At 35.6% G+C, this 67833-nt stretch overlaps 3 protein-coding genes across 3 annotated transcripts; 2 read left to right on the top strand and 1 right to left on the bottom strand.

Annotated features, from left to right (window-relative positions):
• The first annotated feature begins 10713 nt into the window (after positions 1-10713).
• Positions 10714-22449, top strand: LOC110446252 (L-methionine gamma-lyase-like). Its single transcript, XM_021491297.1, has 10 exons — positions 10714-10953; positions 11611-11815; positions 12145-12303; positions 13169-13306; positions 14445-14617; positions 14933-15044; positions 17829-17942; positions 19524-19658; positions 20712-20857; positions 21982-22449. Exons 1-10 carry the CDS (start codon positions 10949-10951, stop codon positions 22049-22051), a joined length of 1257 nt encoding a protein of 418 aa, XP_021346972.1. The 5' UTR covers positions 10714-10948; the 3' UTR covers positions 22052-22449.
• Positions 22450-26106: 3657 nt separating this feature from the next.
• Positions 26107-38452, bottom strand: LOC110446289 (hydroxysteroid dehydrogenase-like protein 2). Its single transcript, XM_021491356.1, has 6 exons — positions 38345-38452; positions 29442-29711; positions 29073-29273; positions 28097-28185; positions 27716-27857; positions 26107-26291 (listed from the first exon to the last, which is right to left on the bottom strand). The coding sequence occupies exons 2-6, from the start codon at positions 29687-29689 to the stop codon at positions 26108-26110; spliced, it is 864 nt and encodes a 287-aa protein (XP_021347031.1). The 5' UTR covers positions 29690-29711; positions 38345-38452; the 3' UTR covers position 26107.
• Positions 38453-39966: 1514 nt separating this feature from the next.
• On the top strand, positions 39967-66641 carry LOC110446251 (guanylate cyclase soluble subunit beta-2-like). Its single transcript, XM_021491296.1, has 12 exons — positions 39967-40253; positions 50309-50382; positions 51158-51258; positions 55288-55471; positions 56598-56671; positions 57265-57786; positions 59238-59412; positions 61926-62071; positions 63015-63163; positions 63490-63636; positions 64431-64585; positions 65837-66641. Exons 1-12 carry the CDS (start codon positions 40251-40253, stop codon positions 66153-66155), a joined length of 2049 nt encoding a protein of 682 aa, XP_021346971.1. The 5' UTR covers positions 39967-40250; the 3' UTR covers positions 66156-66641.
• The last annotated feature ends 1192 nt before the right edge of the window (positions 66642-67833 follow it).

Below are 67833 nucleotides of genomic sequence, written 5' to 3'. Positions count from 1 at the left end.
CCGCCCGCCCGCCCGCTCACGTGATAACATAATACGTCCCCGTCTTCGACGGGCGTATAAAAATAGGATTAATAGAGTTTCTCAAAAATGCGACAGATGTTTCTTGGGTTAAAACAGTTTGTATTTCCTTAATTGTCTAGCATACCTATGAATTTTTCTTCTATTGAATAATGTCAACAAATTCCGGTACGCGTGAACAATGCAGCTACGCATTGTAGTTAGGACATCATTTTAAATATTTATGAATTGTTTTACCCAAAAGAACTGTTATTATCGCAGATATTACCGAACATGGGGGAAAATTCATCGTCGAGGACAGCCTCATTTGTTTTAAATGCAGGAAGACTGCAGCACAAAGTAAGGAGCACAATACACGTGTAAGGCATACCAGTGGCGTAGCATACATGTATACTTGCATACACTTAATTTTCAAGATTTGTTTTAAAAACCTTTTTATTAAAAAAAATATATGATTATTATGGACTGTACGTATCGGACGGTCCATAATTCATTAATCATGAAAAAGGAAAGAATGGGAAAAAAATCTACTTGAAAATTTTAGTCCGATAAAATGTCTAACAAATCTCGAGAAAATCGGGCTTTCTTCAGTGTATTCTAGATTTGGATCTCTGTCCATTCTCTACGTTTCGACGGTGCCTCCCTAGACGCTTGTCTCCGTATGTCCTTAGCTGTTGCCAGAACATTACTTCCTGAACAGAACAAATCATGGTTGACATAATAATCAAACAACTTTTTCTGAAGAACCGAAACATAAAGAGCCGTGCTTTTTGGCCAGTACGTTATCAGTATGTGCTATAAAGTTCGTTTGCGAAACGAACTGACCTTGACTAATATTTATGCACAAACTACTGCTGTTTTGTTTGGAGAGAGCGTGGATCCGCTTTATCCCACTGCATGCCCACACGAGTTGACTTATGTACGACCTCTGCACAATGGAAAATATTCCGCTTAGGTGAAACTGAAGAAACCAAAACTGAATTGCCCACTCTGGACCTCTCACTTCTCTCATCTGTACTTTTTGCTCTTCGTTTGACTTATTCCCCTTAGATACCTTTGTTTAGCCAATGGTCAGAATCGTGAGACCGGATATTAGCACATTTCAATGAAATGATGCTTTAAATTGACTCTTGGGTGGTTCCATCATCTTTAGACCCCGTCTTCATTTGATATTAGCTATTGTGAAAATATGTACTTCAGAAAAATCCTTAATGACTTATACTTCTGTGCTGCTTAACTGGGTATCCTTCATTATTTCTTTGTTATGTTGTAAGGTCATATCATATTACGCTTCAGTGTTGCCAGTCACAGATTTAAGTGTGACCGCTCGGATATCATTTTTTTGCAGATTGTTTTAATGTATCTTGTATAACCGGTGAAAATTATCTTTTTAGGATTGATTGCCTAATCGTGTATTTCTTTAATGCGAACTTGATATTCATTATATAAGGTAATCTTAGTAAAGTTATAATACGCTTCAGTGCTACCAGTCACAAGAGCTACGTGCATTGTAGCATGTTGATTCTCCCGCACTCAGAAATAGTAGTGTCCATGACCCCGTGACCCCGTCAAGTCTTCTATTCCCCTCTCTACAAGCTACCAGAATCACTTCACCACGTCTCCTCGTCCAGTTGTATCATGAGGTATGTATACTAATCATCATCATATCTTCTCAACAAATATGTTCTGTTCATGATATTTAAAGGGACAAGAAACTAACTCATGAACTTGACTGTTTAAATATTGTTTAACATGAATATACCCGATTAGGATAAGGGGGTCACGAAGCAGTTACGCTGAAGGAGGTATAAAGAGATATGATAGGACATTATAAATTAAATTATCCATTATCACACCTCTTTATGTCTGCATTTAAGGGTCTCTGCAAAGAGAATACCGCCCTTTATTTGTTCAATTATGTGCACATTACTTCCTTAAATGTATAAAAGTGATTGTAAGCCTATGTTCTTGTTTCACAATTATAACTATAACTTATTCATATGTTGTAAAGCGCTTCAGGGTAATTTTACAAATTATATAGGGCGCTATATAAATGTTGTATATTATTATTATGACTATACCCACTCTAGTTAGTAGCTGGAACAACAACAGAGCCTGATATATGCCAGCTGATGTTTTGTAATACATATCTGCTGAATATTTTTCTAAAAGGTTCAAAAGAAGTCTTGAATGCTCTTTAAATACAGCTAGTGAAATAAACTTCTGAAGATGAAAGTCCGAATTATAAGTGACCTGTCACCTGTCCACCTGTTTACCAGGAACCTTTTTAAGCATATATAATAGCTTATCATTTTGTATCAAAGTGTCCCATAAGTGTTTTAGATAGGCTGTGCAAAGAGTATTTTTAATTGAAATGTTTTATAAATATGTTATGATTTTTGTTTGAAATTGTGCCACAATCTTCAATAAATATTTATGTCTATACTAATTATTGTCATGTGTTGCACACTATTTTGTACGACCAATTGAATAACTAGTTACTAATAGTTTCTAAACTTTAAAATGAGAAGTTTTTTAAGACTCAAAAGTAATAAATATACTTATATATATATAAGCTGAAGTATTAAAGCGGGGACAAACATATCTATATAACATAACAGTAACACATCATTATATAAATATGACATTCATTAGCAGGTGACAGTGAATATTGTCAACCCGAGAAAACCATTGTCACCCGAGGCGAAGCCGAGGGTGACAATGGGTTTTTGAGGGTTGACAATATTCACTGTCACCTGCTAATGAATGTCATATCTATTTTGTTACACCAAAAGTCAATGTAGCTCAGAAACGGCAGCAAACCTCGATAATGACATCTTGTTTGTTGATAGTCTGCTGTTTACAATCGCTATCGCACCGGCGCTTGATGAAATTGTCTGTTGCCGTCAAACGTTCTTGTGACCATCACGGTGGGGAAACGAAGCGGTGCACGCACATTTTTTGCGCATGTGATATTTTTCACTGTCTCATGGCAATATCACCCGCGCCCCTTAAAACCAATGTTTTTTCGGAGGGTGACAGAGATTTTTGTTTAATTTTCTCCCAACCAATCAAATAGCTAGAAATTCACTGGAGGTGTAACAAAATGTAATATGACATATGAAGGTAACAAAAGCATTACTGGTTTTGGCCTCCCCCATCCTGATACCTGGTTCCTAAAATATAACAAAAGCACTACTGGTTTGGGCCCTCCCCCATCCTGATACCTGATTCCTTAAATATACCAAAAGCATAATTGGTTTGGACCCTCCCCCATCCCAATACGTGGTTCCTAAAATATAACAAAAGCATTACTGGTTTGGCCCCTCCCCCATCCTGATACCTGGTTCCTAAAATATAACAAAAGCACTACTGTTTTGGGCCCTCCCCCATCCTGATACCTGATTCCTTAAATATAACAAAAGCATAATTGGTTTGGACCCTCCCCCATCCCAATACCTGGTTCCTAAAATATAACAAAAGCATTACTGGTTTGGACCCTCCCCCATCCTATACATGGTTCATAAAATATAACAAAAACATTACTGGTTTGGGCCCTCCCCTATCCTGATACCTGGTTCCTAAAATATAACAAAAGCATTACTGGTTTAGACCCTCCCCCATCCTGATACCTGGTTCCTTAAATATAACAAAAGCATTACTGGTTTGGACCCTCCCCCATCCTGATACCTGGTTCATAAAATATAACAAAAGCATTCCTTGTTTTGGCCTCCCCCATCCTGAAACCTGGTTCATAAAATATAACAAAAGCACTACTGGTTTTGGCCTCCCCCATCCTGATACCTGGTTCCTTAAATATAACAAAAGCATTACTGGTTTGGACCCTCCCCCATCCTGATACCTGGTTCCTTAAATATAACAAAAGCATTACTGGTTTGGGCCCTCCCCCATCCTGATACCTGGTTCCTAAAATATAACAAAAGCATGCACTAGTGTACATCGAGAGAGAAGAATAAATGTTATGAATTAATGTAATAAGGTTAGTAGCTTTCGTAAGGTTTTGAATAGGTTTCGGTACACAAACTGGTGTTAAAGGCATAAAGAAAAATGAATAATTAAGCTGTGTATTTATTGTTTACACTCAGTTCAGGTATGTTCTACAGACCTCATCCACTTCTTAGATCACCTCCGCGTTATGATGGACTGTTTTTCAGATATAAAAACATATAACCGCCACAGCAAGGTAGCATTTAGTAGTGTATTTATTGTCCACACTAAAATTTATGTAACTTTTTTTTCTACCCTACTTTTATATCGGTCCTTAAACATGATAGACCATCCATCCAAGTAGGGCCGTAGAGAGTTGTTACACGCTATAAGTTGAATCATATACGGTACTCTTCGTATTTCATACAGTCATACCTCTATATAGGTGTTTGAAAAAATAAAATACTAAAAGGAGTCCGCTTTTCTAACCTGGCCTTCTTTGAACGGCTGACGTAATTAAATATGCCCTATTTTTAAATCACCTCCGGAACATGATAGACCATAACAAGCAAGACTCAATCCAAGTATAACATACTTCTCTATTCTCTACAGGATGGATTTGCTCTACATCTTTTCTGCATGCTTTACCATAGTCCACTGCACATTGGATCCAGTCAACCCGCCTCATTAGGATAGTACCTAGCTGTTCATGTATTGTACACACTCAATTTCAAGTAACATTTTTATGTCCGAAACATGATAGACCACCACAAGTGAGAATCCATCCAAGAAAGGTATTGTTGGCTGACCTAAATGTAGTTGTGCATCCCTCTCTTGGCCTGAAGAGAACTCGCTATTTACTGGGCAGAGCAGGCAAACATGCTGACCTAAATGTAGTTGTGCATCCCTCTCTTGGCCCGAAGAGAACTCGCTATTTACTGGGCAGAGCAGGCAAACATGCTGACCTAAATGTAGTTGTGCATCCCTCTCTTGGCCTGAAGAGAACTCGCTATTTACTGGGCAGAGCAGGCAAACATGCTGACCTAAATGTAGTTGTGCATCCCTCTCTTGGCCTGAAGAGAACTCGCTATTTACTGGGCAGAGCAGGCAAACATGCTGACCTAAATGTAGTTGTGCATCCCTCTCTTGGCCTGAAGAGAACTCGCTATTTACTGGGCAGAGCAGGCAAACATGCTGACCTAAATGTAGTTGTGCATCCCTCTCTTGGCCTGAAGAGAACTCGCTATTTACTGGGCAGAGCAGGCAAACATGCTGACCTAAATGTAGTTGTGCATCCCTCTCTTGGCCTGAAGAGAACTCGCTATTTACTGGGCAGAGCAGGCAAACATGCTGACCTAAATGTAGTTGTGCATCCCTCTCTTGGCCTGAAGAGAACTCGCTATTTACTGGGCAGAGCAGGCAAACATGCTGACCTAAATTTACTTGTGCATCCCTCTCTTGGCCTGAAGAGAACTCGCTATTTACTGGGCAGAGCAGGCAAACATGCTGACCTAAATGTACTTGTGCATCCCTCTCTTGGCCTGAAGAGAACTCGCTATTTACTGGGCAGAGCAGGCAAACATGCTGACCTAAATGTACTTGTGCATCCCTCTCTTGGCCTGAAGAGAACTCGCTATTTACTGGGCAGAGCAGGCAAACATGCTGACCTAAATGTACTTTAGCATCCCTCTCTTGGCCTGAAGATAACTCGCTATTTACTGGGCAGAGCAGGCAAACATGCTGAACTAAAGTAAATTCCCGAATTAATTTTTTCTATAGGAAAGAAAAATTGTTTTGCGAGGAAGGAATTTCATTCGTAAGTCAGTTTAGTCCAATCTTGTTTTCTAACGGTGGAATTTCTTTATCATTCTTTACGCCAGGATAATCTTAACAAGGTATATTTTATGTACTAAGTATGCTTATAATATTTGCTATGTTGAAAAGCGGAATCATGTAGGTTACAACATTCATGTACTTCTCTATTCGAAAACACAGAATGGATGAGTGCAAAAAACCCACCTCACAGCTTTTTCTCTATATCTTTTCTGCATGCTTTACCATCGTCCATTACACATTGTATCCACTTTCAAACTCATGCTTACCCATGGATGGGATTAAATGTTGCATGGAGTACAGTAACATGTAAACTGTGAATGGTGTATAGTGTCGAGATTAAAATCATTGTTTATTTTTTCCGATTTCATCGCATAAACTCTGGTTCCCTCTTAATATGCATCATAAACTTAATAGTTTAGAAATAGATAAAATACATGTAATTATTTATGAATCCCTCAAAACTTGATGTGGCTAGCTTATTAATGGATTTTGAGAAAAGACTTTACCACAGCAGAATTACTTTAGGTAAAGTGACCTAGTTTATTACTCTTTAAAATGAAATGTTCCCGGGTATTTTCGTTGGACGTAAAACCACTCAAACAAACAAACAAAGGTATTTTCTTTCGTTGTTACAAGCCATTTAGATTGTTGCTTAGAGCGACATACCTGGATACCACATATGAAAACAACAATATTCAAGAAAATCAGTGAAACTCGTTGTATTTATTGTCATGGTTCCGTAGTTATAGTTAAGATGCATGTTTATATACAACGGACATTTCATTTTTTATACAGTATTGTTATATTACCGAAATTTGAAAAAACTAGATTGATTACCTAAAGTGTATTTTTTGGTCAAATACTTGCAATAATTACATTCTGATAATGATCTATAATGATTTTTTTATCCCTTTAATTTCGATATTGACGCTATGGTATATCTATTTTACTGTGGATTTCGATATTGACTCTATGGTATATCTATTTTACTGTGGATTTCGATGTTGACGCTATGGTATATCTATTTTACTGTGGATTTCGATATTGACGCTATGGTATATTTATTTTACTATGGATTTCGATATTGACGCTATGGTATATCTATTTTACTGTGGGTTTCGATATTGACGCTATGGTATATCTATTTTACTATGTATTTCGATATTGACGCTATGGTATATCTATGTTACTGTGGATTTCGATATTGACGCTATGGTATATCTATTTTACTGTGGGTTTCGATATTGACGCTATGGTATATCTATTTTACTGTGGATTTCCATATTGACGCTATGGTATATCTATGTTACTGTGGATTTCGATGTTGACGCTATGGTATATCTATTTTACTGTGGGTTTCGATATTGACGCTATGGTATATCTATGTTACTGTGGATTTCGATGTTGACGCTGACAAGATTCAACTCGGGGATCATAGCTTCGCGCCCGGGGCTAATCTATTTTGTGGAGGTCTCTGCATATGTATGCAAGGGGCTGAAGTTTTCATGAAAACTGTCAATGCATAACTTTTTTTGACAAATTGACATTAACCAAGCGTGGCAGCGCCATAGATACATATCATTACTGTAGAATGATATTACAATCAATATCTGACAAAATGCATTTACGGTAAGCAAACAGAGAGAATTTTTCAGATTAATTTTTCTGTTGATAAAGTTATCCAATAACAAACCTATAAACAACACACCATTTGTGGATGGATGTGTCGTTATACTTACAGGCTCTCTGTTCATGTTTACTATTTCACTCAGTACAAGCCTACTAGAGTACCTCACTTTTGCCCTTAGTGTTGAGCGTTCGCCAAAGTGGGGTAGGCAATGCATTCTGTCCCAAGTCCGGGACATACCAAAGTCCTTAAAATGGTACTTGTTATTCCCTGCTAACGTTCAGCAGGTATTTCAGTGTGGTATCACTATAAAGTCGGCATCAGATCCGCGCTATCGGAAGGAGACAAGTACATCAATAGATCATGTCTCCAGCACACATACATGTACAAACCTGCACGCTTACACAACACACATGGAGACACGTCCTTAAATGAACTTAGCTGTTAATGGGACGTCGTTAAGCAAAGTACAACCGACCAATCTGCTTCTGTTGATATGGATTTAAGTTGTCAGAAAAAAGAAATGTCAAACCTGGTACCTAATCTGGAGAATCTGACAATGTTACGGTAAGCAAAATTAGTCATTCATATCTAGACAATCTTATTTATACATGAGACTTATACAGGAACAAGACATTGCTATCACACTAGTAAGCTAAAGGTCAAAGCTAGAGTTTTTATAGATTTACTTAGATAGACTTCACAAAATATTATTGGATGATCTTTGATTCCCTGGGAATACAAAACTTTTTGCTCTGACATAGATGGAAACCAGATAAAGATCCTTGACTACGTGCCACATGTAAATGATGACCTGGGAAAATATGTGTGCTGCCTTTGGATTGTTTCCATATTGCGCTGCCATTTATGCTCCGCCTCGACATACACGTGTATATGTAACGGTCATTATGATTGTTTAAAAGGTTTGTGGGGGAAGAGCGATAACTCGGTATATCCGCTAGGTGGCAGTGGAGGGAATTATGAAAACACGGCTATATACGCCAAGGGTAAATGGAATGTATACGAAGCAAACATTTGGCTAGCGAAGATGGGTTACATTCTGAGCCTGATAATCTATATCAAGAATCAGAGAGTTGTGATTAATGCAAAGCTCTATTAACAAGATCTAAACTAAAGATTTTGTTATCTATAAGATAAGGATATAAGGCGGCTGCAGTTAAATCCTTTTTATTTTTATATCATTATATACTGTCTAATATGTAAATCAAATAAACAACTTGTAATAATGTTATACACTTTCCTTTAACGTACCTAACAGTTCAGATGATTTCTTAGAAATGTGTGGTTTTAACATTGACGATTTAAAGTACAGATATTAAGGCGGATGTATTCCAATCAGGTCAAAATAGAATACCATAGTGTGAATAAAAACACAGTTCGAAAAAAACCTAGGCAGAACTTGAGCAAAGGAACGATTAACATGGAGCCCATAAGAATTACAAGAAGAATACGAGAATGAGTTCCGTAAGGGTAAGCGTCTTTTTCCTCATCAACAATTGTCGCTATGTAAATATAGGTTAAACAAAGTAATGTCACATCTTAAAAATGATGACCGATGTAGTGGCAACGGAACCAGAAATCACACCGATGGGTTTAAATATTTTTTTTAACTAGATCGTGATGGCTACTTAAAAGCTTGTCTGAAGTCTTCATCAGCATGTATCTCTGGCAACCCTTTTTAGTGAGTTTGTCCGTCAGCCGTTTAATCAACTTCGACATGTAAACGCCTTAGGAAGGGAAGCAAGGATTTAACTATTAACAAGGGAAAGTACTGTCCTTAATGGTCACTGGGTACATACGATCTACGTTGTCAATAAATAATTCAGAAACAATACATTGTCGATATTTATCGAATTAAAATTGGTTTTACACTCGGTGTTTTGATAAGCTCAATAATAAATTCAGCCTCGTGTGAAAACTGAAACAAGTTGGCAGGGAGGGAGAGCAGTATAAATTTTCCTATGGAAATGTCAAACATCTTGCAATCAGACTCAACAAATATATTGTAAATCATAAACTCATTCACAGGATTTCATTCTTAGTATATATCATCGTGACCTTTGTCGTGTCCTGAACATAACATGTCCCATAGTACTAACTAAGTACAGTTATTTAAAGTGCGAACATAGAGCTTAAACATTCGGATGTTATACATCTAAACAGATTTCACTTCATATTATAAAATTGTCTCCTTTGAATACCATTGAACAGGCCGACGCACTTTCTTGTATGGGAAGAAATTATGATGTATGTTCGTTGAATGGTAGTTTAAACAATATGAACGGCATATGTTTAGATTATGTTCTTTCATTCAAGGTTCTTTTTTAGATTCTACTACTACCAGTCAGATACAAGACAGGCATAATTGAAATAATAAATAAATGATGTGCTCTTTATGTGTATGGGTGTATAGTGTCCTTTAAATTTGCTATTTAACCCTTTCACCACTGTAGACCATTATGGACTCATCCAGATGAATATATAGTATATTATCAATGTTTAACATAAGACATGGTAAACATTTCACGGACGTTTACAAATAAAACCAACAGAACAGATGACCCAAAGTTGCTATCTTCGACACTGCAACAAGGTGTAATATCCGTCTTAGATACACAATAAAAATAATGAGTGGAGATGGTTTTTAATTACTAATAATAGACGTTTAGAGGCAAAGATCAACACCTACGCAGGATAGGCTGTGTATATGCTTCCCATACAACCCTTTACATACCAGAAAAAGTGCTGACATACCTGACGTGTCGAAGCTCTTCGCCTAGTCATCAGTTTATGACAGACACAGTGTATCTAATATTTGTACATACGTACTGATACAAACTGATAAACGAGAACCCTGATGAGGACATGTCTATAAACCACCCTAGCACGCGTGGAATATGGCGTAACCCAGTAGATTACCACTAGCTTACTTTGTCAATACAGAAATAAACGATACACTCCTAATAAATTGTAGTGACGGCAGAACTATTATATGACACGCGTTGTTTGGGTGAATCAGGGATTTGTATTTGCCTTACAATCCCGATTTGCAAATATACATTGTATAATATTATAGATAATTGTATGGTCTACAAGTACACGGACTACATATATACATGTATATATATGTACAATCCCTGTTATTTGTATACAGTCCTGTTAGAAGATGGTTTTCCAACAGTTAGTTGCATGTGCAATATAGAACGTTGTATTTCATGGTCTAAAAATTGCTCGTATTACTTTAACAAGATTCGACAGGTATGTGATAAATAAGTATAAGGTATCTAGTATAATCTTTCAATATGTACTTTACTTTGTCGAAACATCAATACACATACGAACCGCCTGTCACAAGAGTGACATTTAGGATTGTATAATGGAGCACAATGATTTAGGAAGAGATAACGACGTCCATGTCCCAGTCGAGTCTCCGTACTCTGCTCACACCTGTCCACAGGAGAACCACCCTACGTCTCCTCGTCTAGACGCGATCGTATCATGAGGTAGGTATAAAAGCCATCACTTACCATCGTCACATGCATGTTATGCATATTGTATATGAAAATAAGAAAAAGAAAAAAATAACGATCATTCGCTTGCTTAAACACTATGCATCTCCTTAGGGACCCAGCGCCGTTTATGACATTATGACCTAGTTTTTGTCTGGCTTTGTATGGTTGCCCAGTCATGTCAAGCTCTATGAAAAGTTAGGACAGTGAAGCGGTAACAAAACCCAAGAAGGTTGACCGTGTATGATTAAATGTAGCAATATATCCTGATCAGATCTGATAAAAGTAAGTAGCGTTTAGGCAAAGAGGGAAACTAACAAGTAAAGTATGAACAAGATAACATTACCATGATGCTAATAAAACATATCTAAGTGTTTTTAAGGTAATTGCGGTCTCCAATGAAACGCCACAGGATTAATAATGTCACGCCAAATAAATGGTATTATAAATAACAACAGTCACTCTTGATCCAAGTTTTCCAGCTTAGACCTTCATCAGCGATTGAATGGTCCTCACCCTTATGTCACATTCATAATTATTTAAAAACAAGAATAAACTGTGTATTCACATTCAATTCCGAGTGACAGTTGACCGTTGCTAACTACTCTATACAGATCAACGGGACACATATAATCGTGTTTGTTTGTTCAGTCGGAAATGGGATCCACCAAAGTCTTCATTCGACAAAGGAGTTGGTGGTCTGGCCCTTAATGACGTCAGTGTTGACACGGTGGCTACATCAGCGCGGTACGTGTTCGAAGAAGGCCCGCAAACAGAGCCACTGGTTCCTCCCATCTATCACTCCTCCACCTACAAACTCAAGAGTGTGGACGACTACCTAGAAATACTAGAAAAGGTAAGAGTTGCTCTTGGAACGATATAAGAGATTTTCTATCGCTGAGATAAAATGACATGACATATAGCTATTTTGAATGAGTGCAGGGTAAGTCAAACCTTAATTAATGACGCATGATTTATTAATGTTGTACAATTGATTATGGACCTAGTTTCTTAATTCGATCTTTTAAAAATCAAATTGTAAATGGTAAACATATCTTATATTTGTTGATTTTCGAATTTAACATAGTGACAAAACAGCTGTATAATGCAATGTAATTCATTGTTTCTATTACCAAATCTTAAGGTTCAATCACCTGTTTGTGCGTTGCGTTCATCTCTTTACAGGGTGGCTACATATATTCCCGCCTGAACAACTTCACGTCCGACAATGTGCAAAGCGTGCTCAACAACCTCGAGAAAGGGGAGGGAACTCTGGTGTTCAACACGGGCATGGCCAGTACAACAACGGCTTTGTTCGGATTCCTCAAGTCGGGGGACCATATCGTATGTACTAGACATACTCTTCTGAAGTGTAATTTTCAAGTTTCGCCAGACTTAATTTAGTTATTCTTTAAACTAAGCCTAATATTACTAGACATTTTTACATAATACAGACCTGTACTAGATTATATTTACGAATAAAATGATATACTCTACGTTGATATGGCCGTTTGAAGAACATTGGCGAACCGATATATTCTAAAAAAAATATCATTTTAAGCCTCTACACCAGCAGGACAACTGGCCGATAACAAACGACAATGGATCGCTAGCGTCTCTCTTATAACGTCACAATTATGGGAAGCAATATCCCATTACATGCATAGTGCAAATTAAAGCACTTCACCCCAAAACATGATCGAACGAAGTGGGTAATGTGTGCCTATTACAGACAACTAATTTTAGGATTATATGCCATGTCATTAGCTGATTGGATCAAAAAAACACCAGTTACTTGTCATACTTTTTTTTGGTAAACCTATTGCATGCTTGCCATACATTTATTTTCCGTGTCTCTCTGGGCACACAGTCTGCTTACTTCCAAATCCTCTCCTGAAATACCTAAAACTTAATTTCGGTGTCGATCGCGACATATGTATTGTGAATTTTCGCTTGTTCACTTGGTACACCTATCATTTACTTCCATTGTTCCTCCTGGCAGACCAACTGTTTTACTCTAATGTCTCTTTTGACACACCTACTTCTAATTTCCGGTGTTTCTCTTTGCAAAACTACCTATGACTTCCCGAACATCTCTAAGCATGCATAGGCGATTGAAGTAAGGGCTCGCGTTTACCTAAACGGATAAGCAAACATCAATGTTATTTATCGATCTGTTAAAATATATAACTATGATTTGTGTTTACAGGTGATTAACAATCCGTGCTACAGTGGTATCTTTGACATAGTCAAGAATATATTTCCAAAGTTCAATATCGAGGTGACTTTTGTACAAGCAGGATGTGACGTAGATGAGTACCGGAAACACGTCAAATCAAACACGAGGGTAAGGCAGAAGTTTCGACGAAAATTCCATGACATCTTGACACTTATCATTTATCGTCATTTCATTTTTCCGTCAACCTTTGTTAGATTAAGCATTATTATCTAACTTTCACATTAATTGATCTCATCAATAAGAACACCTTAAAAATAATCAGTTGTAACTGCAGTGAGCAAGAAATATCCCATAATCTGTTTAATCTAGATCCACCTTCACCCTAATGATGAATGACAGAAGCGAGATGCGATGAAAGAATACTTTACCGATATTTACCACTCAGTATATTCATTTCTGGATTGGTTTGGTTTGGTTTTGTTTTGTTTAACGTCCTATCAACAGATATGGCCATTTAAGGATGGCCTCTCCTGTGTGCAGGTTGCATGCGTGTAGTGTACGCGCGTGTGTTTTGGGAGGCTGCAATATGTGCGTGCTTGTCTCCTTGTGATAGCGCGGAACTGATGCCGACTTTATAGTGCTACCTCACTGAAACATGCTGCCGAATACACCCAGCAGGACACCCCACCCGGTCACATTATACTGACAACGGGCGAACCAGTCGTCCCATTCCAAAATTGCTGAGCGTTAAGCAAGGCGTAGAAACTACCACTTTTACAGACTCTGGTATGTCTCGGCCAGGGGACAGAACCCAAAGCCTTCCTCATAGGGGAGAATGCTCAACTAAAGACCAAAAGTGAGGCATTGTCAAGGGAGGCATTAGGAAGAAGGAAGTTTTTTAGAAAGAAGAGATAAGATAAGACCCCAAATTTAGTCGCCTCTTATGATCAAGCAATAGGAGCAGCAGGTACAATTATGACGCCCTACCTGCAGGGACATCATGTCTGGAGCCATGGGGACCGATTGCTTAAGGCGTTTGACTACGTACCCTCCACCAAATCCTGGCTCGTCCTTAAATGGCCGTAAAGCACCAACAAAACCAAACAATTATTTCTCTTATCGTTGTCTGTCCAATCATCCGTCTTCATAGGGTTTGTATAGGGTGCAATCGTTGCTGTTATCAACGCGTCAAGAAGAATAGTTGTCTGCACTAAAATCATCTCCTACGAGGATCCTTACAATATAAAATGGTTGATAGATGCAGTAATGAAATATGACCAATCCTGTTTTGTAATTACTTTACCAGATGTTGTATGGAGAGACACCCTGTAACCCCACTATGGCCATCTTGGACCTTGCGGAATTTGGCAAGCTGGGTAGGTCACTCGAAAACGTCATCACGTTGGTCGACAGCACGTTTGCCGGTCCGTATCTCCAGAGTCCGATACAACATGGAATCGATATATGTATGCAGAGCTGGTAGGATATATTTTAGTCTTTTAGCTATCTAGAGCTAGGTGACTTCATACAATGATTAGACTAAACAACTCATGTATAAACTAACAAGGCCTCATAAAGTAACGATTTTCTGTGATTTCCTGATCAACTTTTGTGATTGACAATTATTTGTATACATGCTTAGTTTTCACAAACTGTGCGTACATATAGCAATACGCATTAAATTTCCGTCTACACAATTTATAATTCTTTGAAGAATTGCGCGAAAATACGTATGGGATAAAACGTTGTGGAAGGAACTACTTATGTTATTTAAATTATCTTTTTTCATCACAGCACAAAATATTTAGGCGGCCACAGCGATTTAACCGCGGGAAGTTTAACATTCAGAACGAAGCATCTGTGGCAAGAAGCAATACGCTACCAAACCACTTTCGGAAGTAGTCTGGTGAGTGTGAATATGTTGTCATGCATGGCCGATTCTCGTAAATTTTTCAACCCATTTTATTATCTCTTACTCCGCCAAATTGATTAGGAGTGATACAAATGGGTTTTGAATGTGCATACGGGGAAACCGGCCTTGCTTCGAATATAACGTTTTTTATATTTGTCCCTGAACGACAAACCAGTTGTATGGTGCAATGTCATTCATTTTGATCCTCCTTTGAAGTGGAATGGACTCATCGATGGTTAAAAAATAGAAAGAAGTGAGACTTTAATTAAAATAACCTGATATTTTGAAGAAGCCGAAATGATAATGCATATTTATAATAATAATTTACTTTTTAGTAGACAGAATAAGGGTTCCAAACAATGGCGCATATACACGGAAAGAATTTAGAATATATTTCTCGGTGTTTGCGGAGCATATTATGCAATTTCAAAATTGTAGATATTCTTAAGAAACCTACATTAATTTGACAGTAGATATGTCTACAGCTATAAACTAGTACATTTCGTATTCCCGGTCGTATTTCAAAGCAGCAATATAGGAACAAATTGTTTATGAAGGTAATAAGTAATACTATTGGGTCGAGTTGCAGTTTTAGTTCAATAGGCACATACGTGAATTTTCTTCGTTTAATCAAACATGATAAGCACAAGTTGCTGTTGTATATGATTGAAGGTTAAAACCCAAGTTAAAACTAGAAATATGTCAGAATTGATCATTTTCCGATAAATCATTGACCAAGCTACAACGGATATATTTCCACCTGTCAATCAAAATGGTAAACAATTACCAGGTGTAAATACATACATGCTGTTCAGGTAGCCATGCCAACACATGAACTTAATAAGAAAGCAAGTCGCAAATATAACGTTATTGTTGACTGACACCTCGAATACGGGGTCACCCCATCATTCTGTATGATCATTTTCCGATAAATCATTGAGCAAGGTACAACGGATATATTTCCACCTGTCAATCAAAATGATAAACAATTACCAGGTGTAAATAAATACATGCTATTCAGTTAGCCATGCCAACACATGAAATTAATAAGAAAGCATGTCGCAAATATAACGTTAGCGTTGACTGAGATCTGCGCGCTGACACGTTCACCTGGCATGGGCAGAACAGGTAACGTTAATTGGAATATAATTATGTTGTTTTCACAACAATAAGTTTCAGAAAAGATTCAATCTTATATACGGATAAATCTTCAACTATTTTTTTTTGTTATGAAATACACTTTTCCAAGTGGTTTTCTGATCGTCTGCAAATTCGACTGAATCGGTCATCGATATCGACAGAAAGTGTACGCTAAAGGCAGTCATTCCAACGAGGACCGCCAACAGACGAATTCGCGAGACATGCAGAACACCAAACAATTGTAATTTCAACAATTCTATTCGAAAAGAAAAGATCGGAATGTTTTTAGCTGTTTTGAAGCCCTTGATTTTTAATTTCCAAACTCAAACTTTTATCATTATCGGGTCAATTCGCATGGATGCCAGTCACCTTGTAAATTCCTGCCGGTTAATAGTATCACGTGACGTTGACTCTTTGCGGTACACAAACTTGCTAACTTCGCCACTTTACCCATGTCAGCATGAATTTACCCAAGAACGACATTTTAACCACAGTGATAAATGCGATGCAATTCTTCGTTATGTTTCCCGATACGTTATTACGTAACGTCCTGCAATGTTGAGCCTTCTTTACTCGAGTTTATTTATCCGATTCTATAGTATTATATGACTTAAACTTGCAATTTTTCGTATTGTTAAATTGGCAATGCAATCAGGGATTATTCAACGAAATTGAGCAGTTTTATTGCTGCGAGCAAATGTCAAAACATTTCCGAAAATCCTCGAAAAATTTAAGAGAAATGGTCGCGACCAAGGACCAAGGATTGCTCTTGAGCCTTTCTTGACACTTCATTTTCCCCTTAAAAAAGTGCGCACTAGGCCTATACGCAAATATTAACGGTTGTCGTTGGTCAGACATAAAATATCTAAATCAGTCAATAGCAATTTATGATAAGACAGTTTACCTCTTCGGGAACCTCAACGGTGCCTGATTCATACTAGGAACATCTTTAGGTTATATGTAATTCCCGTGGGAAATTTGGAACGCCTTTAGGTTTTATGCTATTCCTTTTTTAAAAGGAAATCGATATCTGAGTTATCCGAGAGGTCGTAATTAGTGCTTGGTATATTCCGACAGAAGCAAGACACTTAACAGCCCAACAAACAGGTCAAAATCTGGGACTGAAACCAAAATTAATAGTCCCCTCTGGCGTTCCCTCAGGGGTGACTAAAAAGGAACTGGAACCATAAGCCAGATTGCTACTAAACGTATGCGTTGTCATATGGGATGGAATGAAACAGAAAAATGTCATCGGTAACTTATGCCCTAATAGAAACTTTCGTTACACCATTTTCATGTAAATTCATTTGGCACTGTTTCTAGTGTATATCTGTTTCGTTCGATACCAGACATGCCTTTTCTTGGTTACTATATCTTCATACATAAGGAGACATTTTAATCCTACCAAGACTTCAAAAGTGATACTGATATTTTCATGAGCTCTCCTGTTAGACTTCCGGCCGTACAATTGATGAAAACATTACAGGAATGAAGTGTAACCAATACACCACTTCGAGATGAATGTTGTATTCGAGGTACTGTTTACTAAGTAATGAGTTCGACTATTCCTGTATGGCGGTTTGTTTCTCTTGACCTTCCCTGATCCCAATAAACCTCATCCCATTCTCTCCTCTCTAGTCTCCGCATGATGCCAGTTTATTGCTACGGGGCATCAAAACACTGCCAATACGAATGGAACGTCACAGCTCTAACGGACAAAAGGTGGCGGAGTTCCTGGAGAAACATCCTAAGGTCAGTCCAAAGCCGCCTATTTTGTTTCCTGCAGTTAGTAAAAAACCATTGCGAAATATTATCATAACGCTTTAGTTTTTTGAGACTGCAATATGGGATAAATGTCAAAAACAAAACGAAAAGAAAGATAAAAGGCAAGACTGAATATTAACTCGAAAAATTGTCTGAGGCCAAATCGTGCAGGTGCTCAGATAGGGTAAGCATTTCTCATAACCAATTATTTAATCATTTTGTTTTGAAAACATCTTGTGATAACCATTCAAATAGCTTATTAATTCCGCCAATTATCGAGTGAAATCCGCCTGATTTTAAAAAGGAGAACCAACCAACCATTCCACTAATACAGGTAATAGTCCTATTGGCACATCATTTTTATGGCAAAAGCGACGACATCACTTTCATTGTCAATAAGTTTGATTGGTCTTAACAAAGCAGCCTCCATTGTTGTGGATTTTACAACCAAACATCGTTCTGCCACTTTAAAGCTTGCTTACGTATAAACATTTTCTATATATATGTGTCAATGACCAGTGATAGAATGACTTTCTTGTAGTGACAGGATACATGATAACGGGTACAACATGTAGTGCACGAAATGGTGCATCTGAATGACTTAACTTCTGGTTTTTGTAGGGTTCGTGGTGGCTTGTTTTTGGTATTGTCTCAGTTCCTTTTGTTATTTCTTCGTATTCGTTCGAGCTCAGATATTTTCTTCGTGTGTTATACTTCTAGTATTCTGCTTCCATTTTATTGTTGTTTTACCGCATATTTTACAGAAATATGGTAGTTTCATCGATAAAAATATCATTGGAAAGAGTCATGATATTAACTGAAATGCCAGGAGATGGTACCACTTTTACTGTGATGCCCCTTTCTATCTGATAATCAACTACATTCGGTATAAACGCAGACTTAACGTGGGGATATAATGTCACAAGAGCTAGGAAATGTCGCAGTCAAACGTGCTTTAGGAATGCGATAAATCTGATGTTAGTAATTATTTTACAGCTGGTCAAGAAGCATTGTTAATCATTAGAAAAAGATCACAAAGACTGGCATGAATCAGCAATTTCTATGGCGAGTTTTAGTGGTCAACTAGTACCAATCAGTGAGAACATTTCACTGATTAGCCCGTATGGGTCAATAGATGTTTCAGTGTTAATAGTAGAATCGATATAATGGTGTACACATTAAACGAGTATCGCTTTACAAAATGACGAGCTTGTATAAGTTCATGTATCCGCCTTATAAACTTCGCTAGTGGAATTTGCTACATTGTTATTCAGTGTATAAATAAGAAAGATATAAATCAATTTTAAACCAAACTAAGAAACGAAATCATAACAGAGTAAACCATTGAATCGCAAAGGGTCGAATTTTGATGGACACTTCCATTTAACATCACGTGAGATCAATTACAGATCAAAAGCTGCAATTTACACCAGATGCTTGTGCATATGAACGGACTATTCAGCAGACGGTATTACAGAAATGTCACACTACTAGAAGTGCTACCTCTGTCCAACTTTTACTGTAAACGAAAAGAATCAAATGGTCCCTATATGATCGGCTTCGTTACAGATCGAGTGGGTCATGTACCCTGGTCTACCGTCACATCCCCAGCACGCCGTGGCCAAGCAACAAATGAAGATGTTTGGGGGAATGATGTCGTTTGAGGTCAAAGGTGGATTGGAAGGAGGCAGAACCCTAGTAGAGGTGGGAATCCAATTACTAATCCCTTCTTAAGTTTTATAAGAGTCATTACTTTAAAAGAATATCTTCTTTTAATTTTTTAATTACCAGTCCCTTAGATGCCTCCAAAACTACATCCACGCAACGTGCATCATGGTGTCCTCTATATACTAAATCTCGTATTAAACAAACAACAACCATGATATATGCAGGTAACTACTCGCCCGATGGAACGTCAGTCATTCTCAATGTATTCATATAACTAACATTCCATATGGAATACATTTAAATTCAATTTAAATTTTTAAACTTCTACGTTCCGTCTACGTCTGAAGCTAGAATGACACAATAATAATCACCCGTATCCTACCCCACACACATGCTCCAACCTCATTGGTCAATACCAAATCGCACGAATTACTCGCCCTAATACAATCTTCATGGACATATAGGACAAATATTACGGGCTATTCTCCGAAATGCGCGCAAATTTAAATATCTAAGATATGTAACCCATGGCAATTATGCCAGCATGCAAATCAATAAACATCGTTCAAACAACTGTACGTTGAATTGTCGATTAAAATATGAGGAAAAACCAATAATCCAACTAATTTAATATTTTTTGAGCAATTGATGTTAAGCTATGCTTTTTATTATTTGAAACGGTTTTCAAACCGTCACGTTTCTTTGACAGCTATTTTTATCTGGTAGATTCATACATAGTGAACATGCAACGCAAACATTGAAATAAAAACGTCAATTTATATCGCACTGCAAATGTTATAAAATATTCATATTCCGTGAAAGACATATTTGATTTTTCGCATGAATTCGAAAGCATATTCTTTCATTGAAGGTTTGTATTGTTCGAGGAGAGAACTAATATCTTCCAGAAACATTGGACATTATGGTTTATTCTTACTTTACTGTTATGTCACCTAAGAACTATCATTTTTATATTCCCTACTTATAAAAAACAACGTAATGCCACACCATTATGACATGATGTGTGCAAAAAATCACATGAACTCGTTAAAATTATTTCTGAAACTGCAATAAGTGTTGTATCCACAGGGACTCCACGTCATCATTCTGGCAGTGTCACTTGGGGGCGTGGAGAGTCTCATAGAACATCCGGGCACTATGACACACGGGCCAATGTTGATGAATGACGAAGATAGACGAAGTGGTGGGATATCTGACGGACTTGTGAGATTAAGGTAAGATATATACTATATTTTGACACCATCTGTCACCCTTCAGTTAGTAGAGTTGTATGTACACATTCAAAGTTTGTTTCAATATTGATTGGATTTTTATCTACTCCTATGGATGTTTGTTTTACTACAATCCAACTGATCTTTTCCCCGTTAATAAGTTCAAAAGTGACTTTATGTTAAAAAATATTTTGGCGTAATGATTCCGCTAGCTGAATATACAAGGCAATACCTAAGTATCGAAAAGATTACTTTAACATAAAGAAAATCATCACCACAAATCAAGTCTTTCAGAAAATCTGATATTTATCCAAATGTTTTGTGTGTACATCATAAAGGGCAAAATGTAGTGTTCGTCTTGCTTTAAATACTAGAGTCTTCCCCTACCTTGAGGGTGTGACAGAGAAATGTCCTACCCGAGGGGTGATGTTTTTTAGTTGTCTAACCCTCAAGGTAGGGGATGATTATATTTCTCCCACACTTGTATTTAAGTCACAACTCCACCGACAGTAGTCTGCCATGTTTGCAAAAATAAAAAATAAATAAAAAGCATGTGGGGTATGAATATCGTCATTCACTTTTGATGACGTCATAATTGCCGGTGACACATTTGAATGACGTCACAATTGAACACGTGCTAATCGGCACAAGACTATCTCCCCCTAAAAGGTGACAAGCTGATCTTTCCCGGCTAGAACGTGAGAGATATAATTCTGCTCAACATCCTTTTGTTTCTCTATTCAACATTTTAATTGAAACTTTATTGCATTCACTAACTCGAGAGTTTTAGAAAATATCTAAAACGTCTTTTTCGGAAAGTATACATTCATTTGTAGTATTTATCATTCGTAACATATTTCTGTTCACCCTAGGTCTCTTTTTAGTATATTCAAGACCACTGTTCAGTAATGGCTAAACGGATCTTTCTTTGTAAACATAATTTAACAATATTATTTGTATCCAACATTCGCTACAGGAAATACTCGGAAAATAGAAAAAGAAATTCGTGAACGATGAGGTATTTCAGATTATTAGAATATTTAAAAATGCAATCTAATCATATCTGAATGTGAATTTGCAGGGACATTAGAAGTTATATCCACTTTGTTGCTTTCTTTTTACACTAGTGTTGGATTGGAGGACCCTGATGATTTGATTAGAGACCTGCAGCAAGCTTTAGAAAAAGTAGTATGCTAGATTTTAAAAATCTCCATATATTCTTTCTGATACATGTGAAAGTACGAAATCCATTTTCATTAATTTTCAGTAATGTTATTAATATTAAATTGATCTGGAAATGGCTTCCTTCACACACCAGTGTAAAGAAGACGTATTTTATTTCATGGAAGTAAGAGAAATGTGTTTTATGATATAATAATAGTTTGATAAAGTTTAATGACAGATGTGTACATTCTCTGCTTTCATACGTAGTTGTATTCTGATTCTTTTGTTACAAGTTAGATTAAGAGGGGCAGACATGCGATGCATAAATTGCATGGTATTTAAACAGTAACAAATTAAAAAAGTATGCATGAAAATTGCAGTATTTATTACAATAAATGTTTTATAATTTAAAATAAAACGAAATAAATATGCTTTATGTGCTTACCAACTTGTGTTTTATTTTTGTTTATACAGTTATTCAAAAGTGATCACTGTAAGATTTCTCAGTTAGTGTGTTAACAAATCACCGTGAAATCGAATCGATTGTATTTAGAACAAAACCATCAAATATATGTCAATAGATACTATACTTAAGGCATGTCTAATACAATCAAGACCTGTACAGAAGCTTCATATATGACTTATAACGCACTACAAACTATAGTACGACGTGTTAAACATTGTATGGAATTTTTACATTGAAGAAACAAGCAGGATGGGAGCTCCTCAAAACAACCACACCGTGTCAAGTATACAAAAATAGTATCATGTACGTGATGCTCCCGTCATAGACACAAACGAATAATACGACTGTTCTTTTAAACATTACTTTGTTTGGGTCCCAACTTGAGGAACTCGCCATATGGAGCAGTGAAAACATTGCCTTCTATTGGCTGTCATCGTCGACATACTAAATGTTTAACAAAGTGATTCCTTAGATCTTGACAAAACAAAGTCCTTAAAATGGTAGTTGTTATTTCCTGCTTTACGTTCAGCATTTAGGAGAATGGCAACAACTGGTTCATCCATTGTCAGTATAATGTGACCGGGCGGAATGCTGTGCCGGGAGCCTTCGGCATGGTATTTCAGTGAGATAGCACTATAAAGTCGGCATCACGACAATATACACTGTCTCCTGAATATACACACGCAAGCACGCTTACACTACACACATGGAGGCACGTCCATAAATGACCTTAGATGTTAACATAATTAAACCAACCTTAGTTTGTATTTCTAGTGGTTATCTAATCAACTTTTACATTTACCTTCTGATATACACTGCACGTGCGAATCTTTTTGGCGACATCTCTAACATCCTACTAAGCATGTGGGACACATTCAGTGACAACAGAAACTTTGCATTCAGTCCATTAAAATATATTCCCAACTCAACTCTACCAGCGAGGCAACAGAAACCATATTATCTACTATACATGATTGTTTCCATATAGAAATATTTACGCCCACAATCAAACAATCATAAAAAGTTTCCTTATTGAAACAAAGGAATAATGTTCTGCATGTTTAATCCATTAAAAGAACATATCTTGACCTATATATCTACTATAAATGACTTGATGATGATAATGACGTCAGAATTAACAAACACCTTATCATATATCATGCAGAGCGATACAATGGTAATAGAATACAATCACTAGACTAATAGACACAAAATGTGAGGACAAACGTTCATTTACTTATGAAATACGTGTTACTTTTTCTTGTCTGCTGTTTCAATTGTCTCCCTAGGTTAGCCCGTCGTCAGAATATTACAACTGAGTGAGCTGACATGTTATCTCGTCCAAATTATACTTTTTGTAAGGTGATATTTTTTATTAGCTCTTGAGTGGACGCATCATCTGCAAACACCATCTTCATACACCACATTAGCTGCTGAGCGGACACAAAACCTATACAAACTGGTAAAAATAGGACGATTGTCGAACTTCCCATCTTATAACTATATCAGCCATACGTTTCTTGAGAGTTTGTTGTGTGAACTAGGATTGTCTAGGTTTAGACGTCCTGTTTGCGAACAAGACTTCTAATAGCCGGTTCTTTCTACTAGATTAATAGTCGGCATCAGGACGCTACTTTATTTCCAACTATGCGATACCATATCTACTTTTATGAAAGACATGTTTCCATGTCTTGGACCGACAGATTTATCCAATGCATGACGCCGTAACGAAGATCGTTACAATTGGCTCTTTATATATATTAAAGGAATGACCAAGATAAGCGGATTTATGCAAAGTGCACTATTTTTTTCGGTATATACCGTATATACCAAAACAAAATCTTGGGCATTCTTTATAATTTAATTTAAAAACAGTAGACAAACACGTTGTAAATGCACAATGGTTTATTAAGGTTGTGGTATATTAAGGTTGTGGTATACGTTTCCATATTTCGCAACCGTCCGCCCATCACACTTGTATGTCCTGAAACTTTCAGCAGGCTATGAACTTGTCAACTGGAAAACAGCAACGCCTTCTAGATACATATTGTCTACAAATTCTATATCATTATCTCATCTGTATGGATTGGTTGTTTTATTAACGAATTCGACCAATAATTTATTGAGCGTTTCTTCCGACAAGCAGACAATTTACTTTTTACCCATAATCACTCACTTGAGATGGCGCTTCGAAATTATGAGGATAATCCCTCTCGAATCCATGGATTTTGTTTCCTTCTTTATGGGAAAGTTGTCAATATCACTACCAAACAAACAAATCAATAACTTATAAAGTGGAGTCAATAGGTCAATAAGTTTCGGACATAGTTGTATCTCATCACTAAGGACTTGTTTTGTCATTGTGATTATTGGTAATGAGTGAACAAACAAGATAAACATTGCCAACCTGTCACTGTTTCCTTCATCACATAGCAACAGTGTTGTTAGTCCCTTGAATTAAACCTAATTGGTACATGTAAGTGATTCCGATCCTAATTAGTACATGTAAGTGATTCCGAGCCTAATTAGTACATGTAAGTCATTCCGGCAGAAGTCGATAGACGTACCGTCCAGAAAACATCCAAATACGACAATATGGACCGAACACGAATCCCAAAGAACCATTTAAACATGTGTCATTGGCTTATTTAATAAGAAATGGAAATAATTTATATCATGGATATTGAGATTTTTTTTCTGGATTGGAAAACATGTTTTGTTTTGATTAAAACAACAATAAATACACATATATATAACTGTCTTCATGGTTAACATAATGTTTTATTTCGTACAAAAAAATATTTCCATAATTCTTATGAAATCGTAGCCCTTGTATGCCAATTAAACATTTTAAAATACTTAAAAAATAGCATATGAGCTTTGAAATGTCAAGAAGCTTAACTCCACGATACGATATACTTCTGTCAAAATACGGAGTTCGGTTGAAGTCAACAAAACCAAACATATATCGGTGTTCTCGAAATGCTCACTGATTATATGGTTAATCATGTAGATATTTTCAGACTTTTGTAAGCCCTTCATTATTGCAGTTAAGCTTTATGATACTTAAAACTTTTACACGGTCAAATTCGATTTTTTTTTATCCTATTTACAAAAATTGGCAATGCATAATGTATGGTAAAAACAATTTATTCACACATCGTGTGATTCTCCTCTATTTTATCAAACACGTGAACTTGAAAACCAATTTGTCGTGTTTAAAGACATAGTTGTTTCCGCAATACAACCAGGAGTCAAGAATAATGCAAATATGAGTATCTTCTATTTATAAAATAAAAAGACAAAAAACTACATATGGGATTGTTTTCGTGGTATTGTTTTGTTTGCTATAACGTGACGCCTCGAAGATAAAATGAAGAGAATTCTTTTAACGTACAATGTAGATAATACTGAGAAACGTGAACCTTTCACAAGTAACAAAATTTACAACTAACATCGCAGACCATAAATCTCTCGGAACCACGTATTCAAAAGATTTCCAACAAAAACGCGTCAATAACACCGCACACAATCACACGTTCATCATAGTTGACTTTAGTTATCACTGTTTATATAGTCATGTGCTGCTGATTGAGGGACGTAATCAAAACGGAACACAAAATTCATAGCTGGCTTTTATTGTTTGGTATACGTAGGTTTTGGTCCTCCTCCTCAACAAAAAGGGACGGGAATATTTTAGGCATCATACGAGGAGGTTCATGTTCACTGTCACAGCGATATTTGGTGAAGTCAGAAAGGCCCGTCGTCCTCAGGTAATCTTCATCTATCAACGCCTGGCCGTTCAACCTACAAGGTAGGTGTTTAAATCAGGCAATATAAATATATTACAGCAAAACAGATCGCTTCACACTCGATTAAGATATGCGGACATCCCACCTGTAGTAACGAGATTTATCTAACCTCTTGTTATTTCACTCAGCTAACAGGCGTGCTCATTCCATCAATAATGATAATAAGGTCACAGTGATAAACCTATTGCGATAATGCTGCTTTCTGACCTGTCTTGAAAAGGACTTTAAAGGCTTCAGTTGCCAGTTTCAAAATATTCCTGCGAGTTTGCTCCAGGAAATGTGATCTTTTACAGTAAGCGAACTGGTCTGGTCATTCTTAAGATGTCGTATTATTACGTGGCTAATCCACGTGTGTGGTAAGAAGGTTTAACAAAAAGTTTCCCAGAAATCACAAAATTACTAACTTTAAGTTCTCAGTTATCAAAATCAAATTTGTTCAAGGGGATATACTCCCTCAAAAGTAAATTGACATAGTTTATTATTAATAGATTTATGTCAAGGAATCAAATAGCAGAAATCTAAACTTTGGAAGGCTTATAAGAATGTAAAGTTAGGAACGTTCTTAACAGTGAAGGAAGAACGTTTTGTAATACCAGGTAGTATAGAACAGAATTCACTTCACAACAATACGTCCGGAATTACCTTGATCAAAATCTTATAACTTCATGTGACCACTAAACTCGTGTGACACATAATTGTGTCATCAAAGAAATTATTAAAACAAAACAAAACAGTGTACAAATGTATCGAAAGTCAGTTAGCCAGATAAGAATTCTTCCTGTGACCATTTACAAATCTCGTCTTAAGTTGCTAACACACGTCAGTAAAATTGCTCAATGTTGATCAAAGGTAAAAAGCAACAGCGGTGCTGTGTTAAGTTTGCTGGGATCATTGAGATACCTTTACTTACCTACGATAAAAAGATGGAAAATATTTTCTTAAACAGAATGCTACCCAAGATAACCCATTCTTGCAAAAGCATGCATTTGAATACTCAGCTTTAATTTAGTAATTTTGATGCTAATGGCCTTTGTCCTAATAAAATTATTGTTATATACAGAGAGATGCACTTGGCCTCTTGAAATACTTTTATGTGTCGATCCCGAACACTGTCCGGGAATAATCTAGGTTGAACGTTTCACGAAAGACAAGAAATGGCTATGTACTGTTCCGAGACACCAGTGGAAATGGAAATATTTACTATTCTAAGATGGTTGACCTTGAGTCTAAGCAACATGTCGTATAACACTTTTGACACAAAGCAATTTGTTGATGATAAGAGAAATTAATGTTAATTAAAAGATTAAGTCAAAACTATATCAGTTTTTATTCTAAAAAACGAAAAGAAGATTTTACAACAAACGAAGTGAGCTACCAGGAGAATATTTATCAACATATCAATTCTTTGACTTTACCCACCTTTCTGTTGGATCCTCTACTATTTTCACAACGGCGTCAGCAAAGATGTCAGGCGTCCTCATGAGTTTCAATGGTACATTAATCTTATCAGTCACGTGACTTCTGATGACTGTAGCTGGCCACAAGGCACTAATGGAGACTCCTGCCCAAAAATAAAACTTGAAATAATGGTTCTGGTGAATTTTTTACCGACTTAAAATTGTTTTGTTAAATTCTTTAATTTTACACGATAAATTTTAAATGAGCTCTTGACAAGATGGTTTCTCTTGTGACGGTGTATACACTTTTTTTTCATAGACTGAATGAAAATAATGTATGTACTATTGGAATACTGACACACTCTTATTCGTTCCATGACCACAAGTATTAACTTTCACCTACCAGTTCCTCGCAGTTCGTTAGCCAGCCCATGGACAAGTACTGTCATACCAACTTTTGACATTGCATACGTTGTCTTCCCTTTAAAGAACCTAGAATTTTAACAGAAATAGGGTGTGTTCACTATACACAATATGAATCAGCATGTTTCTATGTCACTCTCCCACAATATTACAAATTTTGACATAGAAATATAAAGGTTCCTCAATATAATTATTTATGGACACTGTTTGTGATAAAGAGGCTTGCAAGGCGTCTCGTTATGATTTTATGTTACGATTTATCACATAACTGACCCATTGTCCTATGTCATACGGCCATGTCAAAACCATGGGAAGATATTCCTACGCCACCACATGTACTACTTTTATTTACTATACAACATGATACATTTACTTTTACTTTAGATGAATTTTATACATATTATTGTGTCATTAATATTTTCATTGCATTTAAATCTGTTTTGACCTATATGAAGTCATGCTGATATATAATCTATTATCTTTGCTGCTCTAAACTATCATAGTTTAATACCCTTGTTCCGTTGAATGTTTCAAAGCTGTTACCCGTCTTAATGCTAATCCGTAGCTGCATTTCACAGGACTAATTTACTTCAATTTTATAGTAGAAAAAAGACATACAGAACAGAATCAGTCCTTCTATCAAGTGCTATACATGTACCTAAATGTAAAGTTTAAAACTTTGCTATATGTGGTTCACTATATTCTATTTATTCAAATCATACTTGTGATTTATTTTTGCATTCATAATACTTGCCTTTTGTTTGAGACTTCCACCGAACTTATAGTTCTATCACAAAAGGAAATTGCAATTTAGTAGTTCGTTAAAACAAAGCTTAAATATCAACTACTGTACTCTTTACGTTTCCATGCCAACACAACGACACATTTTACCAGCTATAACTCTATGTTCTGTTCACACCTACTGATACTTTCCCGAGACATAGATAACCAGCTACCTGTTATATATTGGCGGCGACACCAGTATAATTTTACCGGATTTCTGTTCCAGGAAGTGAGGCAGGACTTCCTGTACCATTATATAAGCTCCCCGTGCATTTACTTCATTCATAAGATCAAATCTCTTGGTGTTAGTGTTGATTACTTTATCCCACAAGATGGCTCCTGCATTATAGACAGCTACATCTAATCGTCCAAACCTGTGACACAAAGAAACAAAGATTAAGAGATTATTATTATTTATACATAAGTGATTAGCTTAATCCACACTTAAACAATCAAAGGTTTTTTTGTACCTCTCCAAACATTGTTTTTGGTTTGAAACTTAGTTATATATTAATTTGAACAAAAACGTACTAGACACGTACTCTTTCATACATGTTTGAACTGCACCCTTGATGTCTTCCTCGGACCGGACGTTACAAACAATGGGTGTACCCCTACCAGCCTCAGCCTCAATATCCGCAGTCACTGTGTGGATGGACCCGGGTAGTGTATCTGATGATATTGCGGTCTTTGCAGCCACGCCCACTTTGTAGTTATTCCTTGACAATGTTAGAGCGATCTGCCTGCCGATCCCACGGGACGCGCCTATGACCAGTGCTCCTTTGCTCATGATCAGGTTCTGGCTAATTATTCTGAAGTTCAAACAGTATTTCAGTCATATTTCATTGCACGTGTAACACATGTTTATGATTGCTAACTAAAATACATCTGTATTGATTATCAAACCAATTTTCTCTCAACTTAGTCCTTGAACATTATTACTCTTCATGCAGACTGGTTATAGAAACTTCAGATTGAAATTGAATTTGCAAACAATCCAACAATTACATCGAATGAAATCTCCGTCTAAACATCATAATCCCCGTATGGCATAGCGGTCAACTCTGACTACAGGGACCTGAGAAATTCTTACAGCTGTTTGGACCTAAACTAAGGTGTTCAAATTAACTTAATACGTTTTAGGGTTTAAGATCATTATTACGTTAGCATTTTTTCCGAAAGATGATCTTAACCCCTTCAACGTGTAAAATTACCCTAACCATCTTAGTTTAGGTCCAAATAAAGCAAATCCTCATGTCCCTGTGACTCTGATATCCGGTTCCACTAAAAACACCAGCATTCCGCCTCCGTGTACACACGTGCACGCATACTTTTTACACACGGAGGCACGTCCTTATACAAAACAATATTAATAGCAGATGCTCCGGCGAGCTGATTATAATGTGATAAGTGTTGTGAAAAGCGATGATCGCTCAAAACAAAGATAATAAATTAGGTCAAGTTTTATGAAAAAGTTGATTATTTAACTGACTGCACAGCATGATACACGCAGTGCAAAAGCTACCGGCTATCCGAGGGGTGACAACAGATAATGATTTATATCTGTTCGAGTTCGTTAATTCTCGAGATTAAAGACAACATTTAAGAGTTGTTGTAATATATGAAATAGTGTATTCACTATCTTTTCCAAATTTTTTAAAGCCTCGAATCCAGTATCTGTGACAGGATTCCCTCCACTCATGGGATACAGACCAAAATTGTCCATATTGGCTTATCAGTCAATAGTCATCCACCCATGAGTTTTGGGGCCAGTCATGGATACTGCATTCTGATTTTCATAGTTAAGATAATAACGAAAGAAAGAATTTGGCAGATTTTGAAGGATTGGTGGATTCAAATCAATATTTTGTAGCGATTTGTTAATAAATAAGTAAATCAAGGATTTTACATTCTTTTTAGTTTTTTTTCTTACTATAATAATTATGAATTGCAAAATTGAGTGAACAGAAAAATGCAAACTGAGGTTTTGAATTGGTCCACCATTATGAGATTGCCCTTACATAGTAATTATTCTATCATATAAAACAATACTATGCAATAATTATGATGAATGATACATAGCATACAAAACATACAAAATATATGCCTATCAGATCAAAAGGGGGAAAAGGCCATAGGAAAAGGAAAGGGTGATGATGACACACAATGTTTATTATGTATTATGTAGAAGCACAGTCGTAACTGATGGTTTTCATACTTAAGAGACATAATATCAAATCAGAAATATATAATGTATTATATATGTGGAAATCTATGTGTAGCTGTGAAAAACTCGGCAGTACATTCAAATATATTTACATTGGTTTGTAATAATTTATCCTTGAGGGTTTTACGTGGTTCATCATACTTGTTAAAAATGAGAGAGAAAAATGTTGTACTGTTTCATGGGCAATACCATAGGTACAAGTTGGTGATTGAGTAAGATGATCTCTGTGAAGATCAAAATTAAGCTTACTTGAAGAATTTCTAAGTTGGCAGAGTATGATGTTGTATTTTCTATCACCTGCGTTGACATAGGTAAAGTTTCTACTTGTGTCTAGTAACATGATGTCACTTACAGCTCTTCTTAAAAGTTTTTTAAATTGGTATAGTGATGTGATGTTAGTCAGGTAAAACCTTGCTGCAAGTTCATTATAATCTTTAAGTGAAGAATGAATAAAGCTTTTGGCATAATTATTTGTTCTGCACACAGGAATTGTTAAGATTCTTACATTTCTTAATAGGTATGAGTTCATATTGTTGAAAAAAGGTTCAATTAATTCAGTTAAATAAGTGGGTGCAGTTTCTGTAAGAATTTTGTATAGAAAAATAAGTCTGTGTTTTTTTCCGTCTTGCAGCAAGGGTGTCCCAACCAAGTTCACAATAAAGTTTATAGTGTGAGGTCCCTTTACGCAGTTCTGTAATTATTCGAGCAGCCTCTATTTGGATAGATTCAAGTAAAGTTGCCTCCTGCTGAGTACAATTATCAAAAATGATATCACCATATTCTAGTATAGGTCTAATATAAGCGGTATATATAGTGATTAGTGTTTAACGACTCATTTTATATTTTACAGATTTCAATAAATGTATACGTTTATACGCTTTATTATAAATAAAGTTGATATGGCGATGCCACTTACCATCTTCAGGGAAAAAAAGATGTTTATAAGTTGACACATTTGCTACAGTTTTATTTTGAAAAATGATATCAGGAGATATTATATTTCTTTTCTTACTAAAAGTTAAAGATTCCGTTTTAGTAGGATTAAAATTGATGTCCCATTTCTTAGACCATATATACATTTTAAAGATCACTTGATAGACTATTGGCTGCATCGAGTGGAGTAGTTTGTATAACCTTAAAAAGAGATATATCATCGGACATTCAGTAATATCATTTATATAAATCAGAAATAGAACCGGACCGAGGACTGATCCCTGGAGGACACCAGCACTTACATGTCTATATGATGAGAAGAAGCCTTCGTTATCACTTTGTTATCGACTAGTTAAGTAATCTTTCAACCAGTTAAGGAGATTTCCTTTAATACCATATTTTTCAAGTTTAAATAATAAGCCAGGATGCCAGACACGATCAAATGCCTTGCTTTCATCACAAAATATTGAACTTATTTCAAGTCCTTCATCAAGTTTTTGTATAATAGTATTATACATGGATAATAATTGATAAACAGTAGAGTCACCAGGAATAATTCCAGACTGGTATTTTGTCAAATTCCAGTAAGTGGTTATATAAATGCTTGGACATTATTTTCAGTCACCCCTGGGGGAACCCCAGTGGGGACTATCAATTTTGGTTTCAGCCCCGGTTTTGACCTCTGTTTGTTGGGCTGTAAAGTGTCTTGCTTCTGTCGGGATATATCAGGCGCTAATTACAAGCTCTCGGATAACTAAGATATCGATTTCCTTTTTAAAAAGGAATAGCATAAAACCTAAAGGCGTTCCAAATTTCCAACGGGAATTACATATAACTTAAAGATGTTCCGAGTATGAATCATGCACATTTGAGGTTCCCGAAGGGGTAAACTGTCTTATTATAAATTGCTATTGACTGATTTGGATATTTTATGTCTGACTAACGACTACGGTTAATATTTGCGTATAGTGCGCACTTTTTTAAGGGGAAAATGAAGTGTCAAGAAAGACTCAAGAACAATCCAAAACCAGTCCTTGGTCCCGACCATTTCTCGTAAATTTTTCGAGGATTTTCGGAAATGTTTTGAAATATGCTCGCAGCAATAAAACTGCTAAATTTCGTTGAATAATCCCTGATTGCATTGCCAATTTAACAATTGCAGAAAAATTGCAAGTTTAAGTCATATAATACTATAGAATCGGATAAATAAACTCGAGTAAAGTAGGCTCAACTTTGCAGGACGTTACGTAATAACGTATCGGGAAAAATAAAGAAGAATTGCATCGCATTTATCACTGTGGTTAAAATGTCGTTCTCGGGCAAAATCATGCTGAACTCTTCAATCTTGACCGTAGGAATGTGTCAAAACGACACGGGTAAAGTGGCGAAGTTAGCAAGTTTGTGTACTACAAAGAGTCAACGTCGCGTGATACTATTAACCGGCAGGAATTTACAAGGTGACTGACATCCATGCGAATTGAACCGATAATGATAAAAGTTTGAGTTTGAAATTTAAATATCAACGGGTTCAAAACAGCCAAGAACATTCCGATCTGTTCTTTATGTCTCGCGAATTCGTCTGTTGGCGGTCCTCGTCGGAATGACTGCCTTTAGCGTACACATTCTGCCGATATCAATGGCCGATTCAGTCGGATTTGCAGACGATCAGAAAACTACTTGGAAAAGTGTATTTCATAACAAAAATATATATATCCGTATATAAGATTGAATCTTTTCTGAAACTTATTGAAACAACATCGTTATATTCCAATTAACGTTAACGTTACCTGTTCTGCCCATGCCAGGTGACCGTGTCAGCGCGCAGATCTCCCCGTATTCGAGGTGTCAGTCAACACTAACGTTATATTTGCGACATGCTTTCTTATTAATTTCATGTGTTGGCATGGCTAACTGAACAGCATGTACATATTTACACCTGGTAATTGTTTACCATTTTGATTGACAGGTGGAAATATATCCGTTGTAGCTTGGTCAATGACTTATCGGAAAATGATCATACAGAATGAAAGGGTGACTTTCAAGTCATTCTGACATATTTCTAGTTTCTAATATTTTACTGAAACATGAAGTAATAGAAATTGGACGGTAATTTATCACCTTTACCTTTATATATAGCATTAATATTTGCCCATTTCCAAGACAGAGGAAAAGAACCAAATGACATGGTTTTATCAAATAACTTAGTAAGGGGAGTTATTAGTGATGGAGAAAAAACGTTTTATAACTTCTGGTGTAATTTCATCAGATCCTGTAGGTTTCTTATCATTAAGTACAGTCAGTTGATCCCTCACATCCTGCTCTTGAAATAAAATGTTATTAAGTATGTTAGGAGACTCAAGAATAGGAGGCAAAGGATCAATATTATCAGAAGAGGATGTTGATATGGCTGTAAAATAATCAAGAAGACATTCAGCTTTATCAAGTGGATGAAGCAAAATAGTGTTATTGTCATTTAATGGTGGAATAATGGTTGACTTGTTGTTAATTTTCAGAATCGTTTTTGTGGTTTTCCAACATTTAAATGATGAAACATTGGGATCATTTAGAGAGTGTTCTAAATCTTGTATATATCTATCTGTAGTGGTACGTATTAAGCTGATGGCTTCATTTCTGATGTTCCTAAAATTTACCCAATGATCTGGATTATTGGTCTGTATTGCTTTTCTATGGATTCTATTTCTCTGTCTTAGTTTTAACCTTATCTCGTTTGACATCCATGGCTTATCATTTGATCGGATAGTAATTTTCTTTATAGGTATACAGTCATCTATAGCTTAATTTATAGTATCAACAAGTACAGTATTAAAACCATTTACATCTTGTTGTTCATTTATACTTACTCAATTTATCTTATCAATCATCTGATTCATATTGATAACATTAGCTTTATTATACAGGAGCCCATTTTTTGTATATGCATGTTGTCTAAATACAGAGTAAGAAGCACTGAAGTTGATTACAGAGTGATCACTACAGATTGGAGGAGTTACAATTACATTTTTAGTAATAGTATCATTATTGGTAAGGACAATATCAATTGAGGTAGAAGAATCCGGAGTTATTCTCGTACGATCTGTTACATAATTGTACAGATTATATTTTGTTAGAAGTCTTTTTAAACGAGAGTTTGGCTGGACATTTCTCATAGTTATATTCATGTCTTTGATGGACACTTTTGAATCCATATTGGGCCACAACTGCACAGCATGTATACGATGTCTGGCAATCATGCAGTCCATTTAATGATTACGTGTTAAATCTTTATTGCAGATAATAATAATCTTCAGTTTCAATCCAGTTGTTTTTGATAATCGCCGCCCCTTTGGATATATTCACATCTTCAAAATCTTCCTGTGCTGCCTGAAATACAAGAAAATATACATCATTTAATGTTTTTGTTGTTTTCATTGTTACAAAGTTTATTATTTTGTATAATATTTAACAGTCATTTTCATTAGTCATGCTCTTTCCATGTTCAACGGTTTTTATTTTATTTTCTTTAGAACTGACCAGGGGCGGATCCAGATTTTTTCGGACAGGTGTTACCATTCAAGTTTAATTGATACGCATATGAACTGAGCCATATATTGTTGCACAAAATTAAGTTAGATACCTGTCTTGGCTAGTCATCTTGTACTTCCCCAATTTGCAGTTTTTAAAGTAAAATGCCAGAGTAGAATGAATCATGAATATATTAAAAAATAAATTTATTTATTTACAAGTTTTTTAATTTTCACCAAAAAAAATAATACGCTGATCAATCTAATTGATGCTGGGGAAGTATCAAGCGTTCAACACTGAGTTTATAAACATGTTAGAAGGGAGGGGACAGATATTGCGCGGGCAGTATAATACACAAACAGTTACAGAATCAGTACACAAGAAATGAAAATATTAAAATCAGATAAGCTTGCTACGCTCGCAATGAACCCAAAACACAATATATTGACTTCAACATCAAGGTGACAGTGCGTCAGAGACGTGGACTATATAGTGGCTTTATTCAAGCTTGGTGTGATACATGATATCATTCTGGAGTTTCATTTATATTGTACACTGTCTATGTCGGAACAAATTAACATGTTATTCGCTGATTCAGAGTACGTACCTTGCCACGCAATCTTTACAAAAACATTCAGTTCACACGTCAAGATACTCGATGATTAAGTCGGCATAGTACTATAATGAGAGTGCCAATCGGCCATCGAATGGATGAGTGCCCATGAATTTCAAGTCCCCGACAATTCAATAAAATTTTGCCCAAAATATTTCCTCTTGTCCTGGTGTCAAACACGGACAACTTACCTGAGTTTTTACCTTATAAATCCATTCACGACAGAAAACCAACCTTTGACCATACCATAATAAACGATTTGTTTTGCTTAGTTATAGGATAAAATCGGTACATGGGAAAAGAATTATAATAAGCGACATCATAATAAGTAGGTTCCACTGTAGTACAAAAAAAACTCCCTATAATATAGCAAAGATATATTTTCACAACATAAAACAGTAACTAGAAACACTTCGTTATTAAATTGAATAAATATTTTACAAGTTTGTAACAAACATGTCTTTCAATCCCTGTCTTGAACACACCGTATCATGTTTCATTAATACTGATAAAATATCTTGTGATGTACATGTTTGATAGAGAAAATATCGCACTTCATCTTTTGCCGTTCATTATCTGTAAACAATTCATGGATATTATCAAATAATATGTGTATCACCAAAGACGTATATATTACAATATATACGTCACTGCTAGTACTTCTTTTAATTTCTACTTGTGTTACAAAAGCGGCACAAAATCATCTAAAATCTGACTGATTAGGTTTGTCTAATATTACATCCGAGGCAGATAAAGCTTTGTGCTAACTCACAAACATAGTTCGACCCTACATATAGACCGACTTCATTAAATCCGGCTGATCAGGTTAGTACAATGTTCTACTAAAGGAGATCAGGTTTTGCAGAAATACAGGTAAACCGCGGCGGTGACCTTCGGCTACATCCAGCCAGCTCGACTTCTTGCTGTTTGACGAGTAGCTAAAGTTATCAAAGCATGGTTAGCTTTACAGGTATTTTGTGTTAATGTATTGGTCCTGTCGATTTATTCTGTGACTATACTGAAATGGACAGAACACTTTGGAGAGGGTTTCTTAATTCTGCCGGAAAGAACAGTCATATTCATGTGGTCAGTGGTATAATTTCAGGCTTATTTGCAGTGGTAATTTTTGTGATATAAAGCAAAACGTTAGTGACCCAAACATTGTGACGGGAACTGTGTACTGTAGTTAGGTAGAAACACTACAGTAACTACGTAGGTCAGAGGAAACCGACCGGTTCGTGGAAGAGTGCGGGAAGCAAAATTTCACATACATATGGCTAGTTAAGAAAGTATCGAATTGAATGTTTTTTCTGCCTATTAGTTGGCGAACCACAAAATGGCGTCACTACGGTATGAATGAAAATGCTAGGGGTCGCTGCCAAAACATTTGCATATAAATGAAATGTGAATGAAAGACTTTCATATAAGGGGATATCAGCTACCATAAAGGACTGAAAGACTATATAAAGTCAAAGGTGGCGTAAGTATCTACTGTGCAATTCCACGTTAAGCTAATGTCGTAGTATGCGCGATCCCCTAGACAACTGCGTTACCTAACGCATGTGTCAATAACACAAAACTGCGGCAATAAAACAAGCACATGGTAAAACATGAGATTCGGGAACGGGAAGTCTTATTTGTTTTTATGATTTTAAAGCTAGTCATAAGTTAAAAAAAATATCTGATGGCAGACTTGAAAATAGTCAAAAACAAATTCAGTAATAATAACTTATAACGAAAAATTCCTATTTTTTTACCGATTACAGAAAATAGCACACGGACCAACTATTCCCTTGGTATTTTTGATTTTCTCATATTTTCTTTAAAATAGAGTATGGCTTAAAAATGCGGAAAACTTTGTATCCGATCTCGTTTAAAATATTAGACACGGAATGCTATTTGACCCAGTTACAACACATCATTATGATTCTGTTTGAAACTGAAACATTAACTTTATTAATTGATTTGACATATTATTCCTTTCATCAGTTATGAATATCGTTAACTTTGTGTATGGCTTCTCTGACGTTAACAAGTTATGTGTAAAATGTCCGTCGGTTGATGATATGTGTCACGAGCAAACCGTTCCTATGATCATAACATTTAGGTGTGATAGTTATATAAATAAACACAATGTTAGCTGTAAATACCAGTGTAATTTCGTGTTCTCATCGCTGTTGCCTCCTATCCTGTCGTTGTTTACTTCCTAAAGTGTGTGGGTGGGAGGTGGGTATCGAGGACATGTATAATATCCAGAACCTTTTATCGGGCAACTATTTCCGGAAAATTATCGGTCGCTATCAAATATAACAAGCAACCCTTCAGTCGTACCATTAGTTTGATACGATAGGCTAACATAATGTGTTTGGAGTATATCATAAAGAATAAATGTTAATACTCTAAAACACATAGTAATGGTGTATTTTTTATTAAATGCATTTATATAGCAAAATTAAATAATTGTTAGATATCTAAAAACATATTTAATCAGAGGTCAATCAGCGATTGATATTTTATACTCAAATATGGAATACAATATTTAGAGGACAACGTCTCTGTACAGTTAACCTACGTTATTCGTTAATTGTCTGAACATTTTCCAAATATTATCTCAGAATATATGTTTAGATTTAATGCCAAATTAGCGGTATGTTATATACTGCTAATTTGGCATTAAACCTAAACATATTAAGTTTATACTAGTAAAATTCTCGTGTTAGAGGTAAGACCTATATTTGCAAATATTCGTTGTTTTTTTCTCACTATTTTTTAGATAAATATCAATGTTCTTTAATCCATACTATCAGTTGCAAAAATGTTTGTTCATTTTTAATAAATATATACGAGGCCCTATCCACTTTTGATTTCTATTACAAGTTGATATTTCGGGTGCGTGGTTCTATAAATAAAACGCGAAATACCATCTCGGTTACGTAGGCCCTTGAACCGGCGTAGCTGTACCCTGAAAGGGACACTTCAGTATGTTGGCTAATATTTTGGGATAAACGATCATTATCAGCAGAAAAGAAGTTGATGTCGCATGACGTGAAAACATATCGTGGGAAGTATATAGTTATCAGAATAGCATTCAGATACTAATTTTGGTGATTAACGATTGCTTCTAATCGAAAAACGTGATGTGCATAAATACTTCATTTTTATAGGAGATTTAAGGCAAGTGAAACACGTGTACATACATTGTGTTTATCTATTCAACGACACACATGAAGAAAAAAAAAGAAAAAAAGATAGTGTACACATGTGGTGGAAAAGTAGAAGTTCTGAATTTTAAGAGTCGAGGTAACAAGACAGTTGGAAGTAATGGAAAATGGTGAGTAAGAAATAATGTTTGTTGTCGAATTTGTGGAGTGATGACGCCAATATTATATTTGTATGATAATCATGCTAAAGGATATTAGTTCATGTGTAGAACAATAGATATAATTGTACCACGGGAACAAAGGAATTGTATTTTTGATATTTTAATTCGTCTAACAATTTAACATCTATAAGAAACTGCAAATACATTTGAGGAACCTAAACCCGAACAGATGTTTTGGGTGATTTTTCATCCATGCTAAAAAGTAATCATGAAGTATAGTTATGAAATGGTATAATTTCCTCTTCAATACACACATCGCTATCTTGACCTTTCAAGGAAAACTACTGTCCTCTGTACAAACGGAAATGGAGAACGTTATATGCGAAGTCGTAATATTGAGATTATTTTGCATTTATTGAGTGTAATTCGTGTTGATGTACATGGATTGAAGATTTCAATAGACTTGTTCCTGGTTGCTATAGGTAACGGGTATACCACAACCAATGCATAGAAAGAGTATATAATTGCAGCTAACCACGTGTGTACGACTACCAACCAGTGGACCTATCATAGTCACCATGGACCATAGATAGCGGCAACATACAGCGGACACGTACAGCGGACACAGAGTGGACAAGTACAATTATCTACTTATACTACGAAGTGGATGCAATTGTGACAACAGGAAAAAGACGAGTGATCTACAAAATAACTAGACCAACTGGAAATAAGTTATGGTAAGTTTGTTGGGTTTTTTTTTTTTTTTTTTTACTTTATTCCATAATGTCATCATATCGTGTAGATACTATGACATTAACAGGGAGATAAGGTGGTTTTCATGTGACAAATAAATATGTTTGTTAACATAATCCAACAGTATTTTTTTCAACATACAGATTATCGAAATAAAAAATATACGATAGAGTAATCTTGTTTATAGTTGATTTGGTTACTTAGTTACCTGGATATGAAACACGTATATTGCAATATCTGTTAAATTAATGCAGAAGATGATGACCATTAGAAACCATTTTGTATGAATGTCTATATGTAATAAACGTAATCTCTGATAAGACAGGATTAGTGTGTAGACCAAGATGTTATACAGGCAATACATGATAAGAGATGATTAGTATTTAGACCAAAATGTTATACAGGTAATGTCTGATAAGAGATGATTAAGTTTATGGACCAAAATGTTATACAGGTAGTGGTAAATGTCTGATAAGAGATGATTAAGTATATGGACCAAAATGTTATACAGGTAATACAAGATATGAACTGATTTAATATATACATCAAGATGTTATACACGCGATACATGAAAAGAAATAATTGAGTATACAAACCAAAATGTATATAGATAATACATGATAAGAAATTATTAGATATAAAGACCAAGATGTTATACAGGTAATACAGGTAATGCATGATAAGAAATGTTTAAAAGAATAGACCAAAATGCTGTACAGGTAATACATGATAAGATTTTTTTTATAAAGAATAGACCAAAATGCTGTACAGGTAATACATGATAAGAAATGATCTTATATGTAGACCAAGATGTTATATATTTTAGATATGAAAAGAAATTGTTTAGTATACAGACGAAAATGTATTAAACTGTATCTCCGATAAGAATTCAGGAAGTATTTAGACCAAGATATTATACATATATTTGATAAAAACGATTTAGTATGTTTACCAAGATGAAATGTACCTCATCTAAGATAAGATTGTATTACGTTTGTATACCTAGCTGTAATACAAAACGTTTCTGTTTTATTGATACGGAAACTGGCGTACATTGTCACACATCTAAATTGCATATATGGAAGTGTATTACAAAATGTGGAGTTTTTTTGTACAAGCAGATCGTTCAACACCTGAAGTTTCTCACACAATGTTTAATTATAAAGCACTTTAAACAGAATGAAAACAACAACGATAATCTGTATTTAAAAATACTTGTTTACTGCTGTTAATCTATATTGGTTTCTGAAGACGAAAACATTGCTTCGAGCAGATTGTAAATATCCAATTAGTCATGTTGTTTTACATATAATGTTTATATATTGATTTTACTTGTGATGAATTGTTTTTCAATTTAATTATCTATTTGCATATGTTAGAAAATGTTTGCACTAAAGGCAAAGAAATACGGAAACTACCACAGCATAATTTTAGGGAGCTTAATATCGTAGAGATACGCGAAATGCTTGGAGTTCAATACAGTTTGGTGTTTAGTATGGACACAAATAGTTCCATGAAGTACAATATATCTTAAAATTGATATGATACATGTCATGGACACATTAATTTCATGGTTTTGTGATCAATAATTTAGCACACTTAAACTCTACACAGACATTTCAGACTTTACGGAAATAAAATGATTCCGATCAGTATCGATTGACCACATTCCTAGATGTCTGATACAATCCACAAATCCTCGAATAGGATCACATATCATCCGTCAACGGAGGAAACTCGTTACATTTCATAAATGGTGTCCACTCATTATGTTCGGTACATTTACTTTGTCATTTTTTATGTTCTCAATAACTGATGGAGGGAATTAATAACACATATGGTAATGCGCTATACAAACCCTGTATATGTGTATGATATTCTTATCTTTTCTGGGCTTATTTTATACGAGATTTTGCTAGATGTGATTAATTGGAACACATATAAAATCCTGTTTCAGAATTTATACAGGTAATGTTTGATAAGAGATGATTAAGTATATGGACCAAAATGTGATACAGGTAATGTCTGATAAGAGATGATTAAGCATATAGACCAAAATGTTATACAGGTAATGTCTGATAAGAGATGGTTAAGTATATGGACCAAAATGTTATACAGGAAATGTCTGATAAGAGATGATTAAGTATACAAACCAAAATGTAATACGGGTTATTTCTGATAAGAGATGATTAAGTATATGGACCAAAATGTGATACAGGTAATGTCTGATAAGAGATGATTAAGTATACAGACCAAAATGTTATACAGGTAATGTCTGATAAGAGATGATTAAGTATATGGACCAAAATGTTATACAGGAAATGTCTGATAAGAGATGATTAGTACGTAGACCAAAATGTCATACAGGTAATTTCTGTTAAGAGATGATTAAGTATATGGACCAAAATGTTATACAGGTAATGTCTGATAAGAGATGATTAAGTATATGGACCAAAATGTTATACAGGAAATCTCTGATAAGAGATGATTAAGTTTATGGACCAAAATGTTATAAGGAAATGTCTGATAAGAGACGATTAGTATGTAGACCAAAATGTTATCGGGTAATTTCTGTTAAGAGATGATTAAGCATACAGACCAAAATGTTATACAGGTAATGTCCGATAAGAGATGATTAAGTATGTAGACCGAAATGTTATACAGGTAATGTCTGATAAGAGATGATTAAGTATGTAGACCAAAATGTTATACAGGTAATGTCTGATAAGAGATGATTGTATATGGACCAAAATGTTATACAGGTAATGTCTGATAAGAGATGATTAAGTATATGGACCAAAATGTTATACAGGTAATGTCCGATAAGAGATGATTAAGCATACAGACCAAAATGTTATACAGGTAATGTCTGATAAGAGATGGTTGTATATGGACCAAAATGTTAAACAGGTAATGTCCGATAAGAGATGATTAAGTATGTAGACCGAAATGTTATACGGGTAATGTCTGATAAGAGATGATTAAGTATACAGACCAAAATGTTATACAGCTTATGTCTGATAAGAGATGATTAAGTATACAGTCCAAAATGTTATACAGGTAATGTCTGATAAGAGATGATTAAGTATGTAGACCGAAATGTGATACAGGTAATGTCTGATAAGAGATGATTAACTATATGGACCAAAATATTATACCGGAAATGTCTGATAAGAGATGATTAAGTATACAGATCAAAATGTTATACAGGTAATGTCTGATAAGAGATGATTAAGTATATGGACCAAAATGTTATACAGGAAATGTCTGATAAGAGATGATTAGTACGTAGACCAAAATGTCATACAGGTAATTTCTGTTAAGAGATGATTAAGTATATGGACCAAAATGTTATACAGGAAATGTCTGATAAGAGATGATTAAGTATATGGACTGAAATGTTATACAGGTAATGTCTGATAAGAGATGATTAACTATATGGACTAAAATATTATACCGGAAATGTCTGATAAGAGATGATTAGTACGTAGACCAAAATGTCATACAGGTAATTTCTGTTAAGAGATGATTAAGTATATGGACCAAAATGTTATACAGGAAATGTCTGATAAGAGATGATTAGTACGTAGACCAAAATGTCATACAGGTAATTTCTGTTAAGAGATGATTAAGTATATGGACCAAAATGTTATACAGGTAATTTGTGATAAGAGGTGATTAACTATATGGACAAAATGTTATACATGTAATGTCTGATATGAGATGATTAAGTATACAGACCAAAATGTTATCCAGGTAATGTCTGATTAGAGATGATTAAGTATATGGACTAAAATGATATACAGGTAATGTCTGATCAGAGATGATTAAGAAAAAAGACCAAAATGTTATACAGGAAATGTCTGATAAGAGATGATTAGTACGTAGACCAAAATGTCATACAGGTAATTTCTGTTAAGAGATGATTAAGTATATGGACCAAAATGTTATACAGGAAATGTCTGATAAGAGATGATTAGTACGTAGACCAAAATGTCATACAGGTAATTTCTGTTAAGAGATGATTAAGTATATGGACCAAAATGTTATACAGGAAATGTCTGATAAGAGATGATTAAGTATATGGACTAAAATGTTATACAGGTAATGTCTGATCAGAGATGATTAAGTATACAGACCAAAATGTTATACAGGAAATGTCTGATAAGAGATGATTAAGTATACAGACCAAAAATGTTATACAGGTAATACAAGATATGAACTGATTTAATATATACATCAAGATGTTATACAGGCGATACATGATAAGGACAAAATGAGTATATAAACCAAGATTTTATGCAGATAATGCATGATAAGAAATTATTAAATATAAAGACCAAGATGTTATACAGGTAATACAGGTAATACATGATAAGAAAAGATCTTATATGTAGACCAAGTTGTTATATATTTTAGATATGAAAAGAAATGGTTAAGCATGTAGACGAAAATGTAATAAACTGGATCTCCGATAAGAATTCAGGAAGTATTTAGACCAAGATATTATTCACTTTAAACAAAATGAAAACAACAACGATAATCTGTTGTTAAAAATACTTGTTTACTGCTGTTAATCTATATTGGTTTCTGAAGACGAAAACATTGCTTCCGAGCAGATTGTAAACATCCAATTAGTCATGTCGTTTTACATTTAATGTTTATATATTGATTTTACTTGTGATGAATTGTTTTTCAATTTAATTACTATTTGCATATGTTAGAAAATGTTTGCACTAAAGGCAAAGAAATACGGAAACTACCACAACATAATTTTAGGGAGCTTAATATCGTAGAGATACGCGAAAATGCTTGGAGTTCAATACAGTTTGGTGTTTAGTATGGACACAAATAGTTCCATGAAGTACAATATATCTTAAAATTGATATGATACATGTCATGGACACATTAATTTCATGGTTTTGTGATCAATAATTTAGCACACTTAAACTCTACACAGACATTTCAGACTTTACGGAAATAAAATGATTCTGATCGGTATCGATTGACCACATTCCTAGATGTCTGATACAATCCACAAATCCTCGAATAGGATCACATATCATCCGTCAACGGAGGAAACTCGTTACATTTCATAAATGCTGTCGACTCATTATGTTCGGTACATTTACTTTGTCATTTTTTATGTTTTCAATAACTGATGGAGGGAATCAATAACACATATGGTAATGCGCTATACTAACCTTGTATATGTGTATGATATTCTTATCTTTTCTGGGCTTATTTTATACGAGATTTTGATAGATGTGATTAATGGGAACACATATAAAATCCTGTTTCAGAATTTATACAGGTAATGTTTGAAAAGAGATTATTAAGTATATGGGCCAAAATGTTATACAGGAAATGTCTCATAAGAGATGATTAAGAATACAGGCCAAAATGTTATACAGGTAATACAAGATATGAACTGATTTAATATATACATCAAGATGTTATACAGGTAATGTTGGATAAGAGATGATTAAGAATATGGACTAAAATGTTATGCCGGAAATGTCTGATAAGTGATGATTAAGTATTTGGACTAAAATGTTATTCCGGAAATGTCTGATAAGAGATTATTAAGTATATGGGCTAAAATGTTATACCGGAAATGTCTGATAAGAGATGTTTAAGTATTTGGACCAAAATATTATACAGGAAATGTCTGATAAGAGATGATTAAGAATACAGACCAAAATGTTATGCAGGTAATGTCTGATAAGAGATGATTAAGTATATGGACTAAAATGTTATACCGGAAATGTCTGATAAGAGATGATTAAGTATATGGACTGAAATGTTATACAGGTAATGTCTGATCAGATATGATTAAGAATACAGACCAAAATGTTATACAGGTAATGTCTGATAAGAGATGATGAACTATATGGACTAAAATGTTATACCGGAAATGTCTGATAAGAGATGATTAAGTATTTGGACCAAAATATTATACAGGAAATGTCTGATAAGAGATGATTAAGTATACAAACGAAAATGTTATACAGGTAATGTCTGATAAGAGATGATTAACTATATGGACTAAAATGTTATACCGGAAATGTCTGATAAGAGATGATTAAGTATATGGACTGAAATGTTATACAGGTAATGTCTGATAAGAGATGATTAAGTATACAGACCAAAATGTGATACAGGTAATGTCTGATAAGAGATGATTAAGTGTATGGACCAAAATGTTCTACAGGAAATGTCTGATAAGAGATGATTAAGTATTTGGACTAAAATGTTATACAGGTAATGTCTGATAAGAGATGATTAAGTATTTGGACCAAAATGTTATACAGGAAATGTCTGATAAGAGATGATTAACTATATGGACCAAAATGTTATACAGGTAATTTCTGATAAGAGATGATTAAGTATTTGGACCAAAATGTTATACAGGTAATGTCTGATAAGAGATGATTAAGTATTTGGACTAAAATGTTATACAGGAAATGTCTGATAAGAGATGATTAAGTGTATGGACCAAAATGTTATACAGGAAATGTCTGATAAGAGATGATTAACTATATGGACCAAAATGTTATACAGGTAATTTCTGATAAGAGATGATTAAGTATTTGGACCAAAATGTTATACAGTAAATGTCTGATAAGAGATGATTAACTATATGGACCAAAATGTTATACAGGAAATGTCTGATAAGATATGATTAACTATATGGACCAAAATGTTATACAGTAAATGTCTGATAAGAGATGATTAACTATTTGGACCAAAATGTTATACAGGGAATGGCTGATAAGAGAAGATTAAGTAAATGGACTAAAATGTTATACAGGTAATTTCTGATAAGAGATGATTACGTATATGGACTGAAATGTTATACAGGTAATACAGGTAATACATGATAAGAAAAGATCTTATATGTAGACCAAGTTGTTATATATTTTAGATATCAAAAGAAATTGTTAAGCATGTAGACGAAAATGTAATAAACTGGATCTCCGATAAGAATTCAGGAAGTATTTAGACCAAGATATTATTCACTTTAAACAAAATGAAAACAACAACGATAATCTATTGTTAAAAATACTTGTTTACTGCTGTTAATCTATATTGGTTTCTGAAGACGAAAACATTGCTTCCGAGCAGATTGTAAATATCCAATTAGTCATGTCGTTTTACATTTAATGTTTATATATTGATTTTACTTGTGATGAATTGTTTTTCAATTTAATTTCTATTTGCATATGTTAGAAAATGTTTGCACTAAAGGCAAAGAAATACGGAAACTACCACAGCATAACTTTAGGGAGCTTAATATCGTAGAGATACGCGAAATGCTTGGAGTTCAATACAGTTTGGTGTTTAGTAGTGACACAAATAGTTCCATGAAGTACAATAAATCTTAAAATTGATATGATACATGTCATGGACACATTAATTTCATGGTTTTGTAATCAATAATTTAGCACACTTAAACTCTACACAGACATTTCAGACTTTACGGAAATAAAATGATTCCGATCAGTATCGATTGACCACATTCCTAGATGTCTGATACAATCCACAACTCCTCGAATAGGATCACATATCATCCGTCAACGGAGGAAACTCGTTACATTTCATAAATGCTGTCGACTCATTATGTTCGGTACATTTACTTTGTCATTTTTTATGTTTTCAATAACTGATGGAGGGAATCAATAACACATATGGTAATGCGCTATACAAACCCTGTATATGTGTATGATATTCTTATCTTTTCTGGGCTTATTTTATACGAGATTTTGCTAGATGTGAATAAAAAAAATCAAAAGATAATTCATAGTTAAATCATATTCAATTGGAAGACGCTCTGAAGCATTTTTGTTAATTTCTTGTTATAAAATCTTGAATTTTTTCCAAGGTTGACTTATGTCCTTTTGCTTATTTGACAGTACTTCTATATCCGAAAAAGAGTGCTCCGAGAAATGATTCTAAATGTTTCACACAAAGAGTGCTCTGCGTTATGCGGCTATATCCTTCAAAAGGTGTGTAAAAATTACCGGAAGTGACCTTAATAAATCAAAAGATAATTTTATTGTTTGTTAATGCCTTGCTTTCAAATGTTTTCAATGTTTTATTTTCTACAAAACGAAACGCCTATACTAAACTATATAACAAAATGCAGTGAATAATCACTTCAAAAACTGACTTTAAAAAGTTTTCATGCTATTTGTTTAGAACTTTTACAATTTTCCTTCTTATCATATTTTGATGCCGTTCCAAATCCTACTATAAGTTGTAACCTGTACCGAAGCCATCTCATTTCTACTTTGATACATGATATGCACAATGACAATAGACAAGACAGCGTGACGTTGAAGACTTGCGGAGAGGAACCAGTTGTTTATGTAAGATGTACCTTGGCTTCGTGTAAAAACAGTAAAAACACAGGTGAAAATAACCAATATGTACACGTCAGTAACTTGAATTGACCACGTTACTACAGCAACAATTGAAGGGAGTTTAAAATATTAGCTTGTAAGCACAGCAGTACAACTCAGCGAAATGACGGTCGTCTCTTTGAACAACTGACGAATGTTTGTATCATGTTCAGCCGCTACATTAGAAAATACCAACGGAACAGAACAAGAGAAAAATGGTATTATAACCTAATAATCTAGCACATAGGCATCTGTTTGAGAATCATGGGTAAATATAATATTGCTCATAGTATTTAACTAGCCAGTGTGATTGTGCAAAACATCACAGTACCTGTGAAATAAGTTAATCGGTCGTGCGATACGGCTGTTATGGTGCCTGGCTCGTGTAATTTCACAGCGAAACAGAATTACTTTCAGGAAGGCTTAAACATTTGATGTTTTTACATATCAAACACTTCACTTCAGGCAGAGCATTGGATATTTGTTTCATCTCCTGAATCGGTTTGATCGTTTATAGCGCTGTTATTGATTGAGATTTATTATAGAGAGTGATTTCAACTTGTTGGAGCTCAAAGAAATGTTCCATAAATATAGTAAAACCTAGTGCAGTGGACAGCGTGTTCCATGCCATTTAGCAAACCTTTAAGTTTGTCAATTTCCTTTTAAAACCATGTTTCTCCGCAGATTTTCTTATTTAGAATTGTTCAATGACTAAAGGTATTGAAGAAGTCGAAAATGTCATGAAATATCACTCTTTGGTAAAATTTCCAATTAAAACTAATTGACAGAGTCTACATCGAGTTGAAATGTAAACAATTTGATTATTACCAGGATTAAAAAAAAGATGGTAATACAAAACGGTCAGTGATGTTATAGCGATATTTATATTTCTGTTGCAAATATATCATGGCTGAATAATTAACGAATTATAAAATCATAGACAAGGTAGAATGTTAATGTCCAATAGATAGAACATATTTGTCTTACACCGGGTAGTATGTTAGTGCCACGCAAACACAGACTAAAGCAGACATACAACAAGACGTAATTAAAACACACATTACAACGAAGGGTAAGACTTTCCGTGCAAGGCATAGAGTAAGATTTAGAAGTAGCTTTTAGTTCATGATGCATTGCCACTGTATGAAATTCGAAGTTAATCTATATTTACCATGTACACTTACCTTATTATTAGGTTGTTGTTGATGTAAAACAAAGTCCATCTTTATTTTAGCATGGACATTTATCTTGTAATCGCATGTGTTTTATATAATCTAAAAGGAAGTCCACCTTTTTTAACGTCGACACTTTTCTTGCAATGGGGTTATTACCAGAATTATGTAAAATGAAGCCAATCTGTACCCTTAAAATTTGAGACACTTGTGATTCGATTGTTATTTATTGTAAAACGATACCAAGATTTAGTTTTAACACTGACACCTAATGACTTGACTTGTGATTTTATTTCTGTTTTATGAAAGACAATGACAATATCAACTTAGAGCACAGACACCCATGGTTTGATTGTTATGTAAAATGTAGTCATTCTTTTGGTTTAGCTTGGTCACGTATTTGGTGATTAAGTTGATACTTTTTGTAAAATAAAGTTTGCATGTAAATCTTTTTTTTTATAGCATGGACACGTACATCTTTGTTTGAGGGAATTTTGTATTGAGACATACGGCAGGGAACAGTGGGAGAAAGTTCTGTAAGTATGAACAAAACGCTTTTAACATGGACCCCGGTGACATAATGTTTAGTATAGTCGAGCGTTTAGATATGCGTCCGTGTAAAATAACCTAAACAAAGAAGATAACAGATTACTGTAGCAAAATTATTCATTTTTTTTTCTCTCAAATTGCTGCTTGTACCCTCTAATACGATTGCTTTCATTTCTGTACAGTTATAAATAAACCAGTCGCCTGAAATGCGTTTTTTATCAATCTGGGAAATATATATATAGGTGCATATAGCGCTTATCAGTGAAATCATCATGCTTAAAGTTTCGATGAATTAGTGCGATATGTGTTCCGTTACCTTCATCAAAGACCGTTGGTCTGATAAAGATTAAAGGGTTCATATCGTACTGAAGTCATCGAAACATCGCAAAGATATTTCACTGGTTGTGCAAAATGAACCTATACACCAGGATGGTTGGGTGGCGCAGTGGATATCGCACTTGCCTTTTACCAAGGCGACGAGGGTTCGATTCTTCCATCGGACGTAAACAAGGTATGGGGTCACCTGCCTGACCACGTGGGGTTTCTACGGGTTCTCCAGTTTCCTCCAACATTAAGACTCCCGAGCGCTAACATCCGGGCCAACAAGAGTTATTAATATAAGTTGAAATAACTTGTTTCATAATTGTTGTAAAAAACACACTTTATTTTTAACCTGTAAACAGTGTATAACGGAAAATTGTCTCGATGATGGAAAACAATGTTATTAGTATAAATAATGCAATGTATGTTACGTTGGAACAGGAAGGATGCTGACCTTGATGACGATAACGATTTCATGTTGTTCCATTACTACAAAGACGATAACACATTCAAACTGGTTGGAGCAATCCAAGGTGTCGTGGGTAAGCAATACAGAAGGTACTGAAAATGACCGAGCGAAAGCATTACAAACCATAGATTAACGTCTGTTGTATAAATAGGGGTATAGTATCGTAAGAAAATACTACCACACAGACAAAATAAAAAAATCACAACCTAGTTCGTAGGTCGTCTCAAAGCGGTTCCGAATTATTATCCGTGGTTATAGGGCCTTTGCAACCAGCCAATATCTTTCTCAACTCCCTGGGGAGCACACAGCCGGTGCTGCATTTTCGGCGCTCACAGCTAGCATCCTACAATTCTAGCACTATCCAACCACGCACTCATTTACAGCCGAGTAGACTGGAACAAGTGGAGTAAAGTATCTTGCTGAAAGATACAACACAGTACCGTGACGAGAGTCGAACTCGGAACCCTTCGGTCACGAGCCCGGCGTCCTACCACTAGACTACCGTGCCTCCTAATTGATCGTTCTCTGCAGTATGGGTTACGTGTGGCGTTTAAGTGTAATTAAGGTCTAGTTTGATTTGTCAATTAGTATGATCTAGCTCTGTCCTTTCAGTGTAGTATGGACCAATTTGATCCTTTACTGTAGTATGGTCAATTTTATCCATCACCAAAGTATTTGTAAAACAATAGGATTGGTTTGGTCCTTCACTAAGTATGGTATAGTTTCTTGGATATTGATGCGTGTACTTCAGTTTATGTCCTCGAGTTTTGTCATCGTTTTTTCGGCACTGAGTTCGGACTATTTTCTTGCGTGCTGATGCTATTGTATATAATTTCCATTATGCTTTTTGCCACTTTTTGTTATTATTTGTTAAAACAAGTTCATCAAATGCACAATTCAAATTGTATGCTAAGACTAAACAAGATTCAAATAACTACAACATTCAAAAACCAAAAATTAAAATCGTGTTAGAAAATAATATAGTTTGTTCTTCGAAGATCAATACAACACAATCTTTCAGCCCCTAGGTTTGGATCCGGTCCGATATTACACCTGTCATTTTCTAGATGACTGTACTTCATAGTAAGGTTCATTATTGATTGTTTGCCAGCTGATAAATTATTTACAGTAATTACAGGAACTGGTGTAGTTATTGATAACACTGCATGCCTTCCACACTGGTCGATAGTGTAACTAAGAAACTGGAATCATACCTATCATTATACACTATCTGGAAGTACCCCCGATTAATGTCACCTACATCATTAACGACTTTCTGTAGTAATAACTGGGAATGGCTGATCCAACTCCAAGATCATCTAGATGGAAGATACATTAAAATCGTTATATTCCTTACTGAAGAGTAGACAATGTCAGGGCATATTCCAGTTATTATTTCTAAACAAAATAAAACATATCTATAAAACAATGTTTGTCTTACAAAATAATTAAACAAAATTGCAATACAAAGTAGTTTTCCTTCAGATATCGAACTTAAAAGAATCATTGTCATTAAGGAGGATCTACTGCTCCGTCAGGTACATAATAATTACACCAGTTAATTTACACGAAGAAAAGATGAGATTTTGATTAGTAAGCACAATGACTACATTGACGTTATTGAATGGAATAAATGAAAGATTTACATTCAGGAGAATCCTACCATCACTTTCATGTCGGCATCATGACCAATTTATGGATGCAATTATGCAATGTTTTTAAAAGCGATCAATATTCTTCATCAATAATTTCACATTCGTGCGAAACACAGAAATAATGTCACTATCACGGATCCTATTAAAATTTGCATGATCTACATTCGTAAATGATTTTAGATTTTGAGTCCATGTGTGCTTACGACATGTATTATTCAATAATAATTCTTATTTGGAAAAGGATTAATTACTGAATTTCTTTTTATTATACAAAAATCTATTCTACATTCTATAGCGGGTACCTTCCATGTATACAGTACAGAAAGTATGACATGTAATATTGGCAAGATCTGAAGATTTATTGAGAGGGAAAGATACAAAGACGAATGCGAATCGATAAAGGAATAAAAACAGTTTGGACAACAATCTCCCGATTTAAATATCAGAAAATAATTGCTCTAATTGAGAAAAGAAATCGGATATGACAATCGCGTTCTGGGCCTTTCATTCATACGATAATGAAAATAAGTTGACGGCATTAAGAGTTATTACAGGATTGCGTAGAGGGACCTCTCATTGTAAGCTTTATGCAGAAACTGGACTTGAATCACTTTGTTGTAGGCGAAAAAATCATAAATTAGCACTTATGTTCAAAATTTTAAATAATGAATCGCCTAAGTACTTATATTAGAAGACATCATTGAACCATACCTTCACAGCAATATAAATGTAAGATACCCACTAAGAAATAGCCGTATTTTCAATCCCCCTTTCTGTAGAACTGAGAATTATTTCAATAGTTATTTTCCCTCAATGTGTAGAGAATTTAACCTTCTATCTGCAGAAACCTTAAATGCTACTTCCCTTCAACAATTTAAAAATTTCATCAAATCTGATAATATGAACAACACTGAAGAAATTGCTAGCACATTTAAATACTATGGGCCAAGAAAATTCAATATCATAATTTGTCAGCTGAGAAATCATGCTAGCAACCTAAATAGTGACTTATATATGGATCATCTGAATGACACACCAGCATGTAGATGTGGACTTGAAAATGAAAATGCATTTCATTTTATATTTGAATGCCCACTCTATAACAACTTTAGAATGCAATTAGTAATAAAAATTTCTCAACTTGGTATAACTGGTAATCATGATCATTTTAATCTAAAAACTCGATTAAAGGGATGCTTAATATGCAACGCTGATATTAACATATCCATTTTACAAAGTATATCTGACTACACTTGTCAAACTAATAGGCTTGATATGTAATCTCACTCACAGCAAAACTTTACATTGAAAGTGATGCTTTTATCTATAGTGTCATGATCACTCTGCTAGTAATTATTGATGCTGGTGTATATCTATCTTCACAACATCTCTGGTATTCGGCTGGACTAGATGGAATTTATGAGTGTACTATTCTATAACCTGTTCTAACTATTTCATAGTTACATGAATATTCTATAGTGCTTTGTTAAATAAATTTTAGGAGAATCAACTCCAATAATATATAATAATAACTACATTTTCCTATATGAATCCATATCATATTCTGAAATTTTACAAAATGTTTATTTCTTGGTAACTTATCCTATATATCCAGTGGGTGGATGGCCAATGTGTTTATACACAGGGACTTTTGGGCCTGTATCCCTTGGATTTTATGTAGGATGGGTTGTCAATAAATACACATGATTTATTTAATTGTTAATATCTAAAACATAAACAGAAAATGATTAAACAAAAGTTGTAAAATGTTCATTTCACAAGCTAAATTGGAGTTATCTCCACTGCACTGTTTAATTGAATTGTTATGACAGAATATCTCTATTCAGCCGGATGTTCGCCACGTGGTCCTTTATCCTTTCCTTAAGTGTACGCAATATATGTAATGTTTGTAAATAAGTTTGGAAAGGACTTAAATAGGCCTCGCCTGATGTCCAATCCAATTGACATATATAAAGTCAATAAAATCTGATAAAATGAAAGGAAATTGTGCGATCCCCATGGTATTAGACTGATTGTTATCTTGTTTTCGATATTTGCATACACATGAATCAACTCGACGATGGGTCATTTACTGCTGAACGTACTTAAAAAATAACTATAGAGACAAAAAATATCTGTTTGTATAAAAAAAATTCCTAAAAAAGTAAAAAAAAAAAGTTTATTAAATGCTTGTCACTAAAGAGAATCTACATCAATCGGTTGAAATGCATATAAAGGCATCAGACCATATTAAGTATTGGTGACATGACGAATGTTGGGGTTGGTAGGGACGTTCTGCATTGGTAACACTGAACATCACTTTTTTGCAGAACATGCTTTGTTTTTAAAAATGACTGCAGCATATCCTCGTCCATGTAGTTATTACCTTAAATGTCACATGAATCTATTTTTAAGTATAACCTAAATTTCCATTCACTCACTTTCAGGTATCGACCTACCCCAGCTACTGGAGTCATACGGTCGCCATTTCTATAAGTATGCCTATTCCCGTGGTTATGATCGTATGATGAAAACCTTAGGGCGGGACTTCGTCTCTTTCGTCCAGAACCTTGATCTGCTCCACTCGCTGTTGGCACTTACCTACAAGGGAATGCGTCCTCCGCAGTTTCGGTACGTGTTCCCACCGAGTTTCTCGGTATGCTGATGTTATCATTTTTGGACGTTGCTGAGAATTTTCCTGTCTTGCAACTAGCAAAATGAGTTTTTATAAAACCTATAACACATTCATGTGAACGCATTTTCCCGCAGTCGACAGAGGTTATTCTTTTCAAAACAAGTTATAAACACATACGTTTTACATTTGCAACACTTGGAAGAATTATGAGAAGTTATTTTTACACAACTAACAAACTTTTCTATGTGAAGTTTCGATGACTAGTACGATGTGTACACTGTCACCTTTATCAGACAAATGACCAATGAAGCGTATGCACACGAAGGTGTAAAATATGTACGAGTTGTCCAAAAAATCGATGTCGATTTCGGCTATGCTGGAAACGTATGTACAATAGTTGTTGTATATATATATATGTACCGAAATGACTCAATTCAGCTACGCTTTGTAAACAGTTGGTCATAGATGTGCGAGAGTCTTGGAGCCCCATCGTCTCGATTTAGAATTGGCCCACCGCGGCGTATTCAGATGGCTTCCTTTATATGCCGCTTGTACAGATTGCTCCCTCTGCCCAAAACTTTGGAGTTATCCGTGTCAATCACATGGTTTTTCTGTGTGGCATTATCTGTGATTGCCGATTTATTTATCTGGGACTCCGACTGTTTTCTTTCTGTTGTGTAAAAAGAACTTCTCATAATCTATACTTACCAACCAGAAGAAAATGTTTAGAAACACTTGGAAGGATTTTGGAAGAGCGTTGCGACGTGCATGGTTTGTTTGGAAAATAACACCCACATGCACGTGCATGTATTATTGTCGAATAATAGTGGGCTATTAGCGAACAAGAAGATTAGCTATATCGCCTTCATGGTAGACTTATTAAAATATACTTCTCGGAAGAAAAGTTGTGATTAATATGAATGATGAATCAACTGGAAAAAGGGTGATCACCATATTTTATTATTTCTTTAAGTATCAGCACATTTACATTCAACTATACCTTTTTCAATATATCTGCAGTGTTCCTCAAGCATGAATTGCTTTTGATCCAAAAAAGAATATGTGTCCTTTCTTACATACGGCCTTGTATTGTTGTGTTAAGAACATGATTTATATTGTCAGGTGTGAGAGGAAGAACAACAAGCTGTTAGTACACGTATACACAGTGAGGCCAGCTATGTACCCGGTCGCTGTAGGTAGGCACACGTATACACAGTGAGGCCAGCTATGTATCCGGTCGCTGTAGGTAGGTACACGTATACACAGTGAGGCAAGCTATGTACCCGGTCGCCATAGGTAGGTACACGTATACACAGTGAGGCTAGCTATGTACCCGGTCGTTGTAGGTAGTTACTGGTAACATATAGCAGGCAGTCTTTGTTAAGCTTATACCATTACCCTACATGCTTAGGCGAAATGACATAACACCATGGTTGCAGACGGTTTTCCAAAAAAAGACATTTCCAATAAATCTGCTTTAGGTAGAATTGCAAAAGTCAGTTTTGTGTCAAGAATAGCTGATTCTGTCCACACGGCTGCTAAAAGACAAAACTTGCATTCATAAACTGATGGTGTCAATAGAAAAACGCATGAGATATTGAAATGAAAGGTATTAGATTTAGATTTAGCTTTAAATAGGTGTCTGACAGGCTGGTTTTGGAAAAAACATCGAGAAACAAATATACAATTATTGATAAAACATTGAACTGAATTATAGAAAATATTTGCATCGTCATATACGAGCGGTTTACTGCTATTACATTCTAATGTACAATTCCATATATTACAGGTACATTGAAGGAAGTGGCTAAGGAACTGTTCGATACAGAAATAGAGATGGAGCTTGTCGAAAGATTAACTGGACAAATATTTGAATCAAAGTTTTGTGAGCATGTGATTTTTGACGTGAAAGTTATTGGCGTGGATCGGGGAATGGGTATAAATGTATCAAATAATCGAAACTGTAGCGTAGTCTTGGACAAAGGAATCCGACCAGAAGACCTGGACCACTACATGGATAACCAGATGGTCAGTCTGCCTCGCCGTAGTTTACACCTGGCAATTCCTTACAGTGTCATCTTTAACGAGAACATGCACATCCTCGGGGCTGGCCTACATCTGAAGACGCTGTGCTCAGACCTAGGAAAAACTAACGTTAAGTTCAATGACGTGTTTGAAATCAAGGAGCCAAGTGTGACTCTGTCGTTTACCAACATCATGAATTGTTCCAACACATACATGTACTTTTTCCTGCAAATGAAGCCGAGGAAGGGCATAAATAACGTAGAAGAGGAATGTCCGTTACTCCGAGGTATCACTGGGTTTATTGTTTATTGCCTTTGTTTTATAACAGGAAATAATGAAAATACAGTGGTCTTATTAATTTTCCTAGAGCGGCAATCAAAAAGCAACAAGAGGCCCATGGGCCTTAACGGTCACCCGAGTTCAGATATATTTATACAGAGAGTTGATTTTTGTTTTTAAAACATGAACATACGTATTATTCAAAGTGACAAAAAACATTAAAACAACCTTATTCAATATCTAGCATACAGATTTAAGACTGAAAAGTGTTTGAAACTAGCACCTCTGATTCTAAACAAGGAAAATGAAGAAATTGTAGCACACTGACTCCTTTGGGCGCCCTTGCGGGTAAAGCTGGCTTAAAATGTTCAAATGTATCAATCTGTTTACTCAGGGTTATAATTCCAATCAAGTTATCAACATGTAATATTCAAAGTATCATTTGCCATAATAAATGTTGCCCCCCCCCCCCTTCATCTGGGGTAAACGTGAGACCATAGGGTCATAAAATTCACAATTTTGGTAGTGCACCTTAAACCCTTCCATCTATGAAGAGTATTTGATTCTACCATATCTGGGTCTTGAGAAGAAGGTTTTGACCCTCAAACTGCTATCCAATACTGATAATGCTAACCCAAATTGAATAACTTCCAATGGAAATTAAACAAATGTTGGTCCAAAATGTGATTTCCCTATATAAACTATAGTAAAGTGTACCCCCTCCACAGGGGGAAACGTGAGACCCCAGGGTCAAGAAATTCTCAATTTTGGTAAAGCACCTAAGACCCAACCATCTATGAAGAGTATTTGATTCTACCATATCAGGGTCTTGAAAAGAAGATTTTTGAAATTTTAGTCAATTTGACCCTTTTTGGCCCCGCCCATCAGGCCCCTGGGGGCTGGGGACCAAATCCTCCACAAATTTGTTGACCTTTGGCCATGGAAGGTTTCTGCATAATTTCATTGAAATTGGTTCAGGGGTTTTGGAGGGGAAGTCAAAAATGTAAACTGTTTACGGACGCACGACGGACGACGACGAACAAAAGACGATCGCAATAGGTCACTTGAGACTTTGTCTCAGGTGACCTAATAAGAAGAAAAGTTCATATACACATATACCTAATATGGTCATAGTGGGCGCCACTCTAAAGTGTAGCATTTTATTGGAACATTTCAGTGTCTAGTGATATTTTCTTGCCTAGAATTAAAAAAAAAATCTTGGATAACATATAAATAATCATTTGGAATCAGCGAGGAGTTGAAATTATTTAGGAAAATGATATTTTTTTTCGTGAAAGTCAGGGTATACAGAAGTGATATCCTGTAATATGGTACGAATCCTTTACCACATGAAAAAAATTACGGACTAAAATGTTGTTTTATTTTCTTTGAAATCATGAATCACTAGATAATGAACAGATAATATGAAAACTGATATATCGTTTGATTTTTCAATAGGTCATATGGTTCCTCTGGAAAACAGAAAGCATATTGCTTTCCTCGGCAGTCCATTCTTCGAGGGTATCAGTGACCTATTGGCGTCCACGTGCTACCTCAACAACATCCCACAAGACCAGATCACCATGGAGATTATGTTTATGAATGAACAGCGGAGAGCTGACGTAGAGATGAGGTTATTAGATAAAATAATTTCAATAGCTCACCTATATTACGACAATAATAATGGTCTCATTACTTAGAAACTTATCTACTTATGGGTTTACATGTCACAGTAGATTTGCTACTCCAGAGAGTGCTCTAAATATCAACATTAGCTATCTATCTAAGAGGTTTCAGTGCATGATTTTTTTTTTATACAGAACCTACATTTTTACTGAACTTGGCGGTATATATTGTCACGGATACCACAAGTGGTCCCTTGTTTTAGCTGTGGTATCTATGTTTTACTTCTAAATCGCGTTTTGTTAATCCCCTATCCACCTTCGTTAATCAATCTGCAATGAATCTGGTGGTGTCATTACCCAGCTTCGTTAATACTGCCACCACTAATATGATTGTCTCACTAACCAGCGTCGTTAACACTGCCACCCCTAATATGATTGTCTCACTACCCAGCGTCGTTAACACTGCCATCACTAATATGATTATCTCACTACCCAGTGTCGTTAACACTGCCACCACTAATATGATTGTCTCACTACCCAGCGTCGTTAACACTGCCATCACTAATATGATTGTCTCACTACCCAGTGTCGTTAACACTGCCACCACTAATACGATTGTCTCTCTACCCAGTGTCATTAACACTGCCACCACTAATACGATTGTCTCACTACCCAGCGTCGTTAACCCTGCCACCACTAATATCATTGTCTCACTACCCAGCGTCGTTAATACTGCCACCACTAATATCATTGTCTCACTAACCAGCGTCGTTAACACTGCCACGACTAATACGATTGTCTCACTAACCAGCGTCGTTAACACTGCCACGACTAATACGATTGTCTCACTAACCAGCGTCGTTAACACTGCCACCACTAATATGAGTGTCTCACTACCCAGCGTCGTTAACACTGTCACCACTAATATCATTGTCTCACTACCCAGCGTCGTTAACCCTGCCACCACTAATATCATTGTCTCACTACCCTGCGTCGTTAACACTGCCACCACTAATACCATTGTCTCACTACCCTGCGTCGTTAACACTGCCACCACTAATAGGATTGTCTCACTACCCAGCGTCGTTAACACTGCCATCACTAATATGATTGTCTCACTACCCAGTGCCGTTAACACTGCCACCACTAATATTATTGTCTCACTACCCAGCGTCTTTAACACTGCCACCACTAATATGATTGTCTCCCTACCCAGCGTCGTTAACACTGCCCCCACTAATATGATTGTCTCACTACCCAGCTTCGTTAACACTGCCACCACTAATACGATTGTCTCGCTAACCAGCGTCGTTAACACTGCCACCACTAATACGATTGTCTCCCTACCCAGCGTCGTTAACACTGCCCCCACTAATATGATTGTCTCACTACCCAGCGTCGTAAACACTGCCACCACTAATACGATTGTCTCACTCCCCAGCGTCGTTAACACTGCCACCACTAATATAATTGTCTCACTACCCAGTGCCGTTATAACACTGCCACCACTAATATCATTGTCTCACTAACCAGCGTCGTTAACACTGCCACGACTAATACGATTGTCTCACTAACCAGCGTAGTTAACACTGCCACCACTAATATGATTGTCTCACTAACCAGCGTCGTTAACACTGCCACGACTAATACGATTGTCTCACTAACCAGCGTCGTTAACACTGCCACGACTAATACGATTGTCTCACTAACCAGCGTCGTTAACACTGCCACGACTAATACGATTGTCTCACTAACCAGCGTCGTTAACACTGCCACGACTAATACGATTGTCTCACTAACCAGCGTAGTTAACACTGCCACCACTAATATGATTGTCTCGCTACCCAGCGTCGTTAACACTGCCACCACTAATACGATTGTCTCGCTAACCAGCGTCGTTAACACTGCCACCACTAATATAATTGTCTCACTACCCAGTGCCGTTATAACACTGCCACCACTAATATGATTGTCTCTCTACCCAGTGCCGTTAACACTGCCACCACTAATATGATTGTCTCTCTACCCAGTGTCGTTAACACTGCCACCACTAATACGATTGTCTCTCTCCCCAGTGTCATTAACACTGCCACCACTAATACGATTGTCTCGCTAACCAGCGTCGTTAACACTGCCACCACTAATACGATTGTCTCCCTACCCAGCGTCGTTAACACTGCCCCCACTAATATGATTGTCTCACTACCCAGCTTCGTTAACACTGCCACCACTAATACGATTGTCTCTCTACCCAGTGTCGTTAACACTGCCACCACTAATATGATTGTCTCACTACCCAGTGTCGTTAATACTGCCACCACTAATATCATTGTCTCACTAACCAGCGTCGTTAATACTGCAACTACGTTACTGATGAAATTGATTTGTTTTCGTACAGACTTAATAAAAGTTAGTATTGCCTTGTAAGAAATGTATTTGAATACCCAGAAATAGGGGTTTCCTTGTAATGCATTTGGCCCAATTTTTCATGTATACACTCTATCATATTGCATGCTAACAGTAAGAAGCTAGACGAGACGACTGCCAGCATGAAAAAGCTAGCCAATGCTCTAGAGGAGGAAAAGAAAAAGACTGATACCCTCTTGTACGATATGTTACCAGTCAAGGTGGCAGACCAGTTGCGGGATGGGCAAACGGTTTCCGCGGGTAAGGCTCGATTGTCGTTGTAAAACATCAGGTTCCATGTGACTTAAAACCATAACCATCAATAGGTTATCTCAATAGTGTATTATAGGAAATCGTATGTAAAGTTAAATACCACTCAGAATAGAATATCCAACACTCGAGGAAAGTATCATTTTTTCTCTCTTAAAAAAGCATGAGCATAGTATAGAATATACCTCGTGTCTCTGAGGAAAGGTGATTGCCGTGCCAAGTTCTGCTAGCAAATGGAAGTAGCAATGGAAGTTGCAGGGTCAACGTTATAGTTTCTGGAATAACGTTGACCCTGCAACTTCCATACTGAAAATAGTTCAAGACGTTACGACTCTGGGAACACATATCGAGTTTGATTCTTTAACCTTCATTGTTATCCTAATATTAACTGTTGAAAAGAAATCGTTACGCTTTTGTTTTTTTGTTGTCTTTTGTCATTTTGCAACATTTGTCTTTTCTAAAGCAACACATATTTGCTTCAAAATACCTGTTTGTGTCCGTAGCTTTCCTTTCAATAGTGGGATGAAGGGTGTATAAGTCAGTCTTCCTGTTTTATATGATGCGATTACTTAGCATTTATATGATGCGATTACTTAGTAACTAAATAAGTAGCAAAATATGGGATCGAATAGTAAGCATTCTATAAGAACCTTGAACAATTCAAAATGGTGTTGAAATTGAATTTTATTGGTATCTTTGGTTTATGTCGGTCGTGATCATTACATAGTGTTGAAAGCGATAGAAAGCTACTTTCAATTTTAATTCCGCTTAATGAACCGTAATTTGTGTTTGTTTGTAGCAAGATCTTATAGCATATTTATTAATTAACATTTGTCTCACAATACCTGTTATTTTTTTGCGAGTGGTCTTTTCGCAATGAAGTAGTATTTTTACTGAAATTGACCACTCTATGCCTTATCTTTTTTATCACTAGAGAAGCATGAATGTGTTACCATTCTATTCAGCGACATTGTGACGTTCACCAACATGGCGGCCAAATGCGAACCTATTCAAATCGTCGACCTGTTAAATGAACTTTTCATGAGATTTGACAATTTGTCAACGGAATATGACGTATATAAGGTAAGCTCCAATCAACTAAAGATTACTGTTGTTAATGAATTTCTTCCAATATAATATCATTTTGGAAAATAACAGGTTGATGAATAAGTATTGACTTATTATCAAATAAAATGTAGAGGTCGGGAGTACAATATACTGCCAAGAGGATATTTTCTTGTTTTCGTATTATTTTACGATGAACCGAACCATCGAATAGATTAAGTTTGTCACTTTTTAGTTTAAATGATATCCCTTTTTTATCAAAATTGAAACACTTCTCTCTTTCGACTGTTTAAAAACAAATCCATGTTATGTAACTAATATTAATGTTCATCAATGACGATCAGGTTGAAACAATTGGTGATGCATATATGGTTGTGTCGGGAGTTCCGGAATCTATCGCTGATCACGCGCAGAGGATTGCCACCATGGGGTTAGGAATGGTAGCGGAAACGGAGCGTGTTATTTCCCCTGTCACGGGCAGTCCAATCCAGGTAGGAATTTATATAATTAAACAATAAACAAGTCATCTTAATATATGTACATTTTAATGCATGCATTTATTTTTACCCGAGACATTCACAAAGCAATACTTTAAATCCTAACTCCTTGGTGATTTATATAGTCAATTCCTTAAATGCTCTTATTTGACATTAATGTTGATTTCCGTTGAAATAAAATTCATGTTGTTATTTTGTTTGTCACACATGATCATGATTCATTTGGTTAATCTCATTTAAAAATTACATCAGTTTTATGTAAAGCGTGAATTAACTTGGAAGCCAAATTTGGTCTTATTTTAGACTCAATGGAGCTCAAAACTCTCCGCTATTGCTTTATGAAATGTTTCAAGTAAACAAGATGAAATAAAAGGATAATTTGTATGTAGTAATCTGACACTTCATCCGGTCATATTATTTGTTCTGCAATGAGGTTACAATCGGAAAGAAAGTATAGGTAGGAAGCCCCCGATTATGTAGAGAAGCCACTTTAAAGTCTCCACGTTAGATCATGTAGCGAGCTACAGCAGGTCTAGTCTTTCCCCGGTACGTTTTCAACGAAATTGATTGACACTGAATGAAAGCCAAGTTGGACTTTATCAAAGAATAATTTCGCTGAATGACACCAAAGGTGACTATAACGAAGATGAACAATAAGTATTATACAATAAAGGGCGAAAACGAAATCAGGTTTTAGTTTATCATATTATATCTTACGATGGATCGGATTGGTATTCATGTGTAAAGCATGCTTACATTATGTCTGTATCACTTTGTTGTTACCATAGATACGAGTGGGGATCCACACGGGGCCAGTGGTGTCAGGAGTGGTGGGTACAAGAATGCCGCGTTACTGTCTGTTCGGGGACACCGTCAACACCGCATCACGCATGGAAAGTCACGGAGTACCAGGCCGGGTTCATGTCAGCTGTTCCACATACCAGTTAGTATACAGTCCTTTAACGTTCCATGATACAGTGTTGTACTGTTGATATGTTTTTAGATATCAGTAACAGTGAAAGCACATTTCTGGGAGTTTTGCCCCCCTTCATAACACAAAACGACAACATATTAAAGTTTTTGATTGAAGAGGAATACAGATGAATATAAGATATTCTGAACACCCGTAAGGGCAAAGCATTGCCTAATTCCAAATCAGTTATCACTTATAAAGCGGAATACACGTTTACCATTGTCCCTGATATTAATATAGAATGAATGTATATTTCGAGCAAGGTGCTTACTGAGTGCTCAAACGAGATCTCACAAAAGATGTCACAAACAGGGGAAGCAATCATTACCCATTCCAAACCAGTTTATAATACGCAGTACCGTGTTATATTTTCTATGAAACGTAAAAACCGTTCTCCATAGCTTACATCTACTATTTCACATACTTGTTGAGGCTTTATCGTTGTTCTCACTCAAAACCTACATACAAGTACGGAATTATGATACTGTTTACAAAAGACGGATCAACGTTCCTTATCTCTCCCCATCATCTCTTTCAAATTCCTGCAATAAAGGTATCGCCATAATACGCATTAACAGTTTTCCTACGATCCATCAATTTTACACACTAAAAAAGGAGTCGCATAAATGATATCGATAACGAAGATAAATATTTGTATCACTCCTCATCAGTAGTTAATTGAATCTAAAATGAATTACGTTATGATTCTCATCCAGGAGACAGAAAAACATGTCCAATCCCTCCATATCAGATTTTTCACAAACCCACAAGGGAATAATGTTAACGTTACCCAATAGTAGGTATAGTTTACTCTGCATGTCACGAAGGACAATATTTTGTGAGGGATAAACGGACTTCCTATCTGATATACGATCATCTAAATCCCTGTAATGATGTAGATCCATGTTAGATATATATAATAAATTTAGGTCTACATCTTATTGAAAGAAATTAGTAAAAATATGTTCCAGCAAAAAATACTTGAGGGAAACAAATACTGCCCCCTTGTTAAAATATTTTTTGAATTTTAAATTATATTCTATTGAAGCTTTATATATGTGGATATATACAGGTTAAAACAGGAGATAACGAGTTTACTACCAAACTACATTGGGGACAATAGCTTAACACTCTTCTAATCCAAATGTGCATAATCAGATTCATGCTACGGACAGTTATTCCTTGTGGTTTCTGATTAATATTAGTGTATAATTATTTTAGAAAACTAATCGGTACGGAATATGACCTGGAGCCAAGAGGAGAGGTTGAAATCAAAGGCAAAGGTTTAATGAACACGTATTTCATCAATGGCAAATCCACCAATGCTATGTCGCTCCAGATACCAGACGACAGCACTGTACGGGATATAGGTGTCTCGGACACTACCGATACCACCAACCTGCAACACGACAAAGTTACCGACAGAATACCCTTCACGAATAGTCATCAGGAAAATGCATCACCTTCAGCAATGATCACAAAAGAAAAGAGAGAAAATATGAAGGGGGAGGTGAAAAGTTCACTGTGCCTTATACTATAGAGCTCGTTGTGTCTGATTATAATTAAAAGTCAAACTTTAATTTACAGTGCATGAAACAAAGTCTAAGCACGTTGTGTCTTACTCAAAAGGACACCATTAAAGTTCACTTTACCTTATTATATGGATAAGTCAAACCTCACTGTCTCATACTATAAACTGGTAAAGCTCACTGTGTCTAATAAAAGCAATCAAAGCTCGCTGTGAATACATTTTTAATACACGACCTTCAAATCCGATCTAGATGGAACTAAATGCGACCTACATGTACAAAGCTCATTTTGTCTCATGTTGTACAACATCAATTAAATCGTTATTTGCCGGAAATATTCATGTCTGTAAAAATTCACTTTGCTTGATACTTATCATATCATTATCATTAAACGCTCACTCTTTTCAGCAATATAAACATAAAAGCACACTTTGTCCGATACTATAAGCATCAAAGCAGTGTTGCCCGATATTACAAGAGGCCCAAGAGGGCTTGTATCGCTCACCTGAATATTTCCCTCGCAAACTTTGTTGGCTCCATCTGTTGAAACTACCAGCAAAATATTATTATAAGATTTTATGCTTTTTGATTCTTCTTCAGAAGTTGCTTGACATATTTTCCCCTGTGACCTTGTAAGTAGGTCAATGTCATTTTTCTTCTCAAATTGGTTAGCTTTATTCCAACATGCTACCAGCCAAATCTTATGAATCCATTCCTTTTAGTTCTTGAAACAAATCCTTTAAAATGTTGTTGACCCATGTGACCTCTAAAGTAGGTTGATGTCATTTTCATTCGCAAACTTTGGTGAGCTCTATCCCAGGAAGTCACCAGCCAAATATTATAATTTTATGAATCTCAATTCTTCAGAAAAAGTAGTTTGAACCGTTTGACATATTTGAACGCTGTGACCTTGAAAGTTAGCCAAGGTCATTTTCATTCGCAAACTTTGTTTGGCTCTTTCCCAGGAAATAACCAGCCAAATATTAAGGTTCTATACCGTCCGTTTCTTCAGAAGAAGTTGTTCTAAGCGTTAGACATATCTGACTCCTGTGACCTTGAAAGTAAGTCAAGGTCAGTTTCATTCGCAAACTGTGTTGGGCTCCTTCCCAGGAAGTCACCAGCCAAATATTAAGGTTCTATACCTTCCAGTTCTTCAGAAGAAGTCGTTTTAAGTGTTTGACAGATCTGCCACATGTGACCTTAAAAGTAGGTCAAGGTCATTTTCATTCTCAAACTTTGTTGGGCTCTTTCCCAGAAAGCTACAAGCCAAATATTTAGGTTCTATAACTTTTAGTTCTTCAGAAGAAGTCGTTTTAATCATTTGTTATATCTGACTCCTTTGACCTTGAAGAAGGTCAAGGTCATTTTCGTTTTCAAACTTTGTCGAGCTCTATCCCAGGAAGCCACCAGCCAAATATAAAGATTATATACCTTTCAGTTCTTCAGGGGAAGTCGTTTGAAGTGTTTGACACATTTGACCCCTGTGACCTTGAAAGAAGGTCAAGGTCATTTTCATCCTCAAAATTGCCGCGATATCCCATGAAGCCATCAATCAAATATAAAGATGCTATACCGTTTAGTTCTTCAGAAGAGGTCGTTTGCAGCATTTGACATATTTGAACCCTGTGACCTTGAAAATAGGTCAAACTAATTTTCATTTTCAAAGTTTGTTGGGGTCTATCCAAGGAA

The sequence above is a fragment of the Mizuhopecten yessoensis genome, unplaced genomic scaffold (genome assembly GCF_002113885.1).
Source record: "Mizuhopecten yessoensis strain PY_sf001 unplaced genomic scaffold, ASM211388v2 scaffold2671, whole genome shotgun sequence".
In the NCBI taxonomy this organism is placed as follows: Eukaryota; Metazoa; Mollusca; class Bivalvia; order Pectinida; family Pectinidae; genus Mizuhopecten; species Mizuhopecten yessoensis.
The sequence above is the reverse complement of the archived record's forward strand: the minus strand, read 5'-3'. Positions and strand labels throughout refer to the sequence as shown.

What these genes read in the sequence shown, in the direction of transcription:
- LOC110446252 (XM_021491297.1), top strand. An exon ending in ACGTCAAATCAAACACGAGG is followed by an intron (nt 13,307 to 14,444) that starts GTAAGGCAGAAG and finishes TTACTTTACCAG; the next exon opens with ATGTTGTATGGAGAGACACC. An exon ending in GACGGACTTGTGAGATTAAG is followed by an intron (nt 20,858 to 21,981) that starts GTAAGATATATA and finishes TTTTTACACTAG; the next exon opens with TGTTGGATTGGAGGACCCTG.
- LOC110446289 (XM_021491356.1), bottom strand. Translation starts at nt 29,689, where the DNA reads ATGAGCAAAGGAGCACTGGTCATAGGCGCGTCCCGTGGGATCGGCAGG. An exon ending in GTTCAAACATGTATGAAAGA is followed by an intron (nt 29,274 to 29,441) that starts GTACGTGTCTAG and finishes TTTGTGTCACAG; the next exon opens with GTTTGGACGATTAGATGTAG. An exon ending in GTAGAGGATCCAACAGAAAG is followed by an intron (nt 26,292 to 27,715) that starts GTGGGTAAAGTC and finishes CCTACCTTGTAG; the next exon opens with GTTGAACGGCCAGGCGTTGA.
- LOC110446251 (XM_021491296.1), top strand. An exon ending in GAACAGTGGGAGAAAGTTCT is followed by an intron (nt 50,383 to 51,157) that starts GTAAGTATGAAC and finishes ACGTTGGAACAG; the next exon opens with GAAGGATGCTGACCTTGATG. An exon ending in AGAGCTGACGTAGAGATGAG is followed by an intron (nt 59,413 to 61,925) that starts GTTATTAGATAA and finishes GCATGCTAACAG; the next exon opens with TAAGAAGCTAGACGAGACGA.